Source organism: Moschus berezovskii, chromosome 11, assembly GCF_049115385.1.
Source record: "Moschus berezovskii isolate FMDL1 chromosome 11, NW_MosBer_1.0, whole genome shotgun sequence".
In the NCBI taxonomy this organism is placed as follows: domain Eukaryota; kingdom Metazoa; phylum Chordata; class Mammalia; order Artiodactyla; family Moschidae; genus Moschus; species Moschus berezovskii.
The window spans coordinates 15058816-15130904 of record NC_142470.1 but is presented as its reverse complement, the minus strand read 5'-3'; positions in this window follow the sequence as shown (position 1 = coordinate 15130904).

The following is a 72089-nucleotide window of genomic DNA, read 5'->3' as shown; positions in this document are numbered from 1 at the left end:
TTATTATTGTTTAAATGTTTTATTATTTTATTGATGCTGAAATGGGAAAACAATATGATTTGGATAATTTGTATTTACAAAAGGTGGTTATTCACATTCCTGTGCAAACACGTTAATTTTTATCCGGTGTCACTTTTCTTTAGCCCTCACGAACTTCCATCATCCTTTATAATGTTGCTCTTCTGGTGGTGAGCTCTCCCATCTTTTGCTGGCCTGAGACAGTCTTTGGTTACCTTTATTCATGGGTTATATGTGCACCTGGCAGAGAAACCTGTCTCTGAAGAAACAGAACAATTATGTCTACCCAGAATGGACTTGCCTCTTTCCCTGCCAGACTCGCCTGTGGTGTGGTGGGTCCATTTAATCCACAACTGAGCCCCTCTTGGGTTTTGTTTTTTCCCCTGATTACCTTGAGTGACTGCAGGCTTCCTGTCCCTTCAACAGTCCTCTGCCCTGCCCTGGACATGTTGAGATCTGAAACACGGCAGACTCCAGCATCCCTGCTGCGCTGTCAGCTCCAACAACAGTACTGTACTATTATGGGATATTATTCAGTGAGAACACTTTGACTCAGGAAAAAAAAAATTGGAAATCCTCTTTATTTCAGTTGATTCATTTTATAATGAGCCATTGATATGTTAACTTTTGCTTTAAGCTTTTAAAACTTATTTTATATTGGATTGCAATGATTTGGGGTAAGATGTGCTATTCTTATAAGTGAATGAGTGTTAAATTTTCACAGATCACGTGATGTTTCTAAAGATGATCCTTTTCAATTCCATCAGGCTTTATTTTCCCTCAGTTGCCTTTATTTGGATGAAAGGAATTTACTTTCAATTCTTGCACTGTATTTCAGACTTGATAGACTGGTAACATTTTGTTGATTTTATATTAGCAGCATATATTGTTTGCTCAATATCATTGGAGAAATAAAGTATTAAGGCATTGGAGAAAATCTAAGATTATGTGGAAAATATGTTTGTTTCATAAAACAAATTGTTCTGGATCATCTTTGAAACCACTGAAATGCTTTTTGATAAATTAAAGATTTAAAAGGCTCTTCCATGAATCATTTTTCTCAACTTTTTCTAGCTCTTGCTTGTGACAGAAATTGTATTCAGTAGCACTCAGATTATCTTACTCATTGCTGAAAAAATATATTTTTGAATTTGTATGCATGCTTAGTTTCTCAGTCGTGTCCAACTCTTTGCAACCCCATGGACTGTAGCCCCCAGGCCCGCTTTGCCATGGGATTTCCCAGGCAAGAATCCTGGAGTGTGTTGCCATTTATTTCCCCAGGGGATCTTCCCAACCCAAGGATCAAATAAAGGACTTTCGCATCTCCTGCATTGGCAGTTGAATTCTTTATCACTGTGCCACCTGAGAAGCCTATTAAGTTTAGTCTGCTAATAATCTGAACAACATTTACATAAAAGTCTCCATCTCCTTAGGTGTCAGAGGGCTGGAAGAAACAGAATAGCTACATAATATCACAGTTTATTCTTCACAACACAAAGCAGGACCTACCTTATGTGGTGATGTTTGTTTTGAAAAGTTTCTATGAAATGACCAAAAACATAAGTAACAATTATTAACTTTCCCTAGCACACTTAGAGGCAAAAATGTAACATTTCTTTTCAGTCTTTTTTTAAATAAATCCAAATTAAATACGGTTTTAGGAAAATATTCCCCAACATAGCACAAGGCCCAATATCTCCTGTTATTAAAGGATAATGTTGTTGTTCAGTCACTCAGCCGTGTCCAACTCTTTGCAACCCCACGGACAGCAGTAAGCCGTTTTCCCTGTCCTTCACCGCCTCTTGGAGCTTGCTCAAACTCATGCCCATTGAGTCAGTGATGACATTCAGCCATCTCATCTCCTCCTCCTGCCCTCAGTATTTGCCAGCATCAGAGTCTTTTCCAGCGAGTCGGCTCTTCGCAGCAGGCGGCCAAAATGTTGGAGCTTCAGCTTCAGAATCAGTCCTTCCAGTGAAAATTAAGGGTTGATCGAAGGATAATAATGTTCTTTATTTCTAAAGCCATAGCAGAGCCTTATGAGTTGGTATAGTCTAGGAAATTCAAGGGAATTATCTCTACTCTTTAGAATACTTTAGTCACCATTCGGCTTACTTCAGCTTTGATGGTGGGTAAGGTTGCAAAAGGTCGGACACGACTGAGAGACTGAACTGAACTGAACTAAACAAGGTTTCCTTCTGTGCAAATCCAGGGTCTCCTACACTGAAGCACCTCATTTCCAGAATCTGTAAAGGTCTACAATTCACAGGGTCAACTCATCCCCACATAAAGCAGAGTCCCTGCCCTACGCACTGGACCATTCCCTCAAAGGACTCACTTTCATATGACTCCTAGAAGATGTCACTTTATTTCTTTCAGTGTGCCTAGATTAGTGGTTTCCACATATTGCTTTTTACTGAAATTACCTGGGAATCTTTAAAAAGAATACTGATCCATGGCTCCCATCGCTAAATGTATTTTCAAATACTGCTCTCCACCACTGCCATTGTTTCAAAGATTGTTTCTTGTTAATATCATTTGGTGTTATGTGCCATACACTTTCCTAAGTCCTCCCTATGGACTTTATTTATTTATTTATTTTACCAGCAGGGTGGGGAAAAGAGCTTATTTGGGAATGGCAGAGAGGTTGCCATTAAGGGCATGCAAACTAGAACCTAGACTCTCTCATACAGACTGAGGTAAGTCAAAAAGAGAAAAAAATATATAGTATGTTAATGCATACATGTGGAATTTAGAAAAACGGTACTGCTGCTGCTGCTGCTGCTGCTAAGTCACTTCAGTCGTGTCTGACTCTCTGTGACCCCATAGACGGAAGCCCACCAGGCTCCCCCGTCCCTGGGATTCTCCAGGCAAGAACACTGGAGTGGGTTGCCATTTCCTTCTCCAATGTGTGAAAGTGAAGTCGCTCAGTCGTGTCCAACCCTTAGCGATCCCACAGACTGCAGCCTACCAGGCTCCTCCATCCATGGGATTTTCCAGGCAAGAGTACTGGAGTGGCTCGCCATTGCCTTCTCCAAGAAAACGGTACTAGTGAACTTATTTGTAGGCCAGGCATAGAGACACAGACGTAGAGAACAGATTTGTGTCCGTTCACTTTAACATTTAAGCTAGTGGAATCCATGCAACGTCCTGATTAAACAGGCACTTATGATGATGCCCACTGACATCTTAGGGAACTGGGCACAAAGGAGTTATGCTGGTGGGGGCTCACAACTCGTAAAGGGCAGAACAGAACAGGGAGTCAGAGCCTCACAACCTAACCCACCACAATGCACGTCTGCTCCTGATTGACAGTCTTCCCGAGGCTTAAGTCTCCCAAATCCATGCTTCTTCCACTTTCAAAACAACTTCTGTTCAGTGCTCATTATCTCAGCTTCCCACGATCACTGTTCTTTTGAAAAAACAAAATCGTTTTATTAAAAATACGTATATTCACCCCCTGTTACTCTGCTGGCTGGATGGCATTCCAAGGTTACAGTGTCCGAGTGGGAGACAGGGGGCATTTGTTCTTGCTATCTCTACTTAAGTGCCTGCTATCTCAAAAAGACTGGTGCTCTTACATTTCAATGTCTTGTTTACACTGTTTATTCATTTACTAGGCTGTCAGCTTTGTCTTTAACAAGTCCATTTTGAAATGGATTCGTGTCTATTAAAAAAAGAATTCCCTCAAATCTATTAGGCCCATATCTATTCAGACAGAGCCCTGAACATCAAAGGGTGTAACTCAGACCCGTGCTAAAATTACTACATGTATAGACAAAATTAGAAACTAACATTGAAGGAGGAAATTTTTTTGTTTATTTTAAAACCTGGCCTCTCTCATCTCCATTACCACCACACAAATATCACAAAATAAATTCCATTTTGAGAAATAATTGCTTTGATTTTTGTTTGGAACTGCAAACCTCCTGCTGACCTTTGCGAGAGGCAGTGCAACAAATCTCAAGATTTAATCATCATTTCTGGTAGATCCCTCTCCAAGACCTCCATGGTTTCTAATTCTGGCATTAACAATTAGCAAGGTTGGGCCACCATTTTTCTTTGGATTTCCAGAAATTTTTCTTGCCAAATGGGGAATAAATTCCATGAGGTTTTCTTTCAAGTTTTCTCTTATGGATTTCTCACTTTAAGAATTTAAAAGGGCATTAAAAATAGTTTTATAGCCAGTCCCTATCTTATTTGTCTAAACCATATTATTTCATTTTCTTATGTAAAAGTTGCCAGGAACTTGCACCCTTGTCTTCTTCATCCTGTTTGGAGGTCGTGGACATGAATTTTGATCTCCTTTTTTGAAAAGTATCTTTGAAGATAAACAGTCCCATTAGCGGTTTCATTGTTGTTATTTAGTCACTAAGTCGTGTCTGCTTCTTTTACGACCCCATGGACTGTAGCCCTCCAGGCTCCTCTGTCCTTGAGATTTCCCAGGCAAGAATACTGGAGTGGGTTGCCATTTCTTTCTCCAAGGGATCTTCTCTACCCAGGGATAGAACCCGAGCCTCCTGCATTGGCGGGCAGATTCTTTACCACTGAGCCACCAGGAACTACAGTCCCATCAGTACTTTCATTAGGAAGTATCACCTGGGTATCAACTGGATATCTTATTTCCATGCATCCTTGGATATTCTTCCCTTGTTCTTATTTTACTTTAGAAAAAAAGCAGCTATTTGAAAATAAATCCTTCTTAAGTCCAAGCTTACTGGTGCAGGAGGAAAATTGGAGAATTCTGATTGAGAACACCTTCCTGAAGGAATTGTCTTGGTTTTGTGTTATTTACTGTATGTGCATGTATCCAACCTTCCCTTGCTTCTCTTTGTTTCTACTGGACCAGAGTCTCTCAGACATGAATAAAGTGTCAGGGGACTTTACCTGCTTTCTTTTAGCTCAGACTCCAAACAAGAGGCCTGAGAAGTAGACAGTATTGCACAGCTCAGAACTTTTCCTCTTGGGAGCATGCTGGTTCCAGTTGTAGAGAACTCTGCACCAGTGTTTAAATATAATAGCACCTGCTCTGCTCTGGCCCTGGCTGCTCATTTAGGGTAATTCTCAAGGTAAATTTTAGCAACTGTTGAAGCCCCTCAACTCTCAAAATGTGTTGTCCTGTGTGGTCTCCAGTCTCTCCTGAGTCCTTTACATTTTGGATCCCAGGAGAAGCTCCAGTGGTGCTGTGGACTGAAAAAATGTTCACAACCAAATAGTTTAACATTAGTGTTTTATATGGTGGGGACTTTTAGGACTTCAAGCCCAGGAGACAGCATCTCAAGTAACCATGAGAGAACTGTTCTCAGAAAGCTAGGGGAGAACCCACGTTATATGGAAGTTTTGCGACAAAGGGCAGATAGTGTGAATATCAAAAGATTATTGCTAATTAAAGAAAACCAGGTATCCCAAGTTAAGGAATTCAGTGCTTTTCTATGTATGGGAAGATGCAAGATTCTGGGATCACTGAAATCTTTCCTCTGATATGCACAGTGATTTGGGGCCAGTATCCTGCTTTCACCTCTGTACCTTCCTCCTGGCTCACCATGGGGAGTGGCTGCAATCTGATGGTGGCTACATGGCAGGGGTTCTTTCCTTCCTGACTTCCCTCAGGGCTCACCAGCTCACGATCCATGGTTGCTCTCATTGCTGATGATTCTGGCATTCTTTTTTTACTGGTTTGGCAGGAAATATGCCACTTCTCAAAGCCAATCTTGTTACTATGAACATGTTTTTGTGGCTGGAAAAGCAATCCCAACCATGCCCTTATCGTTCTATTTTATGCCAATGGGATTCCAGGCTTAAGTGCCCATCTTGACATTAAAATTTCTTGTTCTTTGACAATGATCTGTACTACCTTCTTCAATGATGAACATATTTCACTTAAATAAACAACTCTTGGCAATCAATGCTTCTGAATCTGCTGAAAATTTCCTTAATCTACTTCCTTAACACAGATTTTACAGGCTTCTTTTTGGTCTCCCTAATTCAAAAGGAAAGGGTGCTGCCTCTCATACTGAAGTTCAAGGTCTTCTCACACAAAAGCCATGCCTCTTTCCTAGTCTACCTCGATTCTGCTCATGTCGCCACTTGTCACTGCATTTATCCTTGCATCCTAACCTCTAACTTTAATTAATAACCTATATAATAAATCTTAAAGTAGAAATAGGGGATATTTACTTGGTTTTAGCCATCTCTGTAAACAGAATCTGAATACATCATCAAATAGATTCGAATTAACACAGTAATTATATTTAAAGAATTAAGACTTTATGAAAAAGGCAAAAATTGAGTTGTTTAGAATGACTATCTTTCCAACGTTTGGACAAAAAACTTCAAACACTGTTCTGTGCACATGTGTTACATACAAAGGAGTATCACACGAATTATTCATCTTCGTTCTTCCTTACTTAGAGGAATTGATGATAAAATGCCACCAAAAGTAATACCACTAATTGAGACAAAGCTTTAACTTGTGTCCTCGACTATCGCATTGACAAGCGGAATAGTTCCTGCCATGTCGGGAACCAAAGAATGTCACAGTTGTCACCAACTGCAGCCACAGGTGATGGTGAGTGGTAAGTCCTAAAAGGACTCAAGAAGGAAAGAGTTCCTGCCATCTAGCAGCCCCCAGACTAGCCACTCCCCATGGTGAGCCTGGAAGGAGCTCAGGATATGAAAACACAATGTCCTGGCCCCCCTGGACTGTGAGGAATTTTATAGTCAAAGGGGTAGAGTTACTGATTAGAATCAGAGTGCTGAGAGGGGGACAGAAATTCCTTCAATTCAGAGATCATCTGGCCTCAGGTGTTGATGGGCAAACTGTGACCTTCTCTCTGGAAGAAAGAGTCTTCACCAAGTAGTTACCATATTCCATATGCTGAAAGCTTTAGTTCTGCAAAGCTTCCCTGGTGGCTCAGCTGGTAAAGAATCCACCTGCAATGTGGGAGATCTGGGTTCAATCCCTGGGTTGGGAAGATCCCCTGGAGAAGGGAAAGGTTACCCACTCCAGTATTTTGGCCTGGAGACTTCCAAGGACAGAGGAGCTTGGTGGGCTATAGTCCACGGGGTCACAAAGAGTCATACAGGACTGAGTGACTTTCACTTTCACTTAGTTCTGCAGAAGAACTCAATATAATGTTATGTGTGTTCTTTGAAGGGGTACCAGGTCGCTGCCCCAAAGCTGCACTATTGCTTCTTGACTGCTCCTCGCTTGTCTCTGTATCCCCTCCCTTCCCTGATTAGTAGCTATTTGAACCTGCCCTTTGGAATTCAGGGAACGGGACACAGAAAGCCTTTTGTGCCCAAAAGCCACACAGGTCCCTGCTTCATTTCAACCTCCCTGTAATAAAGAAAGAAAAAAAAAACAAGTCAGAATTATTTCCTTGTGCTTTATCAGACAAGGTATTAATAAGGCATATTTAATGAAGTAAAAAAAAATAAATAAGTGTTCTGTTATCTTCTTCTCAGGATGAATTGAGGCACAGATGACTCCTCCTACAATCTGAAAACTATACTTACTGTAAGGATTTCCTCTCAGTTTACTCGATATATCTGAATGTCAGGGAGGAAAAAGTTTATGAAAAGATCAGCAATCCTGCATCTTGTTACAGACCCTTCCTCTTCCAGGGAACATGTTTTGCCGACAGCTAATGTCTACTCTGATTGATTCCTGGCAAATGTCTCAAAACGGATGACACTTTTTTTGGAGGCAGAGGAATCATTTAACCTCATCAGAAATAATAGAAGTTCTTAAAAATAACTTTTATGCCAGAAGTTGAATAACTTTGTACAGCTTGTTTTTGTTTTTACCAGAATTTGTAGAGAACTTAATGAAGTGCCATATGTCAAGTCTGGAGTCAGATTAAAAACAAATAATTAAAATATATCCTTTCTCCATCAAAACAGATTGTGATATGTTGGTGGAAAGAAACGGAATCTGACATGTCATGTTTTGACAGGTTTTTTTTTTTTTTTTTTAAGAAAATCAGTCATATTGTAAGACATTGTATTTGAAAGTTGTGTTTTCTTCCTGTGGAATGCCAAGTTTCAAGTCATAATTAATCTAACCTGCCACATCTATTAACCTGCCATAATGAGACAGGGAGGCACATATTTGGAGACATATGGGAGCTTCTGAGGAACAGTTACTTGGCACAGACGTCAAAGAGCAAAAGAAATGTTGAGAGGTTTCACGTGTGCTGACGGGGCATGTGTATGTGAGCAGTTTCACATTTCTCCTAAATTCATTTGATTTTATGCAACAAATTGTTCCTTGATGAGGGCAGACATTTCCCAGGATATGTGTGTGTGTGTGTGTGTGTGTGTGTGTGTTTAATTTTATGAGAGGGTAATAAGTTTTTGTTTAAATTTTTAACATTAGAAAGCAACACTGTAGACCAAATTTTCAGTTTGAAAAAGTAATAACAGAACCTTTATGAATAATGAGATTTCTGTTTTTCCTTTCCAGAAAGGCATTTCAAACCATCGCTCTGGTCAGTCCCATCTGGACACATTTGATGGTGTGTTCACCAGAAAATTTTATTTATTTTATTTTGTATTGTAGTATAATTTCTTTACAATCTGTTGGTTTCTGCTGTACAACAAAGTGAATGAGCTATATGTGTATGACTATATGTATGTATGTATATATATCTCCCCACTCTCTTGAGCCTCCCCGCCACCCACCACCCTATCCCACCCCTCTAGATCATCACCAAGCACCATGCTGAGCTCCAGGGAGAATTTTAAACATAGGACCTGGCCGCAGACTGAGGGTTTGTCACCCATTCCTCCCGGTCCTCCTGAGCAGTGGGGCATCTCAGGAGGGAAAGTGAAACCCTGAGATTCGCGGGACGCAGACCTCATACGGGGTTCTTCCATGAGCCTGGAAGCTCCATCACCTCACACAAGTAATAAGGACAGAGAAACGGCTGGGGTCTCTGTATGTTGTGAAGTAGATCCAATAGAACGAGCTGAAGGATTTGATGCAGAAAGTGAAAGATAAAGAAGAGTCAAGGATGACTTGAAGGTTTTTGGCCTGAGAAACTAGGAAGCGGGAGTTGGCATCAGCTGGCATGAAGAAGTCTGGAGGTGGAACAAGTTAGGCAGGGGGAGAGCAGAGCCCAGCTTGGGTTGCATTGAGTTTGAGAGGTCTGTTAAGTATCAGTGGATAGAAACTCAATAGGAAGTTGAATATCTGAGTTTGGAATTTGGGAGAGATCTAAGTCTGTGGCTTGTTTGTTTGTTTGTAGATGCTGTTTAAAACCAAGTGGGCTCTTCAAGGAAGTGAGTACAAATTCTTATAAATCAGGAAAACCCAGTGAGTAGTGACTGTCAATCAAGACACTTGATAAGAGACCACCAAGCCACTCTGGTCCCTCAGTTCTTATCTTAAAGAGATGGGTGCTTGTCACACATGTGGACATCTAGACCCCATGCAGCAGGCAGGTGAAGAAGCGAGGCTCGGTGCTATCAGCCTCTCCATTGTCACCATGGACTCTTCTCGGACAAGTGATTCTTTCCTTGCCCCCCTTCCAGATCTGAGTAAGCTCTCTGGTTCCACCTCCACAGAGCACTGGCTGGCCCCTCAAACCATCCTCAGGGAGTGAGTCCTCACTGAGGGGCCATCTCTGTACTTAACAGAGAACAGCTGACCAAGAGCACTTCCTTCCTGCCAGCTTTCATCCGTAACTCCATCACTTCTTACAACAACCCCCTCAATTGTCTCTGCTGGAATTTGGCCACTGTTGACTTCAGCCTTCTTCAGGAATCCACAGTCTCCTGGATAGAGGCTTAATCCCCACATGGAGTCTGGTCAGTGAGCCCCTTTTCTTATTGTTGCCTAAGCTGCAACCTGGGCCTCCAAGGTGGCTCAGTGGGTAGAGAGAATCTGCCTGCAATGCAGGAGATGAAAGAGATGTGAGTTCGATCCCTGGGTTGGGAAGATACCCTGGAGGAGGAAATGGCAAACCACTCCAGTATTCTTGCCTAGAGAATCCCATGGACAGAGGAGCCTCACGGGCTACAGTTCCATGAAGTCACAAAGAGCTGGACACAACTGAAGTGACTGGACATGCACGCTACGATCAATACCTGGGGTTTCCCACAGCCCTCCCCGCCCTGTACGTTAAATTTCCCTGTGCAATATTTTTTCCTAATGGTTATCATAAGCAGCTGCTGTGAATTTTAATAACTGTCCATGTCTACTTAGGACAGAAGCTAGAATATTAATTGTATTCTGTGATTTATATTCTAAGTTATCTCACATGCCATGGAGGCTTCTATGGTCCAAATTGAAGTCTGAGGGCCTGAGGAAGCGATGTTTATAGCAAGGCTGTGTCCAGGGAACCTAGCATAATTGGTTTCTAAAATATGTCTGCTGCAGGAAGCAAGTTACCAGGGAGATCTAATCTCCCTTTCACCTCCACAGTAAAACCTGGGGACGCTAACAAGAAGTAGACAGAGGCAGGAACCTGGGTGCTCCAGTTGCCTCCAGGGGGCAGAGGAGAGGCAAGGCTAATTGGGTCTGAGGTCTAATTGCTCTCAGGCTTTCGGGCTTTCAGCTGTTATTAGTCTGGATGCCAATTACAACCTTATTTCCTATTTCAAAAGGGACATCTGAGGAAATGCCGGTTATATTTCATTTAAGGCTGCATGTCTCCCTTATTGACCCTTGGTTTTATTGTGTGCCACTTAATACATTCTTTTATATTCAGTTCAGTCGCTCTGTCTTGTCCGACTCTTTGCGACCCCATGAATCACAGCACACCTGGCATCCCTGTCCATCACCAACTCCCAGAGTCCATCCAAACCCATGTCCATTGAGTCAGTGATGCCATCCCACCATCTCATCCTCTGTTGTCCCCTTCTCCTCCTGCCTTCAATCTTTCCCAGCATCAGGGTCTTTTCAGATGAGTCAGTTCTTCACATCAGATGGCCAAAATATTGGAATTTCAGTTTCAGCATCAATCCTTCCAATGAATATTCAGGACTGATTTCCTATAGAATTGACTGGTTTGATCTCCTTGCAGTCCATGGGACTCTCAAGAGTCTTCTCCAACATTACAGTTCAAAAACATCAATTCTTCAGGCGCTCAGCTTTCTTTATGGTTCAACTCTCACATCCATATATGACTAATGGAAAAACCACAGCCTTGACTAGACAGACCTTTGTCGGCAAAGTAATGTCTCTGCTTTTTAAAATGCTGTCTAATTTTGTCATAGCTTTTCTTCCAAGGAGCAAGTATCTTTCAATTTCATGGCTGCAGTCACCATCTGCAGTGATTTTGGAGCCCAAGAAAATAAAGTCTCTCACTGTTTCCGTTGTTTTCCCATCTATTTTTCATGAAGTGATGGGACCAGATCCCATGATCTTAGTTTTCTGAATGTTGAGTTTTAAGTCAGCTTTTTAACTCTCCTCTTTCACTTTCATCAAGAGGCTCTTTAGTTCTTCTTCGCTTTCTGCCATAAGGGGGGTGTCATCTGCATATCTGAGGTTATTGATACTTCTCCCAGCAATCTTGATTCCAGTTTATGGTTCATCTAGTCTGGCATTTTGCATGATGTCCTCTGTATTTAAGGTAAATAAACAGGGTGACAATATACACCCTTGACATACTCCTTTCCCAAATTGGAACCAGTCCATTTTTCCATGTCCGGTTTGGACCAGGAAAGATAATGCTATCCTAGCTGAGTGTGTTAAAAAAAAAAAGGCTAAATTCATTAAAATATTTTTAATACAAAATTTAGTTTTCTTTTAATGCACTCAGTTAGGATAGCATTATCTTTCCTGGTCCAATCTGAATGAATTATATTTTCTTTTACCATAACTCAAGTTTAAATACTCCCACTGGATACCCACAGCCAGGTCCTGGACACTGCTCTCTGAAAGAAAAAATCTATCACTCACATTCCTGCCTTAGTCTTTAAAATAGAAACTCTGGTTACCTTGAACTGCATGCTCAGTTGCATCTGACTCTTCGCAACCCCATGGACTATAGCCCACCAGGCTCCTCTGTCCATGGGATTATCCAGACAAGAATACTGAAGTGGTTTGCCATTTCCTTCTCCAGATTTAGAAATGAGTTGAGAAAAACTAAGCCAAAGACTTGTGTCTTTTCTCTTAACTGGATCATACAGCTGTTGTTTGGGACACACCTGAGTTTTATTGCAAGGATGCACATCTATTGAAAATTACCTTTTTCTAATTTGATGCTTTTAATTTATAGACTTAAAAAAAAAAAAAACAGAGAATCAATCCCAGTAACACAGCCTGCAGCCTATAGGAAGAGGATACGTCATGTGGGAATGTTTTCTTCCCTGTCTCTACTTGAAGACTAAGCACTCAGTTCAGTTCAGTCACTCAGTCGTGTCCTACTCTTTGCAACCCCACAGAATGCAGCACACCAAGCCTCCCTGTCCATCACAAACTCCCAGAGTTTACTAAAACTCATATCCATTTAGTCAGTGATGGCTTCCAACCATCTCGTCCTGTCGTCCCCTTCTCCTTCTGCCTTCAATCTTTCCCAGCATCAGCGTCTTTTCAAATGAGTCAGCTCTTTGCATCAGGTAGCCAAATTATTGGAGTTTCAGCTTCAACATCAGTCCTTCCAATGAACACTCAGGACTGATCTCCTTTAGGATGGACTGGTTGGATCTCCTTGCAGTCCAAGGGATTCTCAAGAGTCTTCTCCGTCACCACAGTTCAAAAGCATCAATTCCTCGGCGATCAGCTTCCTTTATAATCCAACTCTCACATCCATACATGACCACTGGAAAAACCATAGCTTTGACTAGATGGACCTTTGTTGGCAAAGTAATGTCTCTGTTTTTTAATATGCTGTCTAGGTTGGTCATAACTTTCCTTCCAAGGAGTAAACGTCTTTTAACTTCATGGCTGCAGGACTGAGCACTGGGACACATTTATTCTTCAATGGCAGGACTTTACCAGCAGAAACAAGTGACAAAGCCACACTTTCTGGATTCTTCCCACCATCCCCCCTCACCTTTCAGCTGGTTGGCACTTGGCTGTGTGTCCAGAGCACAACAGACCAGTTTCCGAAAAGTTTCTAGACTGTGATGGCTGCGTCCTCAATTCTCATACCTGCCTCCTCACCCCTGTGACTGCCAAAATTCATGCTTATTATTTTCACTCCACCCTTGGGGTAAATGGAAGCAACTGTAACACAATAAGACCTTCACATGTATCATAGGATAATATAAACAGGGCAGTCAGTTGGGGCTAAAGGAGGTCTAAGCAGTATTCCATGGGCTTGATCACTGCCTGTGTCAAGAAGATCCCCTGGAAGAGGAAATGGCTACCCACCTCAGTATTCTTGCCTGGGAAATCCCATGGACAGAGAACGCTGGCAGGCTATGGTTCATGGGGTCACAAAGAATTGGACACAACTGAGCAACTAAACAACAACTATAGTATCAGCTGCAAGAAGGCCCCAGCAATCACCCTGTTCTGCCACACTGCCAGAGTGGCTTTTCTCCTCACAACTGCAAAATACTACAGCACTTCAGGGTATCTTATTTGTATTCCAATGAAAAAGAAGAGAAAGAAAGATGAGGAAAAGGAAGGGCAACAGACTCAAGAGATAAGCCAATTGAGAACGTCTTTTCTAAAATCTTATTGTGCAATCCTACTGTGGTGTTGGAGAAGACTTTTGAGGGTCCTTTGGACTGCAAGATCCAACCAGTCAAACCTAAAGGAAATCAGTCCTGAATAGTCATTGCAAGGACTGAAACTGAAGCTGAAACTCCAGTACTTTGGCCACCTGATGCAAAGAACTGACTCATTGGAAAACACCCTGATACTGGGAAAGATTGAAGGCAGGAGGAGAAGGGGATGACAGAGGATGAGATGGCTGGATGGCATCACTGACTCAAGGGACATGAGTTTGAGCAAGCTCTGGGAATTGGTGAAGGACAGGGAGGCCTGGTGAGCTGCAGTCCATGGAGTTGCAAAGAGTTGGACACGACTGAGTGACTAAACTGAACTGAACTGATCCTACAAATCACACCTGGAGACAGCTGCTTACATCTGTTTGCCCAAAATGAGGTAATATGACTATTCCTATTTCTACTGAGGTTCAGTATCAGAAAAGAATTGTGGAGACACATTAATATCTTAGAATTGGCTTTTTAAAACTTTCATTATGAAAATTTTCTATCATACAGAAAATTTGGAAGAATAATACAGTGAAAACTTGCATGCATACCACCTGAATTCTACAATTAACATGGGTTATATTTGCTTCACCATTTATCTTTCCATTATCCATCCTTCTATAATCAATTAATCCATCAATCCATCATTTTTTTTACATTTTCCTAATGAATAATGATGCTGAATATCTTTTTATAAGCTTACTGGCTATTTGTACATCTTTGAATACATAGAAATTGCATGTTCATTCTTTGATTAGAGTGTAGTATTTCATTATCAATTTTTAGGAGTAAATGATAAATTTTGGATAAAAGCCCTTTAATATCCATATACATTTTAACCCTAACTGGGCACTTGATATACAAAGAGAGATAAAATGAATTACATCCCCCGTGTAAAACAAGTTTTAAATCTGGACTGAGCTAATTCTACCATAAGAATATGATGCATATTCTTTTATGAACGTGATTTGAAAACTATGTTTTACCCTGACACAGACGCCTTCTTGAGGAGTCATGAACTCCAGGCTGGGACATTGTTTTTATTTCATAGGTTTGCTGTAACAAAAGCCCACAAGCCAAGTGGATTAAACCACAGAAACATGTTGTTCTACAGTTCTGAAGGCCTGTGGCCTGGGATCAAGCTGTCAGCAGGGCTATGCTCCCTTCAAGTTCTCCTAACTTCTGGTGGCTTGCTAACAGTCTTTGGTGTTTCTTGTTTTATATGCTTACTTGCCCAAGTCTCTGCCTTCATGTCCACATAGCATTCTTCCTGTGCATTGATGTCTGTGTTCAATTTTTACCTTTTGTAAGGTCAGCATTCATATTGGATTAGTGCCCACCCTAATGACCTCACCTTAACTAATTGCATCTGCTAAGAACCTGTGTCCAAATAACGTCATGTGCACAGGGATTCAGTCTTCCTTCAACAGACCAGAGCAGAGCATTTGCTGCTCACAGCTGAACATGGGCATTAAATGCAAGTGTGTTCACAGAGGTAAATGTGATGGGGAAAAAAGTCACTTTGCACTGTTTCTGGATGAAGCACAAGCTGGAATCAAGATTTCTGGGAGAAATATCAATAACCTCAGATATGCAGATGATACCACCCTTATGGCAGAAAGCGAAGAAGAACTAAAGAGCCTCTTGATGAAAGTGAAACAGGAGAGTGAAAAAGTTGGCTTAAAACTCAACATTCAGAAAACTAAGATCATGGCATCTGGTCCCATCACTTCGTGAAAAATAGATGGGGAAACAGTGGAAACAGTGTCAGACTTTATCTTTGGGGGCTCCAAAATCACTGCAGATGGTGACTGCAGCCATGAAATTAAAAGATGCTTGCTCCTTGGAAGAAAAGCTATGACCAACCTGGACAGCATATTAAAAAGCAGAGACATTACTTTGCCAACAAAAGTCTGTCTAGTCAAAGCTCTGGCTTTTCCAGTAATCATATATGGATGTGAGAGTTGTACTATAAAGAAAGCTGAGCACCAAAGAATTGATGCTTTTGAACTGTGGTGTTGGAGAAGACTCTTGAGAGTCCCATGGACTGCAAGGGGATCCAACCAGTCCATGCTAAAGGAAATCAGTCCTGAATATTCTTTGGAAGGACTGATGCTGAAGCTGAAACTCCAATATTTTGGCCATCTGATGTGAAGAACTGACTCATCTGAAAAGACCCTGATGCTGGGAAAGATTGAAGGCAGAAGGAGAAGGGGATGACAGAGGATGAGATGGTTGGAAGCCATCACTGACTAAATGGATATGAGTTTGAGTAAACTCTGGGAGTTGGTGATGGACAGGGAGGCCTGGTGTGCTGCAGTCCGTGGGGTTGCAAAGAGTCGGACATAAGTGAATAACTGAATTGAATTGAACTGGACAAGATCAGGAACTAGAACTCCACGGTCTGGTTCATATGTTAGTAAAGTAGTTAAAAGGAAAGAAAAAGAAACTTGGAGATGGAAAGGATAAGAATAACAGGAAAAATAAAGAAAGAGGGTATTTCAGGAAGACTGTGATCCTCATTGGGCTTCCCAGGTGGCACTAGTGGTAAAGAACCCATCTGCCAATGCAGGAGACATAACATATGCAGGTTGGATCCCTGTGTCAGGAAGCTCCCCTGGAGTAGAGAATAGCAACCCACTCCAGTATTCTTGCCTAGAGAATCCCATGGAAGAGGAACCTGATGGGCTATACAAGTTCCACGGGGACACAGAGAGTCGGACACAACTGAAGTGACTTAGCACACGTGTACACGATCCTTATTACACAGTATTACTAATAGCCTATCTCATGTTTCTGTTAGGGGAAGCACACTGATTGAAACCGCCCACCCTGGCCAGGCACCATAGTAACTATTTGCATGAGTTGTTTTATGACAGGAGATCCTGATAAGGAATATGGAACTAATAAGCCACCACCAACCGAAAGAGTTCAGGAAAGGTTGAAAGGAGACACTGGGTGTCCGTCCACTTCCCAGAATCCCTCTCGCTAGCATCCATCTTGGCTGAGCCATATGTGTGCCACCAGGAAAGACTCTGAATTAGAATGACTGGCCAAAGACCACCCAAAAACTAATCCCATCACCATAAAACCTGAGACTGTGAGCCACGCGATAGAGCTGTTCTCCTGGGTTCCCTTGTCCTACTGCTCTCCACCCGGGTGCCCTTCCCAATAAAATCTCTTGCTTTGTCAGCATGTGTCTCCTCGGACAATTCTTTTCTGAGTGTTAGACAAGAGCCCAGTTTCAGGCCATGGAAGGAGTCCCCTTTCCTACAACAGTTCCATCCTAAATCTAGTGGGGCAACTACTCAATCATTGATAACATAAATATTGATAATTTTCCATGTTAAGATCCTGTTACCCACAATGTACTTCCAGGTGAACCAACTGTCAGGGATGGCTGCATCCTCTCTGGACTATTTGTGAGTCCTTCCCACGAGAAACTAAGGCTTTCTTTCTGATGGAACACATGTGTGTAAATCAGGGCTCCTTTGAACATATACATATAAGACTTTGAGTTTTACAATACAGACAATAAAAAAAGACCCAAAGAAATGATGACAAAATAGTAAATAATAAAAATGAAGAAATAGAAGGGAAATATGATATTCTTCTAAATATTTTGGCCTACAATTAATTTATCTAAAACCAGTTTCAAAAGCAATCACCACAAATGTGAACACCTGCTGGGTCATCTGGCTGGCAAGTGCCCACTGGACGAGCAGTGGGAGGTGGGCGAAAAGCTTCCTGCGTTGCTTGTCTGGACTCTGGGGGATCTGAGGTGCCTCATTGTCACTCTCCTGAGAACATGTCTTATGAAATGTGGGAGAGGTATCCTGGAGAAGGTACATCCAGAAGTAGGAGACTAAGGTTCCGACAAGTGGGAACAAAGTTGAGGACTCCTGACAGTGCTTTCAGGATGCACCCAAGCCCACAGGATGTCTCCCCCATGGTCATCCTACACAGGGAGCAGGACCAGGCTCTGCAGCTCAGGGTGAGGTCCACTTCTGCGGTGTGGATGACTCACCCTGGGAAAAGAGCAGGAAGCCTGAACACAGTGCTGCCTGTGAGAGAGTACTTTATTTCTGTCTCCTTTCTCTTTCCCCCCAACCCTCCCTGGAGGTAAGAGATTAAGATGCATCAGAATACAGTCCATAAGGGACTCTTTTAATACCAGAATAAGCTCTCTTGCTGGAGGAGAAAGCCTGTGGCATAAAATACAAGAATATCTTCAGGTCAAAGAAATAGAGGCAAATACAAAAGACCATCTTCTCAGTGGAAAGAGCCTCTCTCACCACCGTTTGACCCTGATGTCTCCTAGGCTGCCCACCAGGAATTTTAAGTCACAGAAGCCATCCTGCTTGTGGCTGAAAATTCAGTCAATTCAATATTAAAAGATGAATATTCAACTTTATCTTCAAAGGAATTATTGGGATGCTATTTTAAAATACATTGATTCCCAGTGTCCACCCCTCAAAAATGTGGATTTGTCTGTTTGGAGAGGAGCCTCAGCATCGGTCTATGTTTGAAACCTTCCCAAGCAGTTCACTAGGAGCTAAGGTTAAGAACCACTGGTCTATCACATCCAAATTCTATTTTTAATTACAAAACAAATTTATCCTTAATCCTTAAGCAGTACTCTATCATCTCCTCCAGAAATAAAAGCAAAGCAAACACTCTGTACTCATCCCAGGAGGTCAGCTCTATGCTAATACCAGAACCAGAGGAAGACACTACAAGAAATGGAAACTACAGACCAATAGCTTTTATGAATATGGATGCAAAACACTTGAACAAAACATCATCAGATTAAATAAAACAACACATGAAAATAATTACACATCGCTAGCAAGTGAAATTTATTTCAGGTATGCAAGCCTGGCTCAACATCAGTTGATGTACTTCCCCATATCTACAAGCTAAAAAAGAAAAACCATAAGAATATTGCAATTGCTACAAAAAAACATTTGAGAAAATTTAACATCATGAAAACTCTCAGCAAATTAAGACTAAAATAAACATTCTCAATTTGACACAGGATACCTTCAGAAACCGACAGTAAACATACTTAATGATGAGATGGATACTTTTCCCTACAGGTCAGGAAAAATGAAGGGTTCTTTGTTTCACCATCAGTGCTTACCAATCTACACAAGTCAATTGCTTTCCTGTAGATCACAAAAGAATATTTAAATCTGAAATTTAAAGACCAATACAAATTACAATAGTATCAAAAAATAAAATACTTAGGTAAAAATCTTACAAAATATGTATAAACATTATTATGCATAAAACTAAAAATTACTAATGAAAGAAACAAGAAGATCTAAATAAATAAATATTCTGTGTGCACAAATTGGAAGATTCAATACTGTTAAGATGTCAGTTTCTTCCAAATTGAACTATGGATTCTAGGGAACCCCAACTGAAATCCTAAAAAGTCATTTTATAGATATTGACAAACTGATTCTAAAGTTTACAGGTAAAAATAAAGGACCTGGACTAACCAACAATTGAAAGAGCACTGATAGAGGACTCTGTCTCTGCACCCAACTTCAAGACTCGTTTTAGCATTTCCACAACCAAGATGGGGCCTCCCAGGTGGTTCAGTGGTAAAGAACCCGCCTGCCAGTGAAGGACACTCAGGAGCCTCGGATTCCTTGGGTCAGGAAGATCCCCTGGAGAAGGGAATGGCAACCCACTGCAGTATTCTTGCCTGGGAAATCCCACGGACAGAAGAGCCTGGTGGGCTATAGTCCATGGGGGTCGCAAAGGGCCAGTCACGACTGAAGCAAATGAACACCCACACAACCAACATGGTGTTATACTGGTGAAGAAATAGACATATACATTGAAGAGAAAGGGGAACCAGAAATACATCCATGTCGGGTCAGTAAAATGATACTTGACAAAAGTGCAGAAGCATTTAAATGAGAAAGGATATCCTTTCCTCAGCTGGTGCTGGGAGATTTTGATGCCCATGTGAATAAAAACAGAAAACTAGACACAAACCTCAACCTTAAAAAAAAATTAATCAAAATGGAGCAGAGAACTAATGTAAAGCGTAAAACTATAAAACTTATAGAAGAAAACATAAGGTATGTGTGAATTTGAGTTTGATGATGAGTTTTTACATGCAACACCAAAATCAAGATCCTTTTAAAAAACTGATAATCTGGATTAAAAACTTCTGTTCAAAAAAAAAAACAACTTCTGTTCAGGGGAAGACATCTTTTATAGAGTGAAAAGATAAGCCATGGGATAGAAGCAAATCTTTGTAAAATGAATACTTGATACAGGACTTATTTACAAATATACAAAAAATTCTAAAAACAGCAAATATAATAAAATAATCACCTTTCTTAATAGTGATAGAACAAACAGACAGAGAAATCAATAAGGATACAAGATATTAACAACACTATTTACACAACTTGACCTAACAAATTAAAAAAAAAAAAATACCCACCATCAATAGAATTTACATACTTTTTAAGGGCTAGTGCCACTTGTACAAAAATTGTCGACAATCAGTCCCATAAAGAAATCTTCAAGAAATCAAGATTAAAATTAATCAAAGGATACCTTCTGATGATAAAGTTAGAAATCAATAACATAGTAACCAGAGAGTTCTTGGCTATATGAAAAATAGACAGTATAATTCTAAATATCATGAAAATAATAGAAATCACATTATTTAAATATATTTTAAACTAAATGCTAATATGATACTGCATATTGAAATTTTTACAATATACTGACAAAGCAATGCTTAGAGGAAAATTTAGGCCAAAATGCACAAATTAGAAAATAAGAAAGATTGAAATTCCGTCTAATTTTCCATCTTAAAAATCTAGAAAAAACAGGCAAATCAAAATAAAGAAAATTATAATAAAAATAAAAAATCAGTGGAATAGAAAATTAAAAGTAGAGTAAGTCAATAATGCCAAAATTGATTCTTTGAAAAGATTAATTCAGCTAACAAGCCACTGACAATATAAATCAAAAAAAAAGAGAAAAAGAAAAAAATTACCAATATCAGGAATGTAACAAGGATACATCAAAAAGTCCCAAATATACAGTATTTGATCTTTCCTACATATCAAGAATACTTGACATTGGCCATTCTAGTATTAATTCAACATTTAACAATTTCAGGACTAGTCCTTTCCTGCTGCTGCTGCTGCTGTGTCACTTCAGTCGTGTCCGACTCTGTGTGACCCCATAGACGGAAGCCCACCAGGCTCCCCCGTCCCTGGGATTCTCCAGGCAAGAACACTGGAGTGGGTTGCCATTTCCTTCTCCAATGTGTGAAAGTGAAAAGTGAAAGTGAAGTCGCTCAGTCGTGTCCGACCCTTAGCGACCCCATGGACTGCAGCCTACCAGGCTCCTCCATCCATGGAATTTTCTAGGCAAGAGTACTGATGACTGCCATAGCTCCAGACATCACATTCTTAAAGAACCATGACTAAAAACATTAAACAAAAGTGAGACTTTCTCCTCACATGCCCTATTTTATCAAAAGGAAAATCTTCCCCAGAATTAAGTCAACAGGCTTCATTTCATAAGCTGTTCATCAGAATTGAGATTATAAGCTCTTCAGAGACTATGAAAATATACCACAACATCAAAGGCTCCTCAACTATTTATCCCTGTAAAGTTATATATATTCCTATGGGAATTCTGAATATATATACTGATATATTCCAACTATATTTGAAATTTTTTAATGATCAAGAAAGATGAGGAGTGGTAACTTTGGGACAGGCAATCATGTTCTCTGTCACACTTAGCCTTTTTCTCAGTTCCATGAGTAAATACATGCCCTCTTTTGAAAAGCTTCTACTAGTTGTCTATTACTTGCCAATGAAATTGTGTAGTCTAGTACAAACTGGATCTTATTTATTCATTGGTACCTGTCCTTGGAATCAAGTTAATAAATATACCAGCTACAAATCACTCATAGTCATTAAGAAAAAACATTCATCTTTCATTTATCATTTCTACATCTGTGTTACTATACATGTTTATAGATAATAAAATTATATTTACTTTATAATATTTTAGAATGCAAGGTTATTTTTTACCCTGCTATGTACACATATCAAATACATGAATAAATACAAGGCAGTTCAGGTTGCAGTAGCCTAGCTTGGACCAGATCTCTGTGCTGTGGTGAACTCACTGGTCTCTACAAGTCTCAGTCTATAACATGAACAAATAATTCCAATATGTGAATAGGAGCTAAGAGAGAAAAGACAAGGATTCAAGAAAAATTAGAAAAATGTTCCTGGAAGACAGCATTGGGTAAAAATACACATCCTGATGCTTGATCACATGCTTTTTCCTGCTATAACTTTGCCCAAATAGAAGCAGACACTGATGTATATAGTTCATTGTGAATTGTGCTGCCCCTTTATGATGGAAATCTAATGTAAAATGTTTACCCTAAACTGGGTGGGGGACAGAATACTGATGCTCTGATTGAATCAGAAATGCATCTGGATCCTCGGCATATCCTATCATTTGTTTCCTAAACAAATCTGGTTAGAGAAAACATCAAAGATACTTTTGAGAAAATAGAACTTGGGGAAATAAATTCAGTCCAGCTGACATTAAACTCTGCTCCTGTCAAACCAAACAGGATTTTAATGTTTCTTGCCTGTTAAGTATTAGTGAGGAATCTGTCCCAACAGTAAAAAATAAAATCCCACAGTCGTTAAATCAAAGTAATTAGAACTCCGGTGATGGGTGAAAGTGGAATCAGATGTTCTCCCTCCCTGGGAAGTATCCGTTGGCTGCGGGATTTGAAAATCCACGACTTCAGATGGAGAGCTGCAGCCAGGTATTATGCAGGTTACACCGAGTCATATTTTTGTCTGTTTCATGTAAGACATGAATCATACAGAGAAATTTGATTTTTAGAAGTTGTGTGCTGACTTTTTTACTGCAACCTATAGAAGTTAGCTGTGTCACCCCAGATGTTAAAATATTTTCCCTGCAAATTGTTAGCGTAGAATTCTTTAGTTTGGGATTCCAGTATATTTTACTCCCTACTCCTGCAACAGGATGGAGATTCTATTAACTGCTGTTCACCATAAATCACCTCCACCAAAAAGTGGAGCAAAATGCCAGCGAAACAGCAGCCCTAAATGCCTCATGGATACAAAGAGCACTAAATCCTGAGTTAATTGGTTGAATGGCAAGTGGCTTTCTGTGATAAGCAGATTTACACATTTCAAAATGATTTTTTACATCTGTTTTAATCTTGAGTTACAATGTATATGAAAGAACATGCAGTACAAATAAAATAATAGAAAAAATTTCAGCAAAATCAGTCACTATAAATTGGTGCCATTTGTAGCAAGAAAACCTATAGTTTTTCAGTGATGAATAGTATTTGGGATGAATATAGATGTTGACATGACTTGCATTTTTTAATCTAATAACTAACAAAAATAACACTGATTTCAGACACATATTGACCCATCCCTACAGGGCAGACCAAGCCTTCTAATTTTCAGTGCAATGAATCCATAAATCCTCTCACTGGCATTTTAGTGTTATTACAGATGAGGAACTTATGGTCCCACCTGAGTCACAAAGGCAAGTTGCCCAAGAACACACATCTGCTCAGGTGGGCCTGGGGCCTGGACATTGCACAGTTGAACCATGAAGCCGGTTACTTTAGCCACTATCCTCCACCACCTCTAACTCAGAGACACGGCAGGTCAGGAAAGTTTGGGTCGTCATCTGGGGTGGAGTGACTTTCTCAGTAGTCATTTTCTTCCTTTAATCTCCAATTATTATACCTCTTTTGTAAGAAATTCCCTTTTCCATCCACAGAGTACCTCACTGGCATTAATGAAGATAAAGTATTTTACAACCCAGCAGGATTTTGGAGGACAGAGCTTCCTGCCAACGGGGTATGAAGCCCCAAGCTATTCATAAGGGAGCTGGTGCTACCGTCCCACCTCGGCCAGCTGCTGCCCTGTCTATAGCTCTGGGCATCTGCTCCTGGCCAATGCCGGGCGTGAGCAGTTCTTTCTCTACTTATTCCATCGTCCCAAACCCTTAATCAGGGTTGTGGTGGTGGAGGTTCCCAAAAGTTGAGCAGGACGTGCATGACCCTCTGGGTGAGGACATCAAATCACCTTATTCAGGCTTTAAGTGTCCAGCATGCTGTTTACCCTGCGGGTAGCAAGCCTCCTGACTGACCCGGAAGTGTCACCTGGAAGAGACAGGTGATGAGCTGGTTCCTCCCTTGCAATGCCTAGGAAGAGGCAGGCAGAAGAGGAAGGCCTGATAGGCAGTGATGTGCTGCTACCTCCTCTCATGAGTCCCGTGTGGCCTGTAAGAATATCTCCACCTTACAGGTTAGAAAAGTGAGTCTTGCTGTGGCCACATCCCTTGCTGAGGGTCACAGAGTTGGAAGGTGTCAAAATCCGAAGCCAAACCAAGGCATCTGGTACCCTGGGAAGACAGCTGCATCCCTCGGAAAAGACAGGATCCCTGCAGCCTGAGCACATGGAAGTTGGGCATTTTGCCCAGGGTGGTCTTGGATAAACCTACAGTTCCAGCTGCCTTCATCCCTCTCAACTCGGACATCACCATAATTAAAGGCAGAGTTTCTTTCCTTGCACCTTGAATTCAGAAGACTGACGTTCAGAAGTGACCTGAGAGTCACTTAAGTAGATAATACCTTTGAAGAGTATTTTTCCACCCTAAATGTATCAGGAAGACTCCTGACTTCTCTTTTAACCAAGTTACTTCGGGATCATTGTGCCTTATCATTTCAACCTCCAGGCAATCCACAGAATGAGTAGATACCAGGAAACCCAGGGGGTTGTTGGGAAGTGAAAAGCGTTTACTGCAGACCTGGAATTCCGTGCCAGTCCACACTTCAAGCATTTTGAGGTGGACCTTTTTAGAGGTGTTTCTTCTTTCAAATAGCATTCTTCTGCGTGCAGTGTGTTTGCTCAGCAGTGACTTCAGTGTCTCTTCATTTGTGAACTGCACGAAGCCCATGAGATGGACAGTGAGAAGAACTGGTTTCTGGACCTACTTCTGCCGTAGGACAGGGGTAGAAATTAAGTTCTTAAAAGTCTTTGTCCCGTTACTTTTAAGTGGGAAAGAGAAAGACAAGAGCTTCACAAGTTACTTTGAGATGAGACACAAGTCAGATGCGATTTCGTTCGTGAAGCTGCTAATGCAAGTTCATGTGTCTGCTGCACAGTAAGGCCTGAAACATCAGAGTTTAAAGCAGAGAAGGGCTTATTGCAGGACCCTGCCAAGAACTAGGTGGCTTGTGCCCTAAGAAGTGCCAAGCTCCCTGAAGGGTTTCAGCAAAGCATTTTTAAAAGCGAGGGGTGGGAGATGGGTTGAGGGTCTGTGATCAGTCCAGTTCAGTCACTCAGTTGTGTCCGACTCCGTGCAACCCCGTGGGCTGCAGCACGCCGTGGGGCTGCAAAGCGTCGGACATGACTGAGCGACTAAGCTAAACGGATCAGCTTGTGCACAGTTCTCCGACTGGCTGATGGTGAAGTTACAGGGTGGCTTCACAGGGGTTAACAGTATCAGTCCTTAGGCTCCAGGAGGCTTGGGGCTGTGTGCTCATGGTCAAGAAGTTAAATCTTCTTGGAAGGTGAAATGGAAGTTAAATCTTCCATTTGGTGGAGAAGGGGACATCTTTTACAACTGCAAAACAGCTCAGGAAATGAGCATCAAATACTGTCATCTATTCAATAGGTATTTCACAGAGGAGCCAAAGCGAAGGATGTCAGGGAAGACTTGTCCCAGGAAGGACTCTAGGCTCCTGCCCTGTGAAACACTGAATAAAACTGTAGGGCACTATGTCGATGCTGGCTAGCATTATTGCTAATGTTGTTACCATCATTACTATTATTACAGAAGTATGCAGCTGGTTATGTATGTGGATGGAAGGCTTCATTGTACTTAATGAGGGGATGTGACACAAGGGGTCGGAGAGAGTGTCGCTGGAAAGAGAAACAGTTTGGGAAGACAGTGAGTTGAGCGCTGGTTGTCTTGCAGAAGAGAACCTCAGAAGACAAGAAAGAGTATAAAACACAGGCTGTGTCAAGCTTCTGGGTGGAAGGAGTTCCTGACCCCAGAAGCTGCAATCATCCTAAGGAAGTGTCTGAGGCACAAGAGTTCTGAAGGGGCTGCTTGCTCGTGCACTCCTCCCTGCAGACCCCGAGCTCTGATGGACCCAGGACCCCTAGCCACACTCCATAAGCGAGTGATCTCAACACTGCCAGCCCTGCATCTGCAACCTCTGCCTGGAACACGTGTTACTCAGATGACTGAAAAGCAATCTCCTTCCCTATCAGGTTCTTGTGGACAGAAACTTATGATTGCCTGCTGAACATGCAAATGCCACTGGTCTTCCATCTGTGTTTATTCTAGAGGATGTTCTGATTAAGGTTTGGAATTAGCACAGAGAATTTCACCCACTTTCCGACACTCTCGGAGTTGCTACTACCATAATCACACTCAGATTTCCATCAGCAAATATGTATAAGGCAATGGCAAGGAGAGAATGACGATATTTTTCCTGGGGACCAGAAGGGTCTGAAGCTGAGAAAAGGAACATCTGATTTGCAAATGTAGACTCCGAAGACCAAGGAGGACCGCCTAGTCCTTTATGAACTAATGTTGATGGGTTTTGATTGTTCAGTAGATCATTTAGCACACAATTTCATCCACAATTGGAACTGGCGAAACACTGCCGGTCTTCACCAAACACGCACGGTAGCAGAGCAGTGGGACCTGCCTGAGTCTTTCAGATGCTAATCCTGGCGGGGAGGCAGGGTCTCACAGGACCACTGGACTGGCCACTCCTCACAGGGCCACTCTAACCCACATAGACATGCAACTCTGCTGGACAGTGCTGGGGAGGGAGATTTTCTTTCTCTTAAACAAATGATGGGTCATGCAATGAGTCTTTAACACCATAACAAACTTGAAATGAGCAAGCACCTCTTGTGTCTCAGGACTCTACACTTGCTGCAGATGCAGACATGAATAATGTCCCCTGTTCTAACAGAATTCACATTGAATACTATCGTGTGAACAGTCCTTTAGTGTTAGTGTGCAGTCTGCCACTGGCATACTAAGGAGAAAGTGGTGGATTCTTCCATTGGGAATCAGGAGGGATTTCACAGGTAGGTGACATTTGCCCTGGGTTTTGAAAGCTTTCCATTTGGGGAAGGAAGGAATGGGAGCATAGGGACTTGTATGTTAAAAGACACAGAGTTATGGAAAGTCCTGGAATTTTCTGGGGAACATAAGAGACAAAATTCATCAGCTAGAATGGCACTTGCTTTAGTGGGGGGGTGCGGTGCAGTGGGCAGACAGGAATTACAAACAGGGTAAACTTTTGAAGGGTTTATGATACTGTTACATGAAAGAATTGAGTCCATGTTGGATCTGTTTCTTTTACGTTAACCTTTGCTTCCCATTGCTATTGTTCACTGAGAAGACCATTTATACGTAATTGTTTGCCATGGGGAACCCTTCCCTTCTGCCTGAATATTAAACAAAAGTGTCTTTGTTCAGGACGCTGTCCACCTGTGGCTACAGGAACACATTCCCTCCCCAAGTCTTGCCATTGTAGGAGATATGTGCAAGATTAATGGCTACTTTATTCCCTTACCTTCCCCCATCTCTGTCCTATAAAAGAACCTGGCATCCAGACCCTGACAAGATGGTTATTTCGAGACAGTAGTCTGCCACCCAGCCAGTTTCCTTAAGTTCTATTCCTTGTCAACACCTTTTCTCTGAGTTAACTGGACTATCCTGTGGTGAGCAGAGGGAGCTTGAGCTTCTTAACATACTCTTCATACTTTGACCACAAAAACTTTACTTAGGTAATAAAATACAAAGAATTGGCATTTGGCATTTGGACATTTGAGCGCTAAAAATGACATGATCTCCAGAACATGGAAAAGCATGGGTAGACTTTTAAGACAAGGAGAGTAGAATTTGCAAGCCTAGAGGCCGATGGGTGGATAGATCATTCACAAAGAAACAAATGCAGAAGGAAAAGATTTGGATTCTGAAGCCAAACCAGATATGACAATAACAAGTTTCAGTCAGTCAGTCAGTTCAGTCACTCATTCATGTCCGACTCTTTGCGACCCCATGAATCACATCACGCCAGGCCTCCCTGTCCATCACCAGCTCCCGGAGTTCACTCAAACTCATGTCCATCGAGTCAGTGATGCCATCCAGGCATCTCATTCTCTGTCGTCCCCTTCTCCTCCTGCCCCCAATCCTTCCCAGCATCAGAGTCTTTTCCAGTGAGTCAACTCTTCGCATGAGGTAGCCAAAGTATTGAAGTTTCAGCTTTAGCATCAGTCCTTCCAATGAACACCCAAGACTGATCTCCTTTAGGATGGACTGGTTGGATCTCCTTACAGTCCAAGGGACTCTCAAGAGTCTTCTCCAACACCACAGTTCAAAAGCATCAATTCTTCGGCACTCAGCTTTCTTTACAGGCCAACTCTCACATCCATACATGACCAGTGGAAAAACCATAGCCTTGACTAGACGGACCTTGGTTGGCAAAGTAATGTCTCTGCTTTTTAATATGCTATCTAGGTTGCTCATAACTTTCCTTCCAAGGAGTAAGCGTCTTTTAATTTCATGGCTGCAATCAGTATCTGCAGTGATTTTAGGCTTAGACATATTTTTATTGTTTTTTTTTTCAGAACACATATCAAGGAATGCCCCAAGCTAATGCATTTATCATTGCACATGGCATGTGCAGAGAATTGGTTTAGAATGTAAGGAAAAGCAGTAGGTGGCATATCTTGAACAATTCTTTGGGGTCAAATTGTGAATTAGATCTGATAGAATACCTGAAGAACTATGGATGGAGGTTCGTGACACTGTACAGGAGGCAGTGATCAAGACCATCCCCAAGAAAAGGAAATGAAAAAAGGCAAAATGGTTGTCTGAGGAGGCCTTAAAAATAGCTGTGAAAAGAAGAGAAGGGAAAGGCAAAGGAGAAAAGGAAAGATATACCCATTTGAATGCAGATTTTCCAAAGAATAGCAAGAAGAGATAAGAAAGCCTTTCTCAGAGAGCAATGCAAAGAAACAGAGAAAAACAAGAGAATGGGAAAGACTAGAGATCTCTTCAAGTAAATTAAAGATACCAAGGGAACATTTCATGCAAAGATGGGCACAATAAAGGACAGAAGTGTTACGGACCTAACAGAAGCAGAAATTGAGAAGAGGTGGCAAGAATGCACAGAAGAACTATACAAAAAAGATCTTCAAGATGCAGGCAACCAAGATGGTGTGATCACTCACCCAGAGCCATCTTTCTGGAATGTGAAGTCAAGTGGGCCTTAGGAAGTATCACTATGAATAAAGCTAGTGGCTGCTGCTGCTGCTGCTAAGTCGCTTCAGTTGTGTCAAACTCTGTGAGACCCCATAGACGGCAGCCCACCAGGCTCCTCCGTCCATGGGATTTTCCAGGCAAGAGTACTAGTGGAGGTGATAGAATTCCAGTTAAGCGATTTCAAATCCTGAAAGGTTATTCTGTGAAAGTGCTACACTCAATATGCCAGCAAATTTGGAAAACTCAGCAGTGGCCACAGGACTAGGAAAGTTCATTTTTCATTTCAATCTCAAAGAAAGGCAATGCCAAAGAATGCTCAAACTACTACATAATTGTACTTGTCTCACACACTAGCAAAGTAATGCTCAAAATTCTCCAAGCCACGCTTCAACATTTCGTGAGCCATGAGCTTCCAGAGGTTCAAGCTGGTTTTAGAAAAGTCAGAGGAACCCAAGAATAAATTGCCAACATCCGTTGGATCACTGAGAAAGCAAGAGAGTTCCAGAAAAACATCTACTTCTACTTTATTGACTATGCTAAAGCCTTTGGCTCTGTGGATCACAACAAACTGTGGAATGTTCTTCAAGAGATGGGAATACCAGACCACCTGACCTGCCTCCTGAGAAATCTGTATGCAGGTCAAGAAGCAACAGTTAGAACTGGACATGGAACAACAGACTGGTTCCAAATAGAGAAAGGAGTACATCAAGGCTGTATATTGTCACCCTGCTTATTTAACTTCTATGCAGAGTACATCATGAGAAATTCCAGCCTGGGTGAAGCACAAGCCAGAATCAAGATTGCCGGGAGAAATATCAATAACCTCAGATATGCAAATGACATCACCCTTAGGGCAGAAAGCAAAGAAGAACTCAAGAGCCTATTGATGAAAGTGAAAGAGGAGAGTGAAAAAGTTGGCTTAAAGTTCAACATTCAGAAAACTGAGATCATGGCATCTAGTCCCATCACTTCATGGCAAATAGATGGGGAAACAATGGAAACAATAACAGACTTTATTTTGGGGGGCTCCAAAATCACTGCAGATGGTGACTGCAGCCATGAAATTGAAAGACACTTGCTCCTTGGAAGAAAAGTTATGACCAACCTAGGCAGCATATTAAAAAGCAGAAACATTACTTTGCCAACAAAGGTCCATCTAGTCAAAGCTATGGTTTTTCCAGTGGTCATGTATGGGTATGAGAGTTGGACTATAAAGAAAGCTGAGCAGTGAAGAATTGATGCTTTTGAACTGTGGTGTTGGAGAAGACTCTTGAGAGTCCCATGGACTGCAAGGAGATCCAACAAGTCCATCCTAAAGGAAATAAGTCCTGAATATTCATTGGAAGGACTGATGCTGAAGTTGAAACTCCAATACTTTGGCCACCTGATGTGAAGAACTGACTCATTTGAAATGACCCTGATGCTGGGAAAGATTGAAGGCAGGAGGAGAAGGGGACAACAGAGGATGAGATAGTTGGATGGCATCACCGACTCAATGGACATTCGTTTGAGTAAGCCCTGGGAATTGGTGATGGACAGGGAAGCCAGGCGTGCTGCAGTCCATGGGGTCACAAAGAGTCAGACACAACTGAGCGACTGAACTGAACTGAGCTGAAATTGTGAAAGGCCTTCAAAGGTAGGCATGTGTCCATTTGAAAACAGAGTCAGGAGAATCTTGAATAATTATTGTGGCAGCAGGAGAAATGGATGTGTTATTTTGTTTTTTTAATGACAGGGATATGAAGAGGAAGGATGAGTCAAAGGTAACTCCAAATTTTCAAATATGGTGAAAGAGTTTGGCTAGTGTTAATTCTGTTTGTAGTACTGAGTAGAACTGAGTGAATGCAACCATCACACATGATAGCAGGTCTGACTTCCAGCAAAGCCATGTACTGGAACATTCTCACTGAACAGGAAGGGAAGGGTCAGCTGAGACACTCAACTTGCTTTATTTGATTGGCTAGATAAGGACAAAGCAAACTAAAAATGGACAAGCTGACAGACAACAGAAAGGAACAGTAGACCTCAAAGGCACAATACAGGAAAAAATATACAAAAGCCAAAGAGTTTGAGGACATTTGGCACAAAGGTAAACAGTTTAACCCTTTTCAGTAACCCATGGTGGAAGTCCTATAAATTGACCTGATTTAAAGATGCTTTTGACTCATCACAATAATGTTTAAAAGCAAAGAAATATAGGGAACAAACTTTGGAGTTATTTTCATAAAAACTGTAAAAGAAAAAAGTTTAAATGTTGAAGTATTTTCATTGCCTAAATATTTATGTGTGTAAATAGCTTCATTAAATGATTGGGAAAGGGGTTGGGCAGTCCATTATTAAACAGAATTTATATGTGGAGGATTAGAAAAAGCAAGTATATTTTCCTTTACTACTCATTCAACTGGACTGTTGCCATTCAAAATTTTCTTTCGTAGCCTCAGCTTGTAATATTATTTTGATAATGGAATTCTATTGTAATTAATATAATCAAATATATTTCACTTGAGATTCATCTTGGACCTAGCCATTTATACACATCCCATGTTCTATTGAATTTCACTTACTAAAATAGAAATTATGTCAAAATACATGCAAGAAATGATATAATGAAAATGAACTTCTCATCCCAGAATGTAAATATTAATGTGGATATTCTAGACTGTTTCCTGACTTTTTTCATCATAGTTCTTTTAATTATAGCCATAGTCCATCTATATTTGTGTTATTATTATTATTTAAATGTCAAGTGTGTGTGATCTCTTTTGTTGCTTCACTGCTATTATTCATATTAATTATCTATTTACCATGAAAGAGTTTTATATATCCAGATTGTAATTTGGAAGCAGCCAGCAGAATAAGTCACTGGGTATCAAATTATTTAGTAAAAATTGAAGCACATAATATTTCCTGTAATAGTGCAGTTAGAAACATACACTTCTCGAGTAGAAGTGACTGGTCAGTTATGGAATATTGGATGAAGTACACTGGCAAAGTTGTTCCCAAACTCAGATTCTAAGCAGAGGTTTATTTCTCATAGGGTGCTTCCTTTCAGAGACTGTGTGAGGTTAAAATTGGTCCAAACTGAAGTCCCTGCTGCTAAGTCACTTCAGTCGTGTCCAACTCTGTGTGACCCCATAGACGGCAGCCGACCAGGCTCCGCCGTCCCTGGGATTCTCCAGGCAAGAACACTGGAGTGGGCTGCCATTTCCTTCTCCAATGTGTGAAAGTGAAAAGTGAAAGTGAAGTCGCTCAGTCGTGTCCGACTAGTAGCGACCCCATGGACTGCAGCCCACCAGGCTCCTCTGTCCAAACTGAAGTCCCTGTGGGCAGCTAAATCCAAGAGATGGAGTAACTGCCTTCTGCAGGACAGAGATAATAAAAGGAAGTCAAATTCTAGAATTAGATATGGATGGAAATTGAGCTACCTATTGCCCACAGACCTTAAACACTGTTCTTTGCAGGTTAGAATTTTGTTTTCAGTTAAATGGAAAATCCATCCAACCATGTTATGGCATTAAGTCATTGCTGTAATTAACAAATTAGTGTTGGGGTGGGGAATGGAATGTTAGATTAGATAGGGATCTATGAAAACATGGTGGCGTTTGCAAATGTTACAAGTTGTGAGGTCTTTTCAAAATGTTTTAACTTTCAAAAACCTTATTTTCCTCACCCATAAAATGGAAATAATAAAAACCAAAGGACACTGCAACTAACACTTGGAGAAGCCAAATAAATAAATATTTTAAAAAGCTAAAGGACAATGTTGTCGTGAAAAATAAGTAAATAATAAAGATATAACAATAGTTGAAACAGAGAAGGTGACATTTGGGATTAATCCACTACCTCTTCCCTACAAGAAGGAAAAGTTGCCCGGAGCTTAAGTATATTTCAAGGCCCAGTACTCTCAGGATTTCCAGCCCTTCATAACCCCCTATTTTCACGTCAAATATCAAGCAGTGACACAGTGGGAGACGGGGGCAGGGAATTTCTTGGCAAATTCTTTTCATGGAGTTGAATTCTTTGCCATCTTTGGATTTCTATCTTGTAATAGATGCTTAATTTAATTGCAATAGAATATCTAGTCTTTGCCCGAATCATAGAATGCACCAAATGCAAAGCAAAATATGCTTAGAAAGGCAAATGGATCGGCTTCATAGATTTCCCGGTTACAGGGGCTCCTGAGTGCTCTGTGGCTCCACTGTTCCTGGTACGTGTGTTTTGCTATGTGGATGGTTATATATAGGATGGATAAACAAGGTCCTACTGTCTAGCAGAGGGAACTATATTCAATATCCTATGATAAACCATAAGGGAATAGACTATGGAAAAGAATGTATATATGTACAATGGAGTCACTTTGCTGTGTAAGAGAAATTAGCACAACGTTGTAAATCAGTTGTACTTCAGTGAGAAAGAAAGGAGGGAAGGAAGGAAGGAGAGAAGAGAAAGAAGAGAGAGAAAGAAAAGGAAGGCTGGAGGGGATACCCCGATGTCCTTCCAGCTACGGGAAGCCAGGGGAGTTCTGGAGGCTCCTGTGGTGGGCCGCTGGGAGCCCCTCGGGTGGAGAGGCTGTGTTGGTCCATGTTAGGTGTTGGCTTTGGAAACCAGCATCCACTGACCTCCAAACTCTGGAATATGGGTGGCCCCAGAGACACTTAACAGCAACCCCCACCCACACCCTCTGCCTTCAGATGCCCCAGCACCTGCCCCTTTTCACCACAGCAGCCATTCAAGTGCTCCAGGTGTTCAAGAAATGTCCATTAGATAAATAATCATGTGAAAATATGGGTCATAATTTTCAGAGATGAGGATTGGAGTCTGGGAGCACCACAAATTAACTATGTGTGTGTATAATGCTGTCTGTTTAATTCTCAGGTCAACTGCAAAGCTGCTAGACTTTCCCTCATTTTACAAAGGAAGAAATGAATGACTGGAAGTGCTAAGCTAGTCAGGGGTGGAAGAGGTTGAACCAGGTTCACCAGTCCTTCCATCTGAAAATCTCATTCCATTTAACCAGCCTCGCAGACTGCACAGACAAGCCCTCTTCTGCGTTTCTCTTAATTATGACTTCTGTCTTAGAGTGTTTTATGCAGGATTTGTATTTCCAATTAACAATATTCAGCACAAGAGTAACTAACTAGCTCCCTCTTAACACATAGACTCATTTGGCATCACGTTTATATTTTTATATAGTTCAGGAAATCTTACATAATAGACATCTGATCAATTTGTTGATTAGTTTCGATCCAGATTTAGGTCATTCTTTAGAAATGTGAAAGGTTTCCTCAGAAGGTGTTAACATTCTTCCTTTGTACTGTGAATCCTCTCTTCAGAAATATTCTAAGCATCCTTACTGAGAGCCAGTAGGCACATGCCTGAAAGATTTCTACTTTCATTATGTGAGGAGGGTGTTCAGCTAATTGTGAGGCCATAAACAGTGGACAGGAGCAGACTGCAAACAGATATTCAAGATCACTTTAATTAGGCTGTACTTCTTGAGGAGTCTCTTCAAAACAATAGTCTTAATATTATTATAAACATATTTAAGGAAAGGGCACATTGGCAATGCCCACTGTCAGACCTGGCAATTAATTGAACTGACGTTTATATTTAGAAATATAAGTGGGGGTCACGGCACCCAGGGCAGCAGGCGATGGAGCTGCTGCAGGAGGCAGTGGGACAGAGTGGGGGCACTGGGATGGGGTGGGGGGACTGGGATGCATGGGGGGGGGGTGCACAGAGCTACTGTCGACCTAGCCAGGGGGCTGCAGGGGCTGTGCAGGGGTGCGGGAGGCGCAGAGATCAGAGACCACATCCCGTAAGACGTTACAGGAAAATCACAAAAGATTTTAGAGTATAATTCTACTTTACAAAACAGTCTATCACCTTCTTAAAAGCATCACCTTAATTAAAGATATGGAATGAGCGAAGACATTGTGTCATTGATATTTAGAAAACATGGCGGGCAGTGATCATTGTAAAAGCAGAGTAAGAAGACGGACATAAGCTAATGCATTACCAGGAGCGGTGGAATGATCTGCTTGTTGGGCAGCATTTCTAAATGTGTACATGGTTCACTTTTTCTCTACAGATTGCTATGTTTTGTTGTTGTTCCGTTGCTAAGTCATATCAAACTCTCTGAGACCCCGTGGGCTGTAGCATGCCAGGCTTCCCTGTCCTTCACTATCTCCCAGAGATTGCTACGTTAAAAAAAAAATAAAGCCATAAGCTTTCATGGGTAACCAAAAAAGTAAAATAGTGCATCACAGACAAGAAATGTTCTTCAAGAGCATTTTTAATGGTTCCAAAGGAAGCATTGGAAAGCTTCTGGATGAGGACTGATGAGTCACCCAATGGTGAACACCACTGAGCCCTAGCTGCCCACCAAAAGCTCAGACAGTGTGGAGCCAACACTGCAGAGCATTCTGTCCCAGAGAGTGAGGTCACCGTGCCTGGTGGGATAGGAGAGCAGGATGAGAAACTGGGCTTTACCCTAAAGGCCTCCTGCTGTAAGTTGGACAGCTTAGCAACATGCTCACCGACCAGTGCTCTTTATTGATCTGCTCAATTAAAACGACTCAGCTCCGAACACAGAGAAAGTCCTCATGTTTAGTCCTGGAACAGCAGCATCTTGTGACCAGCACCGCTAGAGCTAGCTAGTAGGCAGACCCGGAGGCATCCCAGCACAGAGGTGGAAAGTGATTACAGCTCCTGGTCTATAAATGACTTCTAACCACTTGGAAAATGCCTGGTGGGCTCTGAAACTGAGCTCTTAGTGAGGTCTGTTCAGTCACTCAGTAGTGTTTGATTCTCTGACCCCAAGCACTGTAGCCCACCAGGCTCCTCTGCCCATGGAATTTTCTATGGCAAGAATACTGGAGTGGGTTGCTATTTCCTATTCCAGGGGATCTTCCTGACCCAGAGATCGAACCCATATCTTTTGTGTCTCCTGCAATGCAGGCAGGTTCTTTACCAGTAGTATCACCTTGGAGGCCCCTTAGTAAGGCACATAGATTCAATGTTGATTCCCAGTTCAGACTGAGTCCATTATGAAGAATCCTTGGAGCATCGCAGCCCAGTGTAAATTTTACTAATCCTGGCATATAATAAGCACTTCAGTTCAGTTCAATTCAGTCTCTCAGTCGTGTCTAACTCTTTGCAACACCATGAACCACAGCACGCCTGGCATCCCTGTCCATCACCAACTCCAAGAGTCCATCCAAACCCATGTCCATTGAGTCAGTAATGCCATCCAACCATCTCATTTTCTGTTGTCCCCTTCTCCTCCTGCCCTCAATCTTTCCCAGCATCAGGGTCTTTTCAAATGAGTCAGCTCTTTACATCAGGTGGCCAAAGTATTGGAGTTTCAACTTCAACATCAGTCCTTCCAGTGAACACCCAGGACTGATCTCCTTTAGGATGGACTGGTTTGATCTCCTTGCAGTCCAAGGGACTCTCAAGATTCTTCTCCAACACAGTTCAAAAGCATCAATTCTTTGGCGCTCAGATTTCTTTATAGTCCAACTCTCACATCCATACATGACCACTACTTATTACCAAAAAAGCCAACAAATTAATAAATGAATTATTAAATAAAGGAAATAACATGGACAGAGGAGACTGACAGGCTGCAGTCCATGGGGTTACAAAGAGTTGGACACAACTTACCAACTAAACAACAGCAACTAACTCTCAGTTTACAAAAATTATCCTTCAAGTAGCTGGGAAAGGTTGGGGGCTGGAGGAGAAGGGGACGGCCGAGAATGAGATGGCTATATGGCATCACCGACTCTGTGGACACGAGTTTAAGTGAACTCCGGGAGTTGGTGATGGACAGGGAGGCCTGGCGTGCTGTGATTCATGGGGTCGCGGAGAGTCGGACACGACTGAGCGACTGAACTGAACTGAACTGAACTGATTTCTGACTCTGTTCTTTTAAAACCCTATCAGCATTGGTAACTATTTACCTAAGATTAAAATTAAATTTTCTGACTGTGTTTATGAAATGTTCTGGTATAATTAGTATAAATTCAGCTGCAGGCAACAAAAATCCAAGTCAATTGGTTAAAAATACTAACTCTTATTCTCTCTCATAGTAAGAAATCTAAAGACAATCGGTTTCCAGATTTGATTAGATCATCAGGGGTCGACGATTTTCGCTTTTTCCTCGGACCCCTCTCCAGCATGCTGGCTTGTGTCCACAGCTTTGTTCTCTGAGGGCTGCCACAGCTCCAAGCACCTCCCCATCACATGGCCATGTACGTGATCACCAAAGGAACCCTTCCCAGGACTCCTTATAAGAGTGAAGACAGCTGCTTTCCAAAGTTACCCTGGGAACTGTCTCCTCATGCACCAGAATCTTTCGCATCAACCACTCACTGCAGGGAGCAACCACCACACTCAGCTTAAAGCGATCGAATCTGGCACTCTATTATGGGCAGTGACGTGGGGTGTGGAAGTGATTCTTTTCCCTGATGGCATGACCACACTAAAGGTGGGTATTGCTCAAAACCTGGCGAGGCTCCTCTATCAAAAAATAAGGGGATGGCAGCAAAGCATTGAATAGGCAATCAAAATTTTTGCAACAATGAGTAAAGTGGCCATGGTTAACAAGAGGAAAAATGATACACCAGGAAAGCAAATAAACCTGAGCTGGCCCCTGGACAGCCTCCACCACTGCCCTTGTAGCCAAGAACCTTTTCTTTTTCTTTGTCATAACGGGCACCCTTTCTGTGTTGACTTCAACAGACAGGACACACAGACAGACAGACAGACATTACACCACCTTTGTGGAAAAGCACTGTATTTCCAATTTAATCTACCCTGTCCTCTACTCGCTGCTACTTTGCTCCCAATCTGATAATACATGACACCGATAAATGCTTCAAAAAAAGAGGAGGTTGGGTAATGTCTGAAAGGAGTTCATTTGCAAAATTCCCCATGAAGTATATTTGAATTAAAGAGAACTGTTCTTGAAAGAGGGAAAAGAACAAAGTGCCAACTACATATCATATCAGACATCCCGAGAAATGGGACTGTGGTGACAGACAGTCACATTTTCTGAAAGCATTTTATAGGTAAACAAAAGCTTTGGTTTTTATCAGGCTACAAGTGTAGGCCAGTGTATATTTATATATTTTATGATATATATATATATATAAAAGATCATCTCACCATTTGCTCATGTCAATATCAAAGAACAATAGCTGAAAAATGAGATAATGTTTAAGATTTAAAAAATGCATTCCACTCCTATGAAAAAATGACTCTATGCGTACCTGGTATCACCAACTGAATTTTGCATAATACATATCTTTATAACTTGCTACAGTCAAGACATAATTTAATCTAATAAGCAGTGATCAATCCTAGAAAACCACTGGAATCAACTGAATTGAAATTTGCTCATTATCCTTCCTATGGACTTTAGAAGTAGATCATTATTTATTCAATTTGCAATATATTAATCTAGGTTTATATTATCCTATAATACACAACCTTCTATTTCTTGAATGAAATGTATCAAAACTATATATTGCTATATAAATAGGATATGAGATAACCTAAATTCATGATATTTGTATAACCTTGGTTTGATAACAAAATGCTTTCAGAAAGTGATTTCATTTTTCATCTTCAAAGCAGCCTCGTGAACCAGTTAACTTTTGCTCCAGTTAGAATATTAAACTCAGAGAATGCATAATTTGACTGAATATTATTGGTTATAACAATGAAGATTCAAAATTTTGGTCCTTAGTTCTTAAGCCTATTTTAAAATTTATAATTTAATATGAATTATATTAATATCATATTCAGTTCAGTTCAGTTCAGTTCAGTCGCTCAGTCGTGTCCGACTCTCCGCGACCCCATGAATCACAGCACGCCAGGCCTCCCTGTCCATCACCAACTCCCGGAGTACACTCAAACTCATGTCCACAGAGTCGGTGACGCCATCCAGCCATCTCATTCTCTGTCGTCCCCTTCTCCTCCCGCCCCCAACCTTTCCCAGCATCAGAGTCTTTTCCAGTGAGTCAACTCGTCGCATGAGGTGGCCAAAGTATTGGAGCTTCAGCTTTAGCATCAGTCCCTCCAATGAACATCCACGATTGATCTCCTTTAAAATGGACTGGTTGGATCTCCTTGCAGTATAAGGGACGCTCAAGAGTCTTCTCCAACACTACAGTTCAAAAGCATCGATTCTTCGGCGATCAGCCTTCTTCACAGTCCAACTCTCACATCCATACATGACCACGGGAAAAACCATTGCCTTGACTAGATGGACCTTGGTTGCAAAGTAATGTCTCTGCTTTTTAATATACTATCAAGGTTGGTCATAACTTTCCTTCCAAGGAGCAAGCGTCTTTTAATTTCATGGCTGCAATCAGCATCTGCAGTGATTTTGGAGCCCCAAAAAACAAAGTCTGACACTGTTTCCACTGTTTTTCCATCTATTTCCCATGAAGTGATGGGACCAGATGCCATGATCTTTGTTTTCTGAATGTTGAGCTTCAAACCAACCTTTTCACTCTCCTCTTTCACTTTCATCAAGAGGCTTTTGAGTTCCTCTTCACTTTCTGCCATAAGGGTAGTGTCATCGGCATATCTGAGGTTATTGATATTTCTCCCAGCAATCTTGATTCCAGCTTGTGCTTCTTCCAGCCCAGCGTTCCTCATGATGTACTCTGCATATAAGTTAAATAAGCAAGGTGACAATATACAACCTTGACGTACACCTTTTCCTATTTGGAACCAGTCTGTTGTTCCATGTCCAGTTCTAACTGTTGCTTCCTGACCTGCATACAGGTTTCTCAAGAGGCAGGTCAGGTGGTCTGGGATTCCCATCTCTTTCAGAATGTTCCACAGTTTATTGTGATCCACACAGTCAAAGGCTTTGGCATAGTCAATGAAGCAGAAATAGATGTTTTTCTGGAACTCTCTTGCTTTCTCCATGATCCAGCCGATGTTGGCAATTTGATCTCTGGTGCCTCTGCCTTTTCTAAAACCTGCTTGAACATCTGGGAGTTCACGGTTTACATACTGCTGAAGCCTGGCTTGGAGAATTTTGAGCATGACTTTGCTAGCGTGTGAGATGAGGGCAATTGTCCGGTAGTTTGAGCATTCTTTGGCATTGCCTTTCTTTGGGATTGGAATGAAGACTGACCTCTTCCAGTCCTGTGGCCACTGCTGAGTTTTCCAAATCTGCTGGCATATTGAGTGCAGCACTTTCACAGCATCATCTTTCAAGACTTGAAATAGCTCAACTGGAATTCCATCACCTCCACTAGCTTTGTTAGTAGTGATGTTTTCTAAGGCCCACTTGACTTCACATTCCAAAATGTCTGTCTCTAGGTCAGTGATTACGTTATCGTGACTATCTTGGTCGTGAAGATCTTTTGTGTACAGTTCTTCTGTGTATTCTTGCCACCTCTTCTTAATATCTTCTGCTTCTGTTAGGTCCATACCATTTCTGTCCTTTATCGAGCCCATCTTTGCATGAAATGTTCCCTTGGAATCTCTAATTTTCTTGAAGAGGTCTCTTATTTTTCCTGTTCTGTTGTATTTATAATATCAAAATATAATATTTATAAATTAATATATTATATTACTAATGTATGTAATATCATATAGATAGGCATGACACCATTATAACATATACATTGTACACTACATATATTGTGTAAAATATATATACTTTCATATACAATATCACATAAAGTATATTAAAGGTCTAGTAAGATCATAGTGCAATGGAAATAAACATAAAAGAGCTCCTGTATATTTGTGCTAATACGTTATCAATATAGCACTACTGCTGCTGCTGCTAAGTCACTTCAGCCGTGTCCAACTCTGTGTGACCCCATAGATGGCAGCCCACCAGGCTTCCCTGTCCCTGGGATTCTCCAGGCAAGAACACTAACCTACATATAAACTGTTTCTACTGAATACAGGTATTAAACCAAATACACTGTCCTGCTGCTGCTAAGTTGCTTCAGTCGTGTCCTATTCTGTGTGACCCCATAGACGGCAGCCCACCAGGCTCCCCCATCACTGGGATTCTCTAGGCAAGAACACTGGAGTGGGTTGCCATTGCCTTCTCCAATACACTGTCCAGTATCATACAAATAATTGAACTGATATCAAATAAATCAATTAACTTGGCAGTGAGAATAAGCCCATATCACTCTAAGAGTATACAGAAACATACTCATACGGCGCTCTACAAAAACATATAAATTCAGGTCAAATTCATTATTGTTTTTTATGGTTTCATCACGCATCAAATATTTAGGTTCCCTATGTAAATACGGCTAGAAGAACATCAAAGATATTTTCATACAATTGCACTGGAGAAAATAAATTGGATCCAACTGACTTTAATGACAGTCCTGTCAAATAGAACAGAATTCTAATGTTTCTTTTCTGCTACGTATTAGTGAGGAATCTGTCTGATCAGTAAAAAATAAAATCCCACAGCTATTATATCAAAGTAATTAGAACCTCAGTGATGGGTGAAAGTGGAATCAGATGTCTTTTCTGAAAGCTATTAAGTGGCTAACGTATGTTTTTATAAATCTAGTGCATGGGTTTGTAAATTTATTGAAAGAAATGTTTATTCTTGTAATGAAGGAAGTCTGTCAAGTCAAGTTTTTTAGGGCTTGATATAATCATAGTACTTTCAAAGAAATCTGACACTAACCATGAAGACAGCAGGCCCTGGGACGTCATGAGAGATGATGACAATTATGAGAGTTTTGTAAGAGATCATCTCATAGCATGACCCTCAGACTTGAGATCTTTCACCACAGTTACAAACTTCACATGGTCATTCAGCTTGCCTGGTAATGCTGAAGTGTAATTACGTATTTCACTAAATGGACACACCATTGGAATTTCTAGACTTATCACTTAAAACTTGGAAGAGAGGTTTATCCCCTCCCACCTCACATTTTCAGATTTTGTGTGGACAACCAGAAACAGTTGTGAGTGATGTGATAAATTCCATGTCAAATAGAAATTTTTTCATTGATTCCAGTTAAACATATTTTGGGGTTGAGAATTATCTTCAGTACATGAAGCTGTATGGATTGCACTAGCATTCATTCTTTATAAAGACAACTCTGCATGAGTATTATGTGTAATAATACTTGGACTATAAAGAAAGCCGAGTGGTGAAGAATTTATGCTTTTGAACTGTGGTGTTGGCGAAGACTCTTGAGAGCCCCTTGGACAGCAAGGAGATCCAACCAGTCCATCCTAAAGGAAATCAGTCCTGAATATTCATTGGAAGGACTGATGCTGAACCTGAAACTCCAATACTTTGGCCACCTGATGCAAAGAACTGACTCATTGGCAAAGACCCTGATTCTGGGAAAGATTGAAGGCAAGAGGAGACGGGGACAACAGAGGATAAGATGGTTGGATGGCATCACCACCTCAATGGACATGAGTTTGAGTAAGCTCCAGGAGTTGGTGATGGACAGGAAGCTTGGCATGCTGCAGTCCATGGGGTCAAAAAGAGTTGGAAACAACTGAGTGACTGAACTGAACTTAACCGATCATGTGCAATGAGCTTCCCAGGTTGCACTAGTGGTAAATAATACGCCTGCAATGCAGGAGACACAGGCAGATGCGGGTTCAATCCCCTGGTTGGGAAGATCCCCTCGAGGAGGGCATGGCAACCCACTCCAGCATTCTTGCCTGGAGAATCCCACGGACAGAGGAGCCTGGCGGGCTACAGTTAATGGGGTCGCAAAGAGTGGGACACGACTGAAGTGACTGAGCTCGCAGACGATATGTGTGACGGAGTTATTTAAACATGTTCTGCTACCTCTAAAATAACAGCGGAGATCATCAAGCAATATCATCTCAGATGTTAAAAGTGACCCATTAAAGTGTGCACACAACTGGCTCCTGTTCCCCTTAAAGTGATCACTCTTTTCTTTGTAACTCACATCCTATGCTTAAGTAGGTTCCCCATCCATTGGCCACATCATTTTTGCTTTTACAGGTGTTCAGATGAGTTCCAAGACAGGCAGGTATAGGTGAGTGAACGTATTTGAGTGAACTAAAACCATCATCGGCACCTGTTTAGAGTCCGGGATCGTGGCCTCCTCAAACCCAAAACCAAAGCAAGCTTACAAATTCCCTCACCAATTCTCATTAAGATCTCGCTAAATTTCATCCAAGTAGTATTAAGCAAATTTTGATAAACAACCAGTGGTGCTAATGAATCCTACATGGGGTTTCTGAAGGGCCCTCAACTTCTGAAGCTCCTTTGACATTTTGTTTTCGTCCAGGGCAAGTGGGGATGGGGTAGGGTAGAAGGGAACTCACTTTAACTAATTAAACATTTTACAACAGAATAACCTCAAGTGAATATGTTCCCATACATACTGACCATATGACTGATAGCTTACAGTTAACAGTGTCAGATTCTTCATCTCCAAAGAAGAAGATTTAGCTTCGGGACCAGGGACCAGGCTTGATCACTCAAGAGTTTTTGTGTAGCAGAGTTTTATTAAAGTATGTAAAGAGACAGAGAAAGCTTCTGACATAGACATCAGAAGAGGGGTGGAGAATGCCCCTCTCACTAGCCTTAGAAAAGGGAGTTATATACTTTCTCAATTGGTTATTACAATAAATCAAAAGAATGTCTCAAGGTTGTAAAAGTTTTACCAGACCCACTTCCACAGTTTACATTTTAGGATAATGGGATTAGAACTAACAATAGAAAGGTCCTACCAGACCCACTCCCATAATATACAGTTTAAGATGACAGGATTAGTCAGAAGGTTTTCAGGAAGGAGAAACTGTTCTCAAGCAGGATACACTGTTGTTACATAATTCTTAGTACAGAGTTTAAACTGAGTTGTTTGTTGTGTAATTACCACTTCTAGGCTTAAAGAAAAAAACGTTTTATGTGACCGAGACTAATGAATGTAGAGAAGAAAAAAAAGACGTTTGTCCTTTCCTCCTCCTTGAGAATTCCAGACCCCTCTCTCCTTGGGGACTTCTTATCAACCTGCCTAGGAATTGACTCTCTCATGACTAAAAACTTATATGTGTATATAAACTTATGTATGTAGGAGGCATAATTTTTCATAAACTTTAAAATACTTAAAATGTTCCAAATTACACCTAAGTGAGCAACCTTTCGATCCCCTAGCTGAACTCTGAATCTTCCTTGGATAGGCTAGATTGTGAAATAGCATTTCCCCCTGAAACTATGAGAAGCAACTGAAAAGTATAAAGACATAACATCCTCAACAAATGTCAGAATACAAAATTGTACATGATGTTCCATAACAAAGAGTTTTCAAATTAATCTCTGTAGAAAAAAAAATGCAATTTGCAAAAGAACAAAAATATGTACATGAATCACTGATATTTTGTTACATAATCTGCTAACAAAACTTCTGTCTGTTTGAAAAAGAAACATTTTGGTAGTTAGTGGCTGCTGCTGCTGCTGCTGATGCTAAGTCACTTCAGTCGTGTCCGACTCTGTGTGACCCCATAGACGGAAGCCCACCAGGCTCCCCCGTCCCTGGGATTCTCCAGGCAAGTTAGTGGCTAATAGAATATAATTCTCTGGTCTTTTGCATCATCCTTTGGAAGTATTACCTATCCTCCTTAAGAGTGACAAGCAAATTATTTGTGACAACAAGCATTTCAGATTGTACTCAGGGTTTGATTCTCTAGAGTTTTGCTGGTCCTTACATAATTTTTCAGCTGTGTACTGACGGGTACCAGGGATGTGGAAAAGACACCCAGACATAAAGGCTGAGTACCAAATCGAGTGCTGGAGAAAATCCCACAAAGTTCAACTAAATCCTACAAAATCTCTCTTCTTTCAAATGTATTATACAGTATTCCTATATTAATATTAAAGTATATAAAGTCATTTTAGACATCAAATCATTATCACCCCATTTTGGTTCTATCCATTAAGCATCTATCTGTATGCCAGACAGTAGACAGTCACTTCTGTGCATCAACACATAATTGACCTTTATGCAGACATTTAACGTTGGAAGGCTTCACTGACTCTATGGGCATGAGTTTGAGCAACCTTCAGGAGCTAGTGATGGACAGGGAAGCCTGGCGTGCTGCAGTCCATGGGGTCACAAAGAGTCAGACTGAGTGACTCAACTGACTGAAGTGAGACATTTAACAGGCTCTGCATTGAAGTCTCAGACAAATAAGGATATTGTCTTAGAGAAACCCAATGTGTCTATCTGATTTTGACCGATTTTCTAAGGTGTGTTTCATGCCAAAAGCCTATATTCATTCTATTCTTATACACTGCCTCCCAACCTTCACCGTGGCCTTCATGATGGCCCCTCATGCCGCCATGGCTCCTCATGTGGACAGTACAGCAACGCACCTTGGAAAGAAACACACAGGAGAGGTGCGTTCTGACAGCCTCCACGTATCCTCATCGCCAAACGCTGTGTCTTCTCTTTTGCCACGCAGGTTCACCTGCTGAATCTCCTAAATACCATGAGCATTAAGAACACACAGCTCAGAGGAATGGGCTGCTTTGAGCTTGTTTGGTGTTTCTATTACCATCGTCACTGGTCTCCAGTCCGTGAAAAACTGGGAGAGTGGCAACACCACCCCAGCAGGAGGGGCGCAGGCCCCGTGGTCCACCCTCACAGGGACCGGCATCCGGTAACGGGCTTTCTGAGGGCCTGAGTTTGTGACTAAATCAAGGACATTTTCTGCTTAAGCAGCAGGTTCCTCGTACTCTACCTGAGTGATTTTTTAATGCAAATCTGATCGCATAAAATTCTTCATCACCTTCATACTCCTCTCAGCACCAAAAAACAAACGATAATAATAATAATAATTCTTAACCATCCGCAGGTTAGCATCCAAACTCTGTAAATGGGTGTCTTGGGTCTATGCTCCTGTTACTCTTCCCTGCTTTATTAGACAAGGCGCTGCTGCCGACACCCACAGCGTTCTTCCATAGCAGAACTCATGGCCCACGCCGCAGTCCCTCCAGTCCCTGCCTCCCGCCCATGATCTCGCTGGCAACCTCAGCTCATCCTCAGGACCTGGCTTACACACGAGCCGAGCTGCCTCTCTGCTCTCAGCAACGTGTGTCGTGAGGTCCTGGTACTCGGTACTTGGGCTCAGTAGTCACTCAGGAAACACTGGGAAATGAAGTGCTGGAGCACTGACATTTGGGATACAGCATAAACTTGTCTTCCAAATCATGTACAGTTCTAGCTTTCTGACAATAAATTTAATTGCTACCACCCACCATGTAAGCTCCACCTCCCAACATGGAAGAGTATAATAATAGGAACTTCCAATCTCATAATTTTAAATAAGTTTTCCCAAAGATATCTGAGAATTCCCCCAGGGCTTCCTTTCAGATGGTCTCCTTTCTGCCTTCTGAGTCTTGTATACTATTCTCCCCGGTCATCTCTCCACAAGCATTAGAGACCTTCCCCAAAAGTCCAGGAAGAGATAAGCAACTACTTCATTCCGTCAATAAAAAAAAAGGGGGGGGGGGTTGCTCCAATCTTCCCTCAAAATGTACCAAGTTTACACCTCATTTCTCCTTCTGTGTACTTCCCAATCCAGAAATTCAAATTATTCTCTCCTCTATGGGAAAAAAAAAAGAAATTCAATTCTCTTTGGTTTTTATTACCAAACATATCCAGGGCAACCCCTCTGATTTTTCAGAAGTACAGAGGATTTTAAATTTGCCTGTAGAAGGTAGGTGTGACTCTGAGGAGCATGTTTTCTTTTCTGATGCATAACTCCTTTTTCAAACTTCTCTTTGCTTTCATTTCACCTCTGTCTTTTCTTCCTGCTGTAGTCTCACCTATACATCTTTAATCTGGGACAACCACGCCGAACAGGAAGTCTCCCGCTCTGACAATCTTTTGTTGTTGGTCTGCTTAGCTGGCAACCTATTCAAAGGATCTGCAAAACAAGACAAGACACATCAGGAGAGCCTGAGGAGTTCTCTTGTGAGTATTCTGTATACGGTTAATGCATCTTTGGGGCTACTCTCTCTCTCTCTCTCTCTCTCTCTCTCTCTCATACACACACATACACACACACACACACACACACACGAGTTCCTTAGGGTCATTGTAATAAGTGATCAGCCATGTTTTTGACAGATGTGCTATTTTATTAATACCATCTAGAATTATAGAAAATAATCATGGTAGCTTTCCAAACAAACAGGGTACATAGTGAGACTACAAAGCAATGACTTAACCTCACACAATTTTTAGGTCTAAAATTGGATAAGCATTTGAAACATAAGGGTGATTTTTATAACAGAAGAGTTAGTCCATGCACTGTTCTTCAATACTAGCTCCCTCTGTCCTCTGACAGATTACCTCATCTAGAAAAATGTTTGGCTTCTCATACTGATCTAAGTCAGCTTTTCTGTTTTGTTGTTTAGTCACTAAGTCACATCCGACTCTGTGACTCCATGGACTGCAGCACTCCAGGCTTCCCTATCCTTCACTGTCTCCAGGATTGCTCAAACTCACATCCATTGAGTCGGTGATGCCATCCAACCATCTCATCCTCTGTCGTCCCCTTCTCCTCCTGCCTTCAAACTATCCCAGCGTCAGGGTCTTTGCCAATGAGTCAGTTCTTCACGCCAGGTGGCCAAAGTACTGGAACTTCAATTTCCACATCAGTCCTTCCAATGACTATTCGGAGTTGATTTCCTTTAGGATGGACTGGTTGGATCTCCTTGCAGTCCAAGGGACTCTCAGTCCAAGTGAACTATATTATAATGCTGATAAGAACACAACACAGGATGAAACACTGGGTCACCTCAGAACATAAGATATTGAGGGAAACTAGCCTTTGAAAGGTCCTGACAGATGAGAAAAGCCTTCAGTGGAGCAATTCTCAGACTTCAGTATGTAAACTGCACCTGGGAAACTTGTTCCAGCGCAGTTCCAGGGGCTGATTCACCAGAGGGGGAGAGGGCCCAGTGGCCTGCAATGTCACCATCACGTTGAGAGAGTCCTGAGCAGGTCAGAGCGCAGCGGAGGACACTGCTTCACTGGAGGGGGAGAGGGCCCAGTGGCCTGCAATGTCACCATCACGTTGAAAGAGGCCTGAGCAGGTCAGAGTGCAGCGGAGGACACTGATTCACCGGAGGTGCTGGGCTTACCGAGGCACCGGAGCACACGGGGTACCAGGGAGCAGAGGCGGGTGGAGGAAAAGCAGGCCTTCGGGGCTTCTGAAGCTTGAAATTCCCAAAAGAGAGAATTCACAATTTCCTATAAAACAAACAACTTCACGTTACTTGCTTATTTTTTTTCCTAAATACCAGTCTCATCTGCTCTTGATCTTGCCTTTTAATGTGGCAATTTGATTTATAAGAGCTTCCAGTCTCTCCTCTCATTATCACAGCCATGTCCCATGCCACCATCATTTCCACATTAACTGAAGACTTTTGCTACTATCCCCATTTAATACTAAAGTTCTGCTCACAATTTACCAATTTTTGCTGCTAAACGACATAGAAATTATGTAAGAAATTTATAAAACCTCAAAATCAAGAAACTACTTTAGCTAGAGAAGAAAGTCTTATGTCTCTATAACAAACAGCACAAATACCTCAGCATCTTAATATAAGGGCATTTTTTATTCAGTTAATGGCCCTCAAGGGTCCAAGCTATGTTTGGGGCGGCCAACTCCCTGCAGTGTCTTGGAAACCCAGGATGCTTCACCTCTGCTTCATCATCCATCATTACGACACAATTCTAAGGCAGGCAGAGACGAGCCTGGAGACACACGCTGGCACTTAGATGCCATCGCTTGGAAATGATCTCCGTACAAACCCATCCACTAGAACTAGTTCATGGTCCCTCCCAACTGTAAGGGGCCAGGAAAGTGTCACCGTCCTAGGAGTAGGAAGAGAAGAGAACCAGCAATGGGCGAGCTTCCAGAATAAGGTGAAGGCTCATCACCATTTTTTCCTGAGAAAAATCCTTTCTATTATCTGAATTTTTCACCAGCCCCCTTTGCACTTCTTCCTTTCTGAAATAAATTAAATTCTCTCAGTGTCCTTGTTTATCAGGAATTCCCTAGATGTGTGTCTTTGTTTCTGCTTTCTCCCTGTATTCTGAAAGATTTTCACAACTTAATTCCAGATCAGTCTTTAAACCACAATACCAACTCTTCAAAGTCTAAGAACTGTTTCTCCTGTGAGTCGTCCATTTCTACAACACCCTTCTTTATTTTGACAGATGTGATATCTTCCAGAATCAATGAGAGTACGCATTTGGTACATTGCTTTAAAAATCCTCAGAGAGATGTCCTTGTACATGGCAAATCACAGGATGTCAGAAAATGGAAGGACTGTTATTTAAAGGAGGATCATTAAAGCTGCCACCTCAGAATGGGGTCGACATCAGAGCAACACAAAGCAGCAGTGGAAACCCTGCAGCCTGTTTTCACTGCTCAGAGTTGCTGCGCATCCTGCAGTGTCTCTCGCCTCCTGTCCAGTCCTGCAGCTTCAGCCCATGGATCTCTGGTTCTTAAACTCTTACCTTCTGCACCTCACTCCTGCTTCTTTTTCCTTACCCTCAGAGTCTGCATCACGAAAACCCAAACACCAGTTTAAGAAGAAAAAAAAAAAAAATTTTTTTTTTTTTTCAATAAAGGGAATACACTGAATGGGCAAAGCAAAATTTTGTTTTCTGAATGGAGGAGGGAAAATGTTAAATGTAATGAACTTGCCCCCATAGTGTATTGCCCATACTGTGATACACAGATTTGAGATGCTCTCTACTTAAAAACTTACAGCTCCTCCCCCTACTGTTCAGTTCAGTTGCTCAGTTGCATCTGACTTTTTGTGACCCCAGGGACTGCAGCACGCTAGGCCTCTCCATCCATCACCAACTCCCAGAACTTACTCAAACTCGTGTCCATTGAGTCGGTGATGCCATCCAACCATCTCATCCTCTGTCGTTCCCTTCTCCTCCTGTCCTCAATCTTTCCCAGCATCAGGGTTTTTTCCAATGAGTCAGCTCTTCGCATCAGGCGGCCAAAGTATTGGAGTTTCAGCTTCAGCATCAGTCCTTCCAGTGAATATTCAGGACTGATTTCCTTTAGGGTGGACTGGTTGGATCTCCTTGCTGTCCAAGGGGCTGTCAAGAGTCTTCTCCAACACCAAGTTCCAAAGCACATGGTAATTCCACCTAAGTACTTGTGGAGTTTCCAGCAGACAGAACCTTATCAATGACATCACAGTCTTGTGACAGCAAATTGTTCAACACTGGCATTTAATTTCACCTCCATCCTGAGCCATGTCTTAGGGTTAGAGAAACAGTGTTGAAGGAACAGAATACTAAGAGGAATGGCTACTATGTATCTTTCTGCTTCAACACCAGCGACCTCAGGGTCACCTCTAACCCCATCTACTCTGAAATCCTGATGTAAATATGGTCCAACCACTGCAGTCCTGTTTATCTAACCTGCCTATTTAGGGTAAACTGTTGGGGAAATGCTTTACCTTGAGGCCTAACATCCAAATGGATGAGATGGAAAGGATTTTCGTTCCTGAGCGTGAGCGCTTGCTCACTGTTATTACCCTCCTTTCCTCCCTCCCTCTCTTCCTGCCTTTCTCCGTTTCATTTACCATTCTGGTTCCACCACTGTGGCTCCTTGAACTGTGCCACCAAATCCCTTGTATGGAACCCTGAAAAGTACTTGTGTAAAATTTCCCATGTTTCCAGAAAAAAGTATTCTGTAGAAATATCTCAAACTTTTTTCAAAATATTTTGTTATGACGCCTTCATAATAAGACCTGCATTTCAGCTTTACTCTCACGGGATGATGTTTGATTAAAATGTGCATTTCTACTGACCTCTCTGTCCCAATGGGGCTTCAGGATCCTCTTGCCATGCAAAGAGAAGTCTAACTTGGTAAAACAAACAAACAAAAAAACTAGTAATAAAAGCTGAAAATAAAACTAAGTCCTAATGTGCCATCACCTGAGGATTATTTTATATATATATTTTTTTTATTTTTAGAATTGCTTAATATAGTCCACTTCTATAACACTGCATGGTTACATGGTTGGTTTCCCAGGCTTTTTCACTCAGTCTCAGAAAGAGTATTTTCTGATCATTTGAAACTTGATATTAGAATAATCTCAGTGCTTATGTTTTCTATATAACTTAAAAATAGTAGCTAAGTGTCCTGAATTTAGTTCCCAAATCAAGAAGCATATAACTCCACTGGGGCTGTGAATTATATGGCCCATTTAAAATTAGAATGATGGAAAAAATGAAGAACATTTTGACTATCTGCCTGAGTTTGACTGTCTTGAGATACAGCTGACCCCAGTTGTCAAGTACACAAGGTCCATTTTTCATGTCTGGAATTTGTGGTTTCCATTTTGGACTTCTTCTCAGTCAGCTCTTTCTATTCTGTGGACCTCATTAAAATTAAAAACATCTGTTCTTTGAAAGACTCTATGAAGAGAAGGAAAAACAAGCCTTAGACTCTTATAAAGTATTTGTAAATCATGCGTCTCTGACAAAGGACATGTATCCATCATACCTAGAGAATTCCCAGAACTAAGTTAAGAAGACAAAGGTCAGAGGAAAAAGGGTGACGATGTATGTGAGCACACGCTTCACAAAAGAAGAGGTACTGATTACAGATAAGCATATGAAAAGATGCTCAGCATCATTAGTCATTAAGAAATCACAAATTAAGAAGCAGTGCGATAGAACTACACACTTCTTAGAGAGGCTGAAATCCGCAACACTGCCAGAGCACTGAACAGCCAGAACCTTCCACACGCTGGTGTGGCCACACAATGACACAGCCTCGCTGAAAATGACTCAGCACTTTCTTAAGTAAACATACACCTACCACGTAAAACACTCATTCCATTCTTTTTTGTTTATTTGCTTTTACCCAGAAGTGCATCAGTGTTCTTATCTAGAACTGGTCTATCACATTCATAACAGCTTTGTTTGTAAGAGCTCAAAGCTGGAAACCACATAAATGCCCATCAGAAGATAAACAGGTAAACATCGAAATGTGAGATGGAACACGGTAAAACTCCTAGAGAAAAACAGGCAGGACACTCTCTGACATAAATTACAGCAACATCTATTTTCAATCCATCTCCCAGAATAATGGAAATAAAAATAAACAAACGGGACCTACTTAAACTCAAAAGCTTTTACACAGCAAAGGAAACAACAAACAAAATGAAAAAACAAATCATCGATTCGGAAAAAACATTTGCAAATAATGTGACTGATAAGGGATTAGTCTCCAAAATTTACAAACATCTTATGACACTTAACAGCATCAAAACAAATAACCCATTCAGGACAGAAGACCTGAATAGACATTTCTCTAAAGAGGATATACAGATGGCCAGTAAGCACTTGAAAATATGTTCAACATCACTAGTTATTAGAAAAATCCAAGTCAAAACTACAATGAGATATCACCTCACATCAGTTAGAAAGGCTACCGTCAAAAAATCCACAAAAAACAAATGCCAGAGAGGGTATGGAGAAAAGGGAACCTTCCTATATTGTTGGTGGGAATATAAATTGGTACAGCTACTATGCAGAACTGTATGGTGGTGGTTTAGTCACTAAACTGAAACTCAGTGGACATGAGTTTGGGTAAACTCTGGGAGTTGGTGATGGACAGGGAGGCCTGGCGTGCTGCGGTCCATGGGGTCACAGAGTCGGACACGACTGAACTGACTGAATTGACTTAGTCGCTAAGTCATGTCCAATTCTTGCGACCCCATGGACTGCAGATGGCCAGGCTCCTCTGTCCGTGGGATCCTCCAGGCAAGAATACTGTAGTGGGTTGGGGTTGCCGTGGAGAGAAGAATATAGAGGTTCCTGAAAAAACTAAAAATAGAAATACCATATAACCCTGCAATGCCACTCCTGGACATATATCTGGAGAAGAACATGATCCAAAATGATACATGCACCCCAATGTTCATTGCAGCACTGTTTACAATAGCCAAGTCACGGAAGCAACCTAAATGTCCACTGTCAGAGGAGCAAATAGAGAAGACATGGTACATATATATACAATGGGGTATTACTCGGTCACTGGAATGACTGAAATAATGCTATCCGCAGCAATATAGATGACCCTGGAGAGTGTCACGCTGAGCAAAGTCAGACAGAGAAGGAGAAACACCATATCACACCCCTCCACGTGGGTTCTAGAGAGGTGACATAAATGGACCTACTTACAAAGTAGAAAGAGACTCACAGACTTAGAAAAGGAACATAAGGTTGCTGGGGGGAAAGGCTAGTTAGGGAGTTTGGGAAGGTCATGTACACACTGCTATATTCAAAATGGACAACCAGCAAGGACCTGCTGTACAGCAAAAGAAATTAATACAGAATATCTAGCACTTTATAGGCATTTAATATGTTTCTTGAATGAATAAACTTTTTATTTCTTGCCTTTTCAAAAAAAAAGATGAACAGATAAATCATGATATATTCAAACACTGAATACTACTCAGTAATAAAAAAGAATGAATTAATGATACATGAGATATGAGCAAATGGATCTCAAAATAATTTTGCTGAGTGAATGAAGAGACCCCTTCTACCGGCCAAGAAAGACTGTATCCTGCTTGGCTCCAGGACGTGCAGCCTAATCTTTAAAACAGAAGTCACAGCAGCAGGTGCCTGAGGGTGGGGGAGGGTTGAGGAGCTTGGGGGTGATGGATGTATATTGACTTGGTCATAATGTCACTGTTGTAGAAATAAGTCAAGACGTCAAGTTTTGCAGTTTAGTTGTATCATTTATTATATACTTAACGATGTCTTTTAAAAAACCAAAATACCAAGTGTAAAAGGTTAAACAATAGACCGTATAATGAAAGACACACAGAAAACTGTAACATAACAGAGTATCCCATTTTTTAGTTTTGCTTTTTTTTCAATATTTTGGCCATGTCCCTCTGCATGTAGGATCTTAGTTCCCCAACTAGGGATCAAACCTGCACCCCCTACACGGGAAGCATGGAGTCTTGACTACTGGACAGCCAGGCAAGTCTCTATTAACAGAGTATACTGAATATGAAGTGGCTGGGAAAACATGAACCTCGTCACACCAGTCGTTTCTGTAAAGCGTTTAAAGTCAGTAGGTCCCTCAGGACCAGCAGAGTCCACGATGGAACGAGGCACCACATCTTCCAGCCACAGTCATTGCAAGGGCTTAATATTCACCTTCATGAGCCATGCATTGTCCTAAAAGGCTTCTTATTTTCAATATTCATTCATAACTTGAATGTGAAAAGATATCCTCCTTAGAGAGAAAGCAAATAAAATATGGATACAGACCAGCAAAGGGTGTGCAGGCACTACTCCCCAGGGGTGGGCGGAGGGTCCCGAAACCTGGTTCAGAACTGAAAATAGCCCTCCCCTACCCCTACCTCTCCAATCCCTACCCTTCCCCTCCTATCCCCACCCCCTGCACTCTGCTCCTATTTCACAGTCTCCTCCTGCATTTCCCCAGTGGCCTGAAACACCCTTATTCAGAAATACTCTGAATGGTCCTATGACTAATAGTAGTTGTGGTGTAAACAAGAGCACTGCAACTTTCCTTCAATCTTCCGCTCAATCAGAGATTGCAGAAGGCTGCCAGCTCTGTCAGACCAGCTGTTTAATTGGCAACCGGAGGAGGCCAGACCCTCTTTAAAAACTGAAAATAAAATGCAAAGTAAAATAGAATACCTACCACCATAAACTTAGACCATATTTAAAACAGCTTTCAGCAAATTGATTATGTATAAAATCACCCTCTTGGAAAAACAAAAAGGACTTTTACAGCAGGCTAGACCTTAAAGTGGGTACATTCAGAGACAGTAGGAAATCATTAAGACAACCAAGGGTAAAGATTCATTTTGGAAATCTGGCATCTTCTTCCTCTCACACCTGAACCCCTCCTACAGTCTCACTCACAGCCTGGTGAGACAGGAATTAGGCACAAAATCCTTTCCGTCCCTCTCAAGAGATGTCACCCACCAGAGGAGAGCCTGCTCCATGACCAGAGGCTGTGTCTGCACACGGAGCCCTTTAGACTAATCCAAGGGAGACCTGCTTGTGCATGCTAAGCTCATGTTGGGCCCAGTTTACAAAGACAGAAACTGCAAGGTCCTCAGTGCTCATGTGCAGAAAACTCACACTGTACTAAGAGACGGCTGTACAGACAAGTATAAAACCCCGGGGCCACCATGGGACAGTGAGTGATGGGAGGACCTCGGGGAGGTGCTCAGCTACTGGGCGAGAGTGACACGCCTCTGGACTGAGGCACTGAGTTTAGCTGTGCAAAGTGAGTGTGTGTGGTGGGGGCAGCAGGGGGCAGCACACACGTGTGCCCCAAGCACGTATATACATGTGGAGGGGAAGGAGGCGGAGAAGGCGGTGGCACCCCATTCCAGTCCTCTTGCCTGGAAAATCACATGGACGAAGGAGTCTAGCAGGCTGCAGTCCTTGGGGTCGCGAAGAGACAGATATGACTGAGAGACTGCACTTTCACTTTTCACTGTCATGCATTGGAGAAGGAAATGGCAACCCATTCCAGTGTTCTTGCCTGGAGAATCCCAGGAACGGGGGAGCCTGGTGGGCAGCCGTCTATGGGGTCGCACAGAGTCAGACACAACTGACGTGACTCAGCAGCAGCAGCAGCAGGGGAAGGAGACTCAAAAATGGGCCTTAGGAAGCATCACTATGAACAGAGCTAGTGGAGGTGATGGAATTCCAGTTGAGCTATTTCAAATCCTAAAAGATGATGCTGTTAAAGTGCTGCACTCAATATGCCAGCAAATCTACAAAGCTCAGCAGTGGCCACAGGACTAGAAAAGGTCAGTTTTCATTCCAATCCCAAAGAAAGGCAATGCCAAAGAATGCACAAACTACTGCACAATTGCACTCATCTCACACACTAGCAAAGGGATGCTCAAAATTCTCCAAGCCGGGTTTCAACAGTATGTGAACAATGAACTTTCAGATGTTCAAGCTGGATTTTTTAAAGGCAGAGGAACCAGAGATCAAATTGCCAACACCTTCTGGATCATCGAAAAAGCAAGAGAGTTCCAAAAAAATAACTACTTTGGCTTTACTTGACTATGCCAAAGCCTTTGGCTGTGTGGATCACAACAAACTGGGGAAAATTCTTCAAGAGATGGGAATACCAGACCACCTGACCTGCCTCCTGAGAAATCTGTATGCAGGTCAAGAAGCACCAGTTAGAACTGGACACAGAACAACAGACTGGTTCCAAATCGGGAAAGGAATATGTCAAGGCTACATATTGTCACCCTGCTTATTTAACTTATATGAAGAGTACAACATGTGAAATGCTGGGCTGGATGAAGCATGAACTGGAATCAAGATTGCCGGGAGAAGTATCAATAACGTCAGATACGCAGATGACACCACCCTTATGGCAGAAAGCAAAGAAGAATTAAAGAGCCTCTTGAAGAAAGTGAAAGAGGAGAGTGAAAAAGTTGGCTTAAAGTGCAACATTCAGAAAACTAAGATCAAGGCATCCGGTTCCATCACTTCATGGCAAATATATGGGGAAACAATGGAAACAGTGAGAGGTTTTGTTTTGGGGGGCTCCAAAATCACTGCAGATGGTGATTGCAGCCATGAAATTAAAAGACGCTTACTCCTTGGAAGGAACGTTATGACCAACCTAGACAGCATATTGAAAAGCAGAGACATTACTTTGCCAACAACGGTCCATCTAGTCAAAGTTATGGTTTCTCCAATAGTCATGAATGGATGTGAGAGTTGTACTATAAAGAAAGCTGAGTGCCGCAGAATTGATGCTTTTGAACTGTGATGTTGGAGAAGACTCTTGATAGCCCCTTGGACAGCAAGGAGATCCAACCAGTCCATCCTAAAGGAAATCAGTCCTGAATGTTCATTGGAAGGACTGATGCTGAAGCTGAAACTCCAATCCTTTGGCCACCTGATGCAAAGAACTGACTCATTTTAAAAGACCGTGATGCTGGGAAAGATTGAGGGCAGGAGGAGAAGGGGACGACAGAGGATGAGCTCGTTGGATGGCATCACTGACTCAGTGGGCATGAGTTTGAGTGAACTCTGGGAGTTGGTGATGGACAGGGCCGCCTGGTGTGCTGCAGTCCATGGAGCTGCAGAGTCAGACACGACTGAGAGACTGAACTGGACTGGCTGAGGAGAAGGAGAGGCCCTAGAGGAAGTGCACCTACAGAGATGACCCACAGAGGCCCGGGAGCGACAGGTGCGCGCGGCTCGTCACGGACACCAGGCCCGGGCCCGAGTCTCACGACAAAGAGCGCCTTCACTCACAGCCTCTGCTCCACCTGCTGATTCTAAAAGAGCCGATGGAAGAGCCACTGCCCGGGCATCTGAGGAGAGTGGACCTGAATCCTTCAGGAGAAACACAGGCCCACTCCTGCTCACCGGCCCTGTGCATGAGCACACGAGCTCGTTTCCGGCACCCCCACCACCCCGGAGGTAACAAATTGACGGCGCTGAGGTGGCCAGTCCAGCCTGTGAAGGGTTCTGCTTCTGAGTGGCTATTAGCATCCTTTTCTCATTATGTACAAGACAGGAAAACATGCCTTGGTGACGGGAGACACTGTGCACTGGCTTCTCAGGATGACCACTCACTTCCTGAGATAAAGACACAGATAAAACTGTAAAACTCAGCCTTCAATTCATCTTATTTGCTTTGGATTTTAGGTTGCCTGTAAATGATTCATCATAATCTAAATTTTAAGGGATGGTGATAAGTAAAACTGTAAGACATTTGCCCCCTTAATCAGTTCTTTGAAAGAAAAGGTTGCATACTTAATGATTCTAATAGGAAGAAAATAATGAATCAAATTGATTATCAAATAGGTGGTTTTTCAATGGCATACTCAGAGCAGGCACACCTGGTATGTTACTTAGTCACAATAAAGTCATTTGCTATTTCAAATTTTCTCCCTTAAAGGTTAAAATATAAATCCTCAATGGAGTTAAGAATCAGAAAGTTGTAACTGGACACATTTCATTTTCTGGAAACAAATACTGTACTAGTAATGGTACAAAGAAAATAATAGATTTATCTTCATATTATTCTCCCGTTCAAAATTCCTCTTTTTCCCAACCCATTCTATATGTATATGTCAGGGAATATAAATTCCTTTTTTTTTCTAGAAAAGCTAGAGTTGGCATAAAGGAAAGTAACATTAAAGTCTTTCACTAATTAGAAGAAATTTGCTTCGGGGTTGATTGAAAGATTCCACTTTGTATGTGAGTTTAGATCTTTACCTAAGTCTCCCTCTTCGCTTGTAACTTAAATTCTGAGTTCTGTCCTGAGATTGGGAAGTTAAGAGTGATATGCAAGCTCCTGCACTTGAAAATGGACCCCCGTTCTTACCTGCCTAGAATACCACTCAGGGGGCTCGTGGTCCTGCTCCCCGACTCTACTCACCACCTTTCCTAAAGACAAGGGTGGGCTGGCTCCACTGGCCCTGACAGTGGCCTCCTGGGGAGGGGTCCGCCCCCACAGTGGTCCATGTGTAACCAGCAGTGAACTGAGCACAGCTGTGGGGTGGACGGGCATCTGGAAAGGAGAGGAGAGATCCCCACGGGAAGCTCATTGACACAGTTTATAAACAAAGCCGCACGGGTGTCAGAGGACTTGCAGGAAGTCCTCCTCCACCTCCAAGGGGAGCTATTTGACTCGTTCCTTGAGGTCTCTGGGTTTTAGCTGCTTTCTCCTTAAGACAGCAATTCAAAACACTCCCAAACCACCCTCCAGGGGTTTATGAGGATCATCTCCCGTTGAGTCAAACCCTCCTTCGCTCTGCAAAATGTTTCAGCAGTGCGTGGCTCAACACACGGGGCTGTGAATTACTATCATTTTATGTCTCCATGCCCCATTCTAAGGTTTGATTTTGTTTTGTTTTGGTTCTCAGGGTCTTTGTCTGATCTCTATACCCTAGGCATTTGGAATGTTCTAAATCAAAGCACACAACAAGTGCTGGGAAATGGGCTTAATAGGAAAATCAGAGAAACTGAAAGCATTCAATTAACAATGCTTCTTTAGCTTTAACAACATGCTAATCACAGGTCTGTAATCTGAACTGCCTGTCAGTCCTAGACTCTTAGAGGCCCTAAGTGTAAGTAAGTAAGTGTCAGTCGCTCAATCGTGCCCGACTCTGCGACCCCATGGACTTTAGCCCACCAGGCTCCTCTGTCCGTGAGATTTTCCAGGCAAGGATACTGGAGTGGGTTGCCATTTTGCTTCTCCAGGGGATCTTCCCAACCCACGGATAGAACCCAGGTCTCCCGCACTGCAGGCAGATTCTTTACCAACTGAGCTACAAGGGAAGCCCTAGAAGTCACAACACTTGACCTATTCAAACTGTGATCTGTGTGTAATCTGCAGTCTCTGCCTAGTCTGCTTCTCAGCCTTGAAGGAGGTCTTGGAGTTCCTTAGACAAGGTCTAGGTTTGCCTAGATGAGGTGTATGTTCAATTATTATGAGTTTCACAGGCTCTATAGAATTCAAGACTCAGAAGCAAATGCTTGCAAAAGATCAGTTATGCAGGCAACATATGAAGTGGCTTCATGCTGGTCAATTCAGCATAGGGAGCCTGGGTTCTCCCATCCGAGAACTTTTCAGACCAGACAGATCTCATATGCAATGAAACAAACAGACACACACATATGAGTCAAACTAAATAACTCTGACGGCCACACTGCCCTTCAGGTGGCCAGTTTGGAATGCCCACTCTACCTAAATGGAAAAGAAGATCCTTGTTGCAAAGAAAAATGGTCTGACCAGGACAGGAAGGGAGCAGGGAGGAGGATGCACATTTTGGGGCATGCACAGTCCTGAGTGGTAGCAACACAGGACAAATGCCTGTCTGAGGCAGACAGAGTCCACTTATGAAGAACTTGAGTATGAACACACGAATTCAGAACAACATAGTAAGGCGTATGGAACCATCGGACCTTTTAGACTAGTGACCTGCACACAGATAGGCAATTTTAAAGGCACTGCTCTGGCAATAATAACATGCATAATAAATAAAATTATGTCAAGAAAAGACAGAGAAGAAATACTTTGTCTAAAAATTATGTTTATTTTAGACTTCAAAATTCTTATAGCATCTAAACAAACTGATTGACTCAAATTCTTTGCTTCAAATAGCTTTTATTAGTGGAATGTTCCATGTCACAATAAAATAATTCAAATAAAATTATACTTTAAAAACTGGAAAAATTAACACTATCTACAGGGACACTGCATATGTATCATATTTGTAATATTTTTAGGGATTGTTTGTACTGTTCAGGTTTAGAAATCTGTCTTGTAGAATAATTTCCAACAGGAAAACCAGGTAAATAATTTAAGATAATATTTTAATTCAGGAGAAGTAGTATCAGCAGTAAAGATTTATCCTGGCATCAAGCCTAGTCCATTTCATTGGTGGCTTCCCTTCTTCATCTACAAAGTTAAAATTAATTTTTTATGTGCATTGAGAGGTATGCTTTTTCCACTCTCTCTTCTTGCTCTAATTCCTTTAAAACATGGATTAAGTGTCATTGAGTTAAATTACCCAACTCAAACTTACTGAAGAGAGATTTCCTATATTCGTTGCAAAAGAAATTAGAAACATATAAAGAGGTGTGGGGTCTAGAAAATCTCATCAGGGTAAGGGAGAGGAAACCTAGGAGATGTGGCAGCTTTCACCTTTAAACAGAGCTCCCTTGATACGGGATTTATGTCATGCAGCATATGTGTGTGCGCCATGCAGGCCATTTGGAGGGCAGAGTCTCCTCTGCTAGAAAGGTTTTCTCTGAAGATTTACGCTGCAGGGAGCACCCTGAGATGTGCGCTCTCGCCTTGTCGGCTCCTGCTCTGCACAGATGTGAAGGATGGGGAAGGGCACACCTCCCCCACCCCTTGTCTTAGAGGACATGGCTCTGCCCTAAATGCAGAAGGGGAGCTCAGGCTGCTTATTTGTGAAACAAAATAATGTGCTAAGGATAAATTGTAGAACTGGAGCCATGTCTTCTTAGTAGACACACATTTAAGGAAACAATATAGCAGAGGTAATCCAAAGATAAATCTCATTAGTTTGTGGTATTTGCTTTCGTGTTCTTTTATCTATGGTATTACCAAACTTATTAGTAATTTTTATTATCAAACGATTTGTGCCATGATTAAGAGCATTTTTTCCCAATTTTTCTGACTTGTCCTCAAATAAAAATCTTAAAATTAACTTTTAATGGAAAATAGGCTGGTTAGGAATATGAATAAATTTGGAATCAGATTGATCAGAACTCTAGTATTTTTAATCAATTTCTTTTGCATTCAAGTGTAGTTGATTTACAATGCTATGCTCATTTCTACTGTATGGCGAAGTGACTCAGTTACACATGTATGGACATTCTTTTTCATATTCATTTCCACTCTGGTTTATCCCATGGTATCAAATAGAGTTCCCTGTGCTCTACAGCAGGGCCTTGCTGTTTATCCATCCTATGTATCATAGTTTGCATCTGCTGACCCCAAACTCGAATTTTATTTGCCTTTATGGCCATGTGACCACGAGTGAGCTATTCTCATTGGGCACCTGTCCATCAAGCCTGTGTCAGTAGGAACAGCGTGGAGGTAAGTAGCACAGATCTCCACCTTCTAGGACCCACAGCTCACTCAGGGACACGATTCAGTGTGACAATGACAGGCATGGTTACCACTGAAAGGGGCAAGTCATGCTGGTCTCACAGGATTTACATGAAATAAGTGCCTGGTGGTGCCAGTCAAGATTCAGTCAAGAGAGGAGGACCATTCTAGGAATTGGAAGCAAAAAGCAAATAAGTTGATTTCTGCAGCCACTGTGGAGAACAGTATGGAGGTTCCTGAAAAAAAACTGAAACTAGACCTACCTATGACTTTGCAATCCTACTCCTGGGCATATGTCTAGAGCAAAACATGATCCAAAAGGATACACACACCCCAGTGTTCCTAGCAACACTGTTTACAACAGGCAAGGAAGCAACCTAAATATCCCTTGACAGAGGAATGAATAAATAAAATGTGGTACATATATACAATGGGATATTACTCAGCCACCAAAAAGATTGAAATAATGCCATTTGCAGCAACATGAGTGACCTAGAGCTTGCCATACCAAGTGAAGTAAGTCAGACAGAAAAGGAGAAATATTGTATGACATCCCTTATATGCAGAATCTAAAAAGACATGATGCAAATGAAATGGAACAGACTCACAGACTTAGAGAGAGAACTAGGAGAATGAACTAAGGTTGCTGCGGGGGAAGGGTGGGTGGAAGGGATAGTTAGGGAGTCTGGGGTGGACATGTACACATCGCTATATTTAAAATGGATCATCAACAAGGACCTAATGTGTAGCACAGAGAACTCCACTCAGTGTCATGTGGCAGCCTGAAATGGAGAGGTATTTGGGGGAGAATGAATACAAAATAAAAAGTTTAATAAAAAAATGCAAATAAGATGAGTGATTTAGGTGCTTACATGACTCATGAAAATCTGAAGACATGAAAGTCAAGGGAACCATGACCATTGACTTAAAGGTTTATGGACGCAGCTGAGGTTCCGGAGTTCTGAGTTGCACCTGCTACCCAGGGGCCCAGAAGGGCTAGGGTACTGGTATCACTGCTCCTCGACAGAACTAGTGGAGTCCTGGCTGGGAACACCTGCCGCACTTGCAGGAGAAAGAAGAATGGTAACTTCCCTCCAGAATTCAGGGGAGAGGGTCTCACAGCCAGACCAGACCATAAAGTGTGCCCTGGAGCCCAAGAAGCAAAGGTAATTTCTCTTCTCATCTGTGAGCTGCTGGGTTTCATGGAGCCCACAGGGTCTGATGGGTAAGACGGAACATTGCTCAGATATGCTGGGCTCTCATGAGTCCAGCCTGTGGATGGAGCCTTGAGTTCTGCCTATGAATAAAGTGGGTTATGTACGATGGTGAAAAAGAACACACAGGTACTTGGGGGCAGAATACCAGTGGTGATACAAACAGCTTACTGCCCATCCAAATCCACTGCACTTCCATCATGAAGAAATCAATTGAAGACAGAGAGCACAGTGAGCTGTTGCACAGGCCCCTCAGGTGGGAAGGGGTCTTCAGCAATGGCTCCTGCATCCCAGACAGGAGGTGTGTCTCCCCCATGGAAACCCCTGTCCCCATGGCTCTGATAGTGGTGACCTAGCATGGACACTACTTCCAAAAGAAAAGTGAGGTATGGCACCAAGCAAGTGGGTAAAAGGGAAATGGTTGCAGGGATCAGTAAACGCACTTGCAGAAGAAGTGAGGTGAGCACGCAGGTGTGTGCGTGCATGTGTGCTTATGCACGCATGTGTGTGAGTTGCACCGTGCAGGTAAGAGGTGAAGAACTGAACTAAAGCATGAACACCGCCACATTCTCCACCTAGAATGTCTATGGCAGCTGCCATGCTGACATCCTTGCTCTAAAGACATTGCCACGGATCCCTTTGTGTGTTCTGAGATCTTATCCTAAAACAGATGTCTGTTTATTTCTTCCGTCTATGGGAGAAATGGCCAAGAGCAGAGAAAAGCAGAGAAAGCAGCAAGAGCAGAGAGCCCCTGGTTAGAAACCCCGCACATAGAACTCAGAAGCAGAAAAACATTCTCTATAAATTACAGAAAGTACTTTCCTTGACTCTCAAGATGTATTTTTCTAAAGAAGCCGAATGCATTTGTTCAATGATTCTACTGCAAGGAAATGATGCCTCTTCCTAAAACAGGACTTAGCTGTTACAGGACACATGTGGAAGTAATTTCAAAGGACTTTCTTCTACACCAACCCCCCAGGTGGTACAGAAAAGCAAGAACATTGGTGAATAATTTATTTGATTTAATTTCAGTTAATCAGTAATGCTAATGCACATCATTTTGCTGCATGCTCTATAGGAACAAACAAATGCAAAAGAAAATCCCTATCATTATAGAGCCTATATTATTCAGTGATATAAAGATTAAATGTGGAAAACATGCCTCAGTATATGATCAGTGACAAGAGGGTCAGAGGAGCATGTAGAGGAGGAGAGTGGAGGTGGGGGGCACCCTGAGACTGCAGAGGCTGGAAGGGAGCTCTGTGAACCGCACTAAGATCTCCCTCTGACAGATGCAAAAACGGAGGACCCAGATGGAACATCTACAGTGTGTGTCCACAGACACTCAATTTAGTGAAAGTGAGGATTAGACATCCACACCCAGCTTGCCTCCAGCAATACCAGTGAGGTTGTAGTCAGGATGTAGATTGTAAATTGGCAAGTCAGGTCATTGAAGGCTTGGATGAGAAGTGTAATGGACTAAATTCAGTTCAGTTCAGTTCATTTCAGTCGTTCAGTCGTGTCCAACTCTTTGTGACCCCATGAATCACAGCATGCCAGGCCTCCCTGTCCATCACCAACCCCCGAGTTCACTCAAATTCATGTCCATCGAGTCGGTGATGCCATCCAGCCATCTCATCCTCTGTCATACCCTTCTCCTCCTGCCCCCAATCCTTCCCTTCAATTTCATACGTTGAAGCCCTAACCTGCAGTACCCTAGCTTGTGTTTGGAGAAAAAGCCTTTAAAGAGGTAACAAAGGTATGTGTGGGGCCCTCATCCAGTAGGATTGGTGTACTTATCAGAGGAAGGGACCAGGACACAGACACGCACAGATTGAAGACCAAGTGGAGACACGCAGAGAAGACGGCTATCTACATGCCAAGGAGTGAAACTTCAGAGAGACTCACTCTGTAGATACTTTGATCTTGGACTTCTGATCTCCAGCACTGAGAAAACCAATTTCTGTGGTTTGAGCCTCCCTATCTGTGGTATTTTGTTACCATACTTTGCTAAAGTGCAGCAGACCAGTGCAAGGAGCAAAAAAATGTTAAGAAATATCCCACAGGCTAATGAAGTGTTCTGTTTGGCCACAGAAAGGCATCATGGAAGTGGTATTTTTGAAGACTGGGTTGGTAACTGGATGCCGGACACATTCCAGAATACAATGGAGAGGCTCAGTGGTGACATAATTGTGACAAAAATGGTGAAGGATCTGTTGGAGGATGTGTCTCCAGCCTCAGTGGCTGTTGACCAATATCCACCCCAGTTAAAACCAAGGCAGCCCTCTTGGCATCATAACTTTTCGCAGTTGTTGCTGAGGCAGAACCCCAGAACAATTGTCTTGTCTCTTCGGTGTTTAAAATGTGTTTTCTGAAGGTTGTATCTGAACTCTTGATAGTTGGACCCGGAATATATGCAAATGTACAATATCCATTTCTAGATTTTAAAGAAGGTCTTCCAAAGGGAAATATTCACACAAATATTGAGAATTTCATTCCTCTTTTCAGTGTATGGGGCATTTATAGTCAGAAATGCTATAAAAGATAAAGAAATGGCAACACCATGACTTCATTGTTTCTTTAAAGCTGTATTATGTATATCGGCATCATCATCATACTAAGAGAAAACCGCAATAATTATCCTTAAAACATTAGCTTTACTTTTCAGATTTACTGGGAAATTATACAATAAAAATTGATTTATGACACAGCAAGTGAAAAATATTAATAATGGTCAATTTATATCCAAAGAGCCTTTAATTCCCTTTCAGGGATTTATCTTTGTTATGGCATGTCATCCTTTATTTTAAATTTAGTGGTTGTTCTTGTTTCTTTTCAGGAAAAAAAGGACTAATATCAAACCTATATTTTGTCTTAACAGCTTCATATCCTGTGTTCGATGGCTGCCATTGACCTTCAAACATCTTCTATTGCATTATATCCATAAGTTCTTTTAATATCTTTGCTCTCTCTAATTACCTGGATCATTCTATACCATTCCCTACAGGGACATATACTGCTGAAGTTTGGAGTTTTAAGTACTAATTAAAAAATTCATTAGTGTGTGAATTAATCTCCTCTCTTTGTGTTTTCCTCTCCCTCTTGGTAGCCATCAGACTTTGAGAAGCAATCTAGTTGCTCCCATGCAGAGATCCAGAACTCACTTTAATTACTCTGGTTGGAGTCCCACATCAGTCAGCAGTGCCAGCACATAAACCTGAACACAGGCAAGTCTCACTCAGGCAGCTCACTGGGACATGACCATTTCAGGACAATCCTTTCAATAGTATAAACATTCCAGCACGGACTCTGGTGCAGACAATTCTTCTGCAGAGTTTCCTCCTCTAAAAGGTCCCACTGAGATGTTGCAGTGAAGAACCATACATTAATCAGGTCAGTGCAAGCAAAGGAAAGTGGACACTTGAAATAATTAGCAACATAATTCAAGTCCCCCAAAAAGATATTCAGAGACTAACATAGCAAGAATATTCTCTACAGATGCTGCTACTTTTAGATCAGGTTGCTTTGAGAATTTTTGCTGTAACAGACAGCAGGCAGAAAATAAACTACAGTTTAATCTCTGAAGGACACCAGTTCACGAAATAATTAGCTTTATATATTTAGCATCCACTTAACACGACTGGAAGGTGTTTATTGTTCACCATAAGGTCAGAGCCTATTACCTTTCTTATTATTTCTCTTGGTGTCTCAGAAATGCCACAGCCATTAGAACAGTGGAAAGGATGGGAAGCCTGGAGTTGTGCACATTTTTTTTAATCAACTTGCAATAAACTGTTTGTCAAACATCTACCTGAACATTAAAGAACAGTGTTTTAAAATGGGTAAGAATTTACATTATTTTCAGTTTCTATTTGTCATTTATTAAAAAGCTGAACATGTCATCAAATGTTATTCCTAAGAGCTAGCTGTTGAATATGCTTTGAACCAACAATATGTCTTCTTCCACCATAGCACCAATCATATTTCTCACCATTTGTTTTAGCCTAATCCCATCTACTGGAGAAAAATATCTAATTCACATTTTAATCCTAGAGACGTACACAACTGTCCATTATATTGCAGGTTCCCTGCAAATGTTTATAGAATGAATGATCATGTAAAACCTGACCAGCTTATTAAGGTCTTTCCAAATGCTGTCTTCCAGAGAAATTAGTCTGTTTCTGAAATTTGAAGAAAAGCATTTAGTATGAGTTCTCCCCATTAAAAATTTACAGACATTTATACATATCACATGATGAAACTGTATAAATTAAATTTCATTAAAAATATTATATTCAATTGTTCTGCAAAAAATTAATTTATTCACCCAAAAATATTTACTGAAAGTGTACTATAGGCCGATACCCAGGGACATACATTGAACAAGATAGATATGTACCAACACTCCCACGGCATGTATTCTAGCAAAGGAAGCCAAAAGTAAGCAACTGAACGTGTAATGTAACATGGGTTGTTGATCAGGGCTTGGAGGAATAATGAGACTGCCAGCGGATCAGGAGGGATGGGATATGACTGATGAGAGGATGCCCAGTAATAGTGAGATAATTTTAAGTAGACATGTCGGAGAGGACCACTTTGAAGAGACAATCGCTCTGGGGACCTGAACAAAGTGCATCAGCAGGTCATACAAAGTGCATCAGCAGGTCATGCAAAGTCCCTGAGGCAGGGACAAGGTTTGGCTCAAAGACCTCTAAGAAGGAATCTGGACTGGGGCAGAGGAGAAAGAAGGCGGGTTAAAAGGGCTTTGAAGAGGTTGACAGGGCAGGTTCAGCAAGGTTTGTCCATCACTGCAGAGAGTTTGGATCAAATCCCACATCTCACGGGAAGCTGTGAGGGAATTTTGTGGCGTAAAGGGGACGTCCAACCTGTGTTCTCTGTGACTTGGCAATACTCGGCTCAGGTCACACAGACAACACAGACAACATTCCTTCATAGCCCGGGGACAGAGGGAAGAAAGTATTTTTCAAAATGGAAATTGCAGTTCTGAGAAGGGATCTAACCAAAATCAGAGCTAAACATCATAGAGCTGCATCCAATCAGGACTTTCACCACAAATATAAACATTTCTTCTCTTTCTCTAGAATTAGATTTGAAAAGTGGAACACGTATTTGCATGCAGATCAAGCTTCTTAAATGAAAAAGAAAACAATTCCGCCCTGAAATCAAGACAAAGTATTTTCTATAATGATAACCAATGCACTCAGAGTATGAATCATTTCAAAATAGCCAAAATTAAGGAGAACTGATGTGTTCTTCTCTTGAGTCATAATACAACCTCAAGAGAACACTGCTTTCAGAGGGCTGAGAACTGCACACAGCCTGAGCTTCTGGGTCTGCAGCCCAAGGGCTGCCCCCCTGGAGGCAGGTAGCCTAGACAAGGAGCAGGGGCTGCTGATGCCTTCTATCTGAAGAGGTCAAGGTTCAAATACCAGACTCTGAGGTTTAAAGAAATATTTGTTTAAGATGGCTTAACTGATGGTTTAAAAAAACCTTCATTGTACACAGCAGTTCATCACAGTCATGGGTGCAGGGTCACCATGAGATCAGAGAACACAAACAGGGACCTGGAGACCCAGAGCTGCCAGAATGGGGCCCAGTGTGTGGACAAGCTACGTGTGTCCAGATCTCCCTGGTGTGGCCCCAAAATCTTGCCAGCTCACACACCAGGATCTACTGAGACGGACCCGTACGGTCCTCTCCCGTCCAGTCCACAAACCTGTTGAAAACAGTCACGACCATCCTGGAGACTGCTGTGTGCCAGGCAAATGTCTATGGTTCTGGTCCTTAATAAAAACTGTGATGAGGGGCTTATAAGGCCCCCCTTCTACCAGGGAGGAAGGGAGGCTTGTCTCAGGGGCTGAAATAATGTCTCGAACAGGTGACCCCACTAACAGAAGGGAAACAAAATCCAGGCAAAATCCAGGATCTGACTCTGGAGCACCCCCAACAACAGTTCTATTTAGGGCAGTTCTATTTCTTTAAAAAAAAAAGATTAAATACTGAATCTTCTCTGGTATTTTGGTTCCCGGAGGAGACACAACACTTTAAAGCAAGTGTTTGTCTGAGGCTCAGCTTGGAGGACTCTGCATTTGAAATGTTAGGGGTGGGTGACTGGATCAGACATGGATTTTGTCATCAGAAGGCTTTCCTGAGGAAGTCACAAACATTATGTGACATTTTAAGATGACTTTGAGGTTTTACAATGAATTAATTTTTTGTTTGATTTTTTGGCAGTTTTTAACAGCTATACGTTTTCCCTATAACAAATTGGAAGAAAGTTTGGCAAGAAATGTGTAGCCCTACCCTACATCAGCGGATGGCTGTGCCTTACCTCCTGTTCTAAAGAATGACATGCGTTGCACCCCTATATTTATAACAGCACTGTTCACAACAACCAAGACATCAAAGCAACCTAAATGCTCATGGACAGAGGGAAAAAAAGATGTGGTACATACATACAATGAAATATTAGTCACAAAAAAGCATGGAGCAATGACATTTGCAGCACCATCAATGGACCTAGGGATTATCATATTACGCAAGTAAGTCAGAAAGAGAGAGACAAATATCATATGATATCACTTATATATGGAAACTAATATATGACAAAAATGAGCGCATCTGTGAAACAGAAAACAGACTCCCAGAAACAGAGAGCAGGCTTGTGATTGCCAAAGGCAATGGCGGGTCGGGGGGGGAAAGACTGGGAGTGTGGGATTAGTGGGTGCAAACTATTACTTTAGAATGAACAACAGGTCCTACTGTATAGCACAGGGAACAACATTCACTATCCTGTGACTAACCAGAATTGAAATAATATGAAAAAGAACATATATTTATGTACAACTGAGTCACTTTGCTCTGCAGAAGAAATTCAATTCAGTTCAGTCGCTCACTCGTGTCTGACTCTTTGCAACCCCATGGACTGCAGCACGCCAGGCTTCCCTGTCCATCACCAATTCCCAGAGACTACTCAAACTCATGTCCATCAAGCCGGTAATGCCATCCAACCATCTCATCCTCTGTCGTCCCCCTTCTCCTCCCGCCTTCAATCCTTCCCAGCATCAGGGTCTTTTCCAATGAGTCAGTTCTTCACATCAGGTGGCCAAAGTATTGGAGTTTCAGCTTCAGCATCAGTCTTTCCAATGAATATTCAGGACTGATTTCCTTTAGGATGGACTGTTTGGATCTCCTTACAGTCAGCAGAAACTAACACACCATTATGAATCAACAATATTTCAATAAAGACTTCCCTGGTGGCTCAGCTCGTAAAGAATCTGCCTGCAATGTGGCAGACCTGGGTTTGATCCCTGGGTTGGGAAGGTGCCCTAGAGAAGGGAACAGCTATTCACTCCAATATTCTGGCCTGGAGAATTCCATGGACTTTGAGTGGCAAAGAGTCGAACACAACTGAGCAACTTTCCCTTCGCTCTCATACTTCAATAAAATATTAGAAAAGAAATAACTTGTGAGCCCAGTTCCCTCATTTTACAGGAGCAGAACTGCAGGGGTTAAATGATTTGCTCAGTTCCCTGCTTTAGCTGAGGAGGGGAGTCCTTGACCCTTGACCTCACCTCTCAGTGAACCAGAGTCAAGTGCTCACCTCAGAGCTTCAGTCTGCACCAGGAACATGGAAAATGTCAACCTGGTAACAAGGAAGGCCCATTCAACAATAATACTGTGCTTTTATACAAAAATAAATCAGTATAATACAAAGGGACCTTAAGTCCTGTCTTTGCCGAGTTAAAGGAACTTGGTGTATTTCAGCTGCAGATATGTGATAATTGAATGAAGTGTTCACAGTGAGGAAATGCATTCCTGAGCACTGTTTCCTGCCCAAATCTGCATGCATTTTTCCCTTAAAGTGCTGGTCACTTGCAGTGTTAAAGATGACCTCAAAGGGAATAAATAATTCAAACTGAAAGAGGTGATGCTTTTAAATTTAGAGGAATATCACTAAAATCTACGTTTATCAGAAATGTAGTTATATCGTAAAAATTATCTTTTCCTTTCCACTTCCTGACTAAATGACTCTGAGACATTTATCATTTATGATTTCGAGTCATACATTATATAAGATGTGAACATTTATACATATAAAAGTCCCTGATATATGAGTGGAAAAGAAAACCATCTTAGTGAAAAAAATCCATGATTTCTGCACTCTAAGTCTAGAAGTATTTGTGATGAGAATAATATTGAAGACCATTTTAAATTTCAAAACTGGAAAACCTATACATAGCCACGGAGAGGCTGGGTTTGCCAATGGAGGACTTGTGCTCAAGCTGTGACTGTGCCTTTTAATCAGATAAGATACTGAATTCCAGATGCTTAATCACTTCATCTATAAGACAGTTAAGTGACCTTGCTTATAGAAAGTGCTCCATTAATTCCAAGATGCTGTACACAATCATGAAATACATACAGCCCAGGACTTTATAATGATGCAAAAGCAGTATGCATTCAGTAGAAACAATACTTCAGATTTTGAATTTGGATCTTCTCCCAGCCCAGCAATGTGTGGTCCAATACTCTCTCAAGAAGCTGGACACAGGTGGTGAGCTGTAGTTCTCATCAGCTCCACAGTCACAAAGTCAAACAACCTAAACATTGACAACCACTCTGTATCTAGACAACCACTCTAGTTTTCACTTCGGTACAGTAGTCAATAAGTTTCAGGAGATACTCAATGCTTGATTACCTGTCAATCGTAAAGGAAATCAGTCCTGAATATTCATTGGAAGGACTGAGCTGAAGCTGAAACTCCAATACTTTGGCCACCTGATGCGGAGAACTGACTCATTGGAAAAGACCCTGATGCTGGGAAAGATTGAAGGCGGGAAGAGAAGAGGAAGATAGAGGATGAGGTGTTTGGATGGCATCACCGGACTCAGTGGACATGAGTTTGAGTAAGTTCCGGGAGTTGGTGATGAACAGGGAGGACTGGCGTGCTGCAGTCCTTGGGGTCCCAAAGAGTCAGACATGACTGAGCGACTGAACTAATTATCAAATAGGTTTTGCGTTAGATGATTTTGCCCAACTATAGGCTAACGTGAGTGCTGTGAACATGTTAGGATGTTCACATGAGGTCTAGGATGAACTATG